The 52,922-nt window shown below is 39.3% G+C and overlaps 2 protein-coding genes and 1 long non-coding RNA gene across 5 annotated transcripts; 1 reads left to right on the plus strand and 2 right to left on the minus strand.

The window, feature by feature from the left end:
* Nucleotides 1–951: 951 nt before the first annotated feature.
* On the minus strand, nucleotides 952–37,530 carry LOC135412373 (cytochrome b5 reductase 4). 3 transcript variants are annotated; one of them, XM_064651107.1, is made up of 17 exons: nucleotides 37,390–37,482; nucleotides 36,700–36,752; nucleotides 36,122–36,275; nucleotides 33,226–33,326; nucleotides 31,114–31,198; nucleotides 27,039–27,080; nucleotides 24,641–24,695; nucleotides 23,226–23,283; nucleotides 23,028–23,121; nucleotides 22,407–22,439; nucleotides 21,524–21,646; nucleotides 10,604–10,744; nucleotides 9,285–9,437; nucleotides 8,525–8,675; nucleotides 4,044–4,130; nucleotides 2,503–2,667; nucleotides 952–1,573 (listed from the first exon to the last, which is right to left on the minus strand). In XM_064651107.1, exons 2-17 carry the CDS (start codon nucleotides 36,742–36,744, stop codon nucleotides 1,519–1,521), a joined length of 1,542 nt encoding a protein of 513 aa, XP_064507177.1. In that variant the 5' UTR covers nucleotides 36,745–36,752; nucleotides 37,390–37,482; the 3' UTR covers nucleotides 952–1,518. The 3 variants fall into 3 exon arrangements, with proteins under 3 accessions (XP_064507177.1, XP_064507176.1, XP_064507178.1); XM_064651106.1 differs by lacking the exon at nucleotides 36,700–36,752 and having other exon boundaries at nucleotides 37,390–37,530; XM_064651108.1 differs by lacking the exons at nucleotides 36,700–36,752; nucleotides 37,390–37,482 and adding an exon at nucleotides 37,189–37,285.
* A 1,066-nt stretch (nucleotides 37,531–38,596) lies between these two features.
* RIPPLY2 (ripply transcriptional repressor 2) lies at nucleotides 38,597–41,279 on the minus strand. The gene is made up of 3 exons (XM_064651139.1): nucleotides 40,823–41,279; nucleotides 40,633–40,697; nucleotides 38,597–38,893 (listed from the first exon to the last, which is right to left on the minus strand). The coding sequence occupies exons 1-3, from the start codon at nucleotides 41,153–41,155 to the stop codon at nucleotides 38,728–38,730; spliced, it is 564 nt and encodes a 187-aa protein (XP_064507209.1). The 5' UTR covers nucleotides 41,156–41,279; the 3' UTR covers nucleotides 38,597–38,727.
* Nucleotides 41,280–41,637: 358 nt separating this feature from the next.
* LOC135412388 (uncharacterized) lies at nucleotides 41,638–51,984 on the plus strand. The gene is made up of 2 exons (XR_010429624.1): nucleotides 41,638–48,744; nucleotides 50,582–51,984. It is a non-coding gene; the product is annotated as an uncharacterized LOC135412388 (long non-coding RNA).
* Nucleotides 51,985–52,922: the final 938 nt, after the last annotated feature.

Genomic DNA, 52,922 nt, shown 5'->3' on the forward strand with positions numbered 1-52,922 from the left:
CTGCTCCCAGGGAACAAGGGACAGGATGAGAGGAAAACTGCTTCAAGTTGTCAAGTTGGATATTGGGAAAATATCTTCACTGAAAGGGTTGTCAGGCATTAGAAGGGGCCACCCAGGGAGGTGGTGGAGTCTTTATCCCTGGAGGTGTCCAAGGAACAACTGGACGTGGCACTCAGTGCTCTGGGTTGGCTTACAAGGTGGGCATTGGTCACAGGTTTGACTCGAAGATCTTGGAGGTCTTTTCCAACCTTAATGATTCTGTGATTCTGTGAACTTGTTACCTATAGGCAACGACTGACAACAAGATCCTTTTCTAACTTCAAGTCCAATAAACATGGGGCACTGAAGCGATGACAGTTCAGTTTAGCATAGCCAGTCACTGTCAGATAGCTATTTAACCTTTTTAAAGGGTTTCATTAAAACATTTTTCTTGAATGCTGAAGTATTAATGCCACAGCTACAAGTCTGGCTGCTTAGGAGGAAGAAATACCCATTCAACACAACGGGAAGACAAAGAGTACTGGATGTCATACAAAACAATGCCCACAGATATTACTGACAACATCTAGAAGGGGAAGAGCTGCTTTACTGCTTTTTTCTCCAAACTGCAATTAGACAGCAGATTATTTTCTCACAATAATACACTTTTAATAATGGAGTAAAAACCACACTGATTTAAATAAAATAACCTCATGTAATACTAGTGCAACCTGTCAAATATTTTTATATATTTCTATGGTCCTGACCCTGGTACCTGGGGGCTATAAGCTGTTTTTACCCTCTGACGACGAGGGTTGCCCAATACCAGTGAGGTTACATGGGAAGTTTTGTGGGAGACCAAGACTCTGTGTCTCTGTTTTGAGTTCTCAGATGGTGTACCAAGCTTGTGGAAACCCTTCTGTATGACATTATAAACTGAAAATACAAAAAAAATTACAGAAATGCATAAAGTAATGTAAAATTATTATTTTTTTATTATTTGATGTAAATTTTATATTTTACCAAAGGTACTTTTATTCTTTGTTTACAAAGCCAAAAATGTATCTGGATCACTTGCAAGTCAAATAGAGACATCAGATGAAAAAGAACATTTTTCAATGACCAGTTACCTGAGTTACAGTGCAATATTTAATTTCAGACAGTATTGCTCTTAAGACATTTTACAGTAAGAAATAATAAGCTTTATCAAGTCAAAACCTAAATCAGCGCTTTTCATAAATTCAAGAATTCTCATAAACCAACAACATGAAATATCTTATGTAATGTATAGTATAATTTTTTGCTTGCCTCTACAATAAATTAATACCCTGGATGACTTAAGTATTGCAAAAATATTTACAAAAAGAAGATAAAACACAGTATAAATTTTTTTTCAAAGGTATAATTCTTCCGAGAAACAGTTTGGTACCAAGAATGAAATTTCAAGTCTTACAAAATTGCTTCTCACTTATTTAAATTCATGAAGGTAAATAAATAACACTGAATTATACAAACAAACATTGATATCCTCATATGGGTTTATGCAGTAAAAGCATGTATCTCTTCTTGGGAGTATCCAAGATTCTTCAGATATCTGAAAGTCACAAATCAAGTTGGCAATATTAATATTTGGAACCTAAAACCCACCGCAGACATAGATCAGTCAGCACCATCTTGTTTTTATTCAAACATGCACCATGACATTTACCTCCGCAAATATATTTAGGAAACAATGCCCAGGAGCTGAGATATACAACATTAACTTTTTGGATCCTGAAAACAATTTCTAAAAATAAATACAGACATAATTTGAATTATCTCAGATTTCTCAAGAGGCAGCATTATTATTGGTCAATTCCACCCTCCATTAAATCCACCTTAACTTCATCAGGACTTCAGAAATGCAAGTGATGCAACCATATTGGTTCAATATTTTGAAGGTGGGCAAGAGAAAGTTAGCAGACATATTTATCTCTAAATATGCATATAGAATAAGAAAAGTATTAGGTACAGCCATAAACAAATGCATTAATTAAAAAAAATAAGCAAGAGAAATGTTTGTATAGAACAATTGTTTTGAACTTTACTTCCCTAGCTTAATTTGTCAAGCTAACACCAACACAGAAAGCTTATTTCCTGTTACTGCAACTTTTCTATGAACATCAAATTAAAAGCAGCATTTAAAACCTTGGGGAAAACCAGTCACTGTGAAAGAGATGCTCTTACAAAGTTTTGGACAACTTACTAGAACTCATGAAAATTACATATTTCTGATACTTACTTAGCTACACACTAAATATAAACACATTCCTCAAGTATGATACCAGGTGATTTTTTTAAATTCCTTTTTTTTATAAATTCTTTTTTTTTGTTTACATCTTAAAATATTTTTAAAGTTTTCTTGCAAAGCAGAAAATGTAAGGCCATTTTTGAAAGTCTACCAAATCAGAAACATTATATCTAACTAGGTGATCAAATTTTTTAAAATTCTTTGCTTTCTAGTTCATCATTCAAAATACTCACTGTACTCCTTGTTCTGTAAAAGGTGTTGGACCACAGATGCAGATAAGCACTTTGGAGTCTTTTCTGCTTCTTTTCACAAACTCAGAGAGAAGAGATGAAGAAATCTTCCCCTGTTTACCCACCCAGTCCTTTGTTGGTTGTGAAAGAATGAACTGAACCTCAAACCTGGTAAGCAGAAGAATATTTCATAAATATTGCCTCTGATTAGAAATCTGCTACACAAAATGGTATTGATCAAGACACTGATGACTTTACATAGTGTCATTACGTGACACTATGATTACTTTCCCGTTCTGCTCAGCTTCCCACTGCAGTATCAGATCTGAGAGATATTTAAGTTGTTCCTATCGATCAAGTCAGTCAAATCACCTCTAATATTGCATATTTAATTATTTAACCAAATCTTTCAATGTTAAAAATTCCAGCTGCATATTTCACCTTTCAAAAAAAAGGTGAAAACCAACCAACCAACCAAAACACCCCCAAAACAACAACAATGAAACCAGTTGGGACCAATTAAGATACTAAAGTACAGATTTTACTGTGAAAATGCCAGCACAATTTAATTAATGAGAAACTATTATAAGTGGTTTCAAAAACTCACTAACAGAATAGTAATTCAGTAAAAAAACAAGCACTTGTATATCTGAGGCTCTTACTGAAAGGGAGAAAGGGTTTTTACTGTAAATTTGCACAATGTCTAGACTATGGAGCTTTGAAAGTGCCAGACATCACAAGGGTATGAAGTATTGATTTTTCACTTCAGTGTTGTGAAGGAACAAGTGGTTTCAACCAAGAAACAATTCAACTAACAATTAGGGAAGCATAAACAAAACATACTTTTATCATGTAAAATCTAAGCAATGACAATTTATCTAGTGATAACAGCAAGGAAACTGAAATTAAAAGGTAGTCTGATAATCCTGTGTTTCCTGACAAAACTATGGCCTGCTAAATTAAATTGACATTACATGGGTACTAGTGCATTTTAATCCACAATTAAAATGTAATTGAGAGAAAAATGCAACAATTAGTAAGGAAAAATGAAAGCAACAAGCCTATTTAAACTTTGAATTTCTACATAAATATTTTCCCAACAAGTGACACCAAAAAGACTTTTCAAGATTTCTCTAAATTCATAGTGGGGCACACTATCCTCTATCACTTCTATGCCTCTTTTGCATATCTGTGTTTTCTATTGTTAAGGCTAAGGCAAATTTTCTTCACCATCAAAAACTTCTCAGTCTTAAAAAATCACTTCATCTAACATGTAACTAACCAATAACCATCTACTAAACCCTGTCCAATGAAATCCCTGGCTTCCTCTGGGAACCTACAGAACATAATGACATAACCTCTGCTATGCATCTGTGACCAATACAACTCCTTCCACTCCCTAAGTCTCATTATATCCTTAGCTAAGAACTTACGGAATCAGAATCTGTCCTTGTGCCAAAGCTGTACAGTTAGTCTAAGTCCCAAGACTTGTTCTCCTATAGAATAAGATGGTACAAGTTGTTCTCCATAAGACTTTTAAATACCTTTCATCTTTAAGAGCTAATTGCTCTAGTTCATTTCTCCAAAGTATGTCATCTTCTGTTTTGTTGAAGAAGATCAGCTTCGCTGTCCTTAAAAAAAAAAAAAGAAAGAAAATTTAACTGTTTCTGTATTTGAAACATGTTAAACAATTAGAACTTATTGTATCATACAGAAACCTTTTACTTACATTTTTTATTTCTTTGTTTTTTTGCAGCTCTTCAATCCTCAAATCTTTTTGCCACTAACCCAATATAATTTCTTTCTTGCCGTAACTGAAAGTCTGTTGGACTAGTGGCCTTTCTTCTAAATGCCACAACCCTGCCTGCATTTGCACCCTCTAGTTCAGGAATTCCTGTCCTAAGAAAAATAAAGTCTCTTAAAGTTACTAAGACCTGTCTGAAATTACAATAAAACTTGTCAAGTTTTATCTAGTGGTTTCTCATTGTTTGAGCACTACAATTAATAGCTGGTATATGAACTCTGTACACCTTCTTAATATTACACACACCAGCTTGTAGAGGTGAAACTGGAATTAGGAAGGTTATGTCAATATTAATTTTATAAAGATGAAATGTTAACACAGAGAAGAAAATTAACGCATAACTTCAAGAGCTAACTACAGCTCTGTACCAGGTCCAACCCTTAGCCCTGCATGGGACCATCCCCAAGAGTCACACCATGTGCCTCACAGTATCATCTAAATGCTTCTTGAACTCTGTCAGGCTTGGTGCTGTGACCACTTCCCCAGTACCCAACCACCTTGTGGGTGAAGAACCTTTTCCTAATATCCAACGTAAATCTTTCCTGACACAACTTCAGGCCATTCCCTTGGGTCCTGTCACTGGTCACCACAGAGAAGAGATCAGTGCCTGCCCTTCCTCTTCCGCTCACAAGGAAGTTCTAGACTGCAATGAGGTCTCCCCTCAGTCTCCTCCGGACTGAACAGACCAAGTGACCTCAGCCACTCCTCATACGGCTTCCCCTCAAGGCCCTTCCCCATCTTCACTGCCCTCCACTGGATACTCTATAAGAGCTTAATATCTTTCTTATATTGGGGTGCCCAAAACTGCACACAATATTCAAGGTGAGGCTGCACCAACACGTAAGACAGATGATGTACTGTTAAATGCAAGCGGTTCCTGAATTAATCCCAGAGGGCTTGCTTTTTCTACTCAGGCACAGCTCTGCACAGAGAGAGCACGTTGCTGTGCTGTCAGAAGCAGTAAGTTTGGTGCCCTACTTGCAGGAAGCCAGAGCACTGGGATGCATGCAGAACCACAAGCGTACCTGTCAGCTAAGCTTGCTGGTCTTGCACATCACACAGTCCTGCCATTCCAGTTCCACAACATGGCACTCCACTACCCAGTGTACCATTTACAAGCCAAGCTTGATTCTAAGAGACTAGTGCTAGACACAGTATGTTTACATGATCCTGCACAGGAACTATTAATTCCTATCACCTCCTCCTCTATACTTTGCAGAGAGCAATCTTTCACACATACTTTCACACATCTTTCACATATGCTAGGGCTTCTGCAGAGAGTTCATGACCTCCAGCTGTTCTTCAACTGCAGGTTAGAAGCCTATTTTCTCCCAGTTTGAAGAAACCACATTTTTCTGATTTCTAACCTTCTTCCCCCTTTGCAAGCACTTCAAGATACCAGTAAAACTCTTATAAGCTACATCAGATGCCATCTTGTATTTGAGAAACATTTCATTTTCTGCCGTCAAAATACAAAAACTCATAAACATATAAAATACATACATTGTATATAATACACATCACCTGTAGTGTTACTGAGAGAAACAAGTTCCAGATGCATTACAACTCAAAGTGAGATACAGTGAACAAGCTTTGGGAACACTTGCCTGGTATAAAACAAAACAGCCCCAAATCAGCTACACTGTATCCTCACTGGGGCCCTCTGAAAACCCAGAAAACAAAGCTCACTACAAGAATGAATGCAGTGCTCTAAATGCTGGCATGGTGCACCACAGCATCGAGTGTTACACAGGTGGGGAAAAAGTCAATAGACAGTGCATAGGAAAATCATGCATTTTGTTCATTGGGTACAAAGGTACAAATTGGTTGAGACACCCTTACTGATACTTCCCAGTGTAGACAAATATATCTGCTGCAGTGCTGCTCAGTACTCGGCACTATCAAGAGAACAGAAAACCCAGCTAAAATGAAGAGACATGATCCTCACCAGTAAAGAAAAGCTGGTTGAGACAATGCTGACAAAAGTTTAGATAACAAATTAGAAAGTTCATCAGCTCTTTGGAAGGAAATAGGGTGAATCTGGCATACTGGAAGCTACTTCAAGGGATGTAGATTTTAATAAAGTAAAAAAAATTGGTACGTGAGGTCCTATGGAAAGCTGTACAGAGAGGAGTTAGAGACCCTTATAGGATTTTAGGAAAAAGAGGAGGTAGAAAGTTACAAAATCACCTTCCAAACAAGAATGATGATGAAAGTGGGATACTATATTAAAAGTGAATATGAGGACAGAGTGGTAATTTAGGAATGAAAAGCTGGAGACAAGGGAAGATGCAACTATCAAGGAGAATCAATAAATGACTACAAGCATCCTATACTCAAGAAGAGCATTAGCTCTCCATCTAGTGTTTAGTGCCTTTTTAAAGAAAGGTACCTATTAACTGATAACTGATTGCAGTTATACACCATCAGTAAAAAAGGAGCAAAAAACCTCATCTTAAAAAGAAAGCGTAGAGGACCGCTATTCTTTTTTAATTAATACTTTGGTCAAATACAATTTGGCCTGTAAGAGAGGAAACAAGTCATTATGACTTCAGGATCATTATCCTTCACAAAAGGATAATGCAGGCAAGAAGAGAACAAATTGTTTTCCCCGTTTACCATAGGCAAGAAATAGCAGACTTAAAAGATAATAGGGAAACTTTGACTAGACAGTAAGAATGAAAATCCATTGATCCTAGCCCATTGCATAACAGCAAATGCTGCTTAGGCAGGCTTCAGATTCTCCAGCACTCACACTGCAGCCCCAGAAGTTCAGCAGCACTCGCACAGCACTCCAGACAGAGGCTGCTTTGGCACCCACAGGTGACAAGTCAATCACTGCATAGATTATTCCTCAGCTTTCTGCAATTCGTGTTCCTGCAAGTGCAATCCAAGCTTAGGACAACAGTTACTTTGCTAAATAAGATAATTCTATGCAAATCATATTTATGTTGTTTACAATTACATGTATCTCATACATATAAATGTACATATATTAAAGACACTCTTGTACTATTTTCCCAAAAAAGAAAATGATGGTTAAAGAGCACATATAAGGCCAAGAAACTAAATTGCCTAGAACAGTCAGAAAAACAAATGTTTAAGTGTCTGCATATAACCAGAATCTGCACCAGATCAAGTCATTCACCTAACAAGCCTCCACAGCAAGAAGGAAAAATTTGTTTACTTTGAATTGACTAGTAAAGGAAACAGATGCTGCTGCATCCTAAACTAACATTGAATTCCCATAAGAAGTCATGCTGAAAAGTGTAAAAAATGTGCTTCCCAAGCATTTTGTCAGATGATAGGTTTACCCTTTGGATTGGCAAGGCCAGCCAGCCAGCCACTTGCTATTTGCTACTGACAATACAGGACGCTTTGGAAGAGCTAGACAGTACACAATCTCTCTGCTCACAAAACAGGATTATATGTCATTGCTGAAATATAAACAATATAAGAATAGTGTCTCGATTTAGGGTTTGTTTGTTTTTTTAGAAACAAACTTCTGCAGTGCATCTCATCCTTTTTAGCTTTAGTATGAAGATTAGTGTCCAATTAATATCTCCATGCTGTTTCAAAAGCAGAAGTACCAGTTCTGGGGTTCCAAAGGACAAAACAACCTGTTCCCTTACCACATAAAAGTAATGATTTCTTCTGTAGATTTTACAAGCAGAGTATAGAATGCATATGCAATACACACCTTTCTATGCATTTGAATACACTTAATGCTCTGCTTATAGAAGTGGCACTTTTTTTAAAACTGGAACTCATCCGGTAACAATGTGTTACTGTCGCTTAGCAGGTGAAAACAATATGCTAGCTATTCAAATATATCAGAGGGAAGTTATAAGTAAACAGTTTTAGCCCTTATCAGTCCAAAAAACAATACCTACATTGAAATATTTCAATACTAAAAAGAGACTGAAATGGAAAGCTAGTTAAAAAAAAACTCCTCCAAGTTTTTACCCAGTGAGCTCATTTGTACCACAACTAAAATCCAAAATGCAGATCAGCCCATTATGTTGAGGGTAGCCAATAACCAAATATGTGCAAATTGCCTAAGCTTCTGACACTCTTCCCTTAAGCATGCCAGTTCTTGGCATAAGTTGAAGACAAATGCTTTCATACCATTTTATTTTGTTAGTTGTTTTATTAACACTGAGGCTTGCCCACTACGTTTCTTCCTTCTAACTTGGGTTAAATCACAAGAATCGTACATACCTGAGACAACTAACTTCAGTCAGAGCAAAATTCAGCAGTTTAACCATTGGTGTGAAGCCTGTGCCTCCTGCCAATAAAATGAGATCTTCTGTAGCTTGAACTCGTGACTTCTTGAAGTTGCCTTCAGGATTGCTGACAGAAACATAGTCTCCTTTATTCAAAAAAAAAAAAAATTAAAAAAGAAAAACATTAATTAGATGAAAACAAGCTAATCAGTATTCTGATTTTTTAAAGGCTATTTCATATTGCCTTCATCTTTGTAGTATTAAGGTTCATTTCAGAAAGGTACTATACACTTCACGTAAGAATCACTCTTGTTAAAAGAAGAGATATACAATTAAAAAGTTTTGTCTTGATGGATTTTACAAGATATGAGTACACAAACATTTCCAAAATCAGTATTAAAAATCTGCCTCTGTATCTGAAATGAAAAAGGAAGTGCATCTTAAGTCCCATAAAAAAGACCTAGCTTTCTTTATGTGAAAGTACAAAAACTTGTACTCTCAGAGCATCAGACATCAAAGTGATCAACTCTAATGTGTGATAGTTCACACAGATCAGTCAGGAGAGCTTTATGTAATGGACAACTCCTAGTTACAGTGAGGATAAGCCTGTACATTTAGGGAATGGAAAACAAGGTTTAAAAAAAGTTGTAAGTATGTCCCAATATATAAGTAGGTAAATGATAAGAACATCAAAATACTCAGACAGTGAATCTTTAAAGATAAGGCAAACACAAAACCCCCCACCATATACTTACCAATTTGTAGGTGGTCAAGTGCCTGTGTGAACAGCCCACAGGAATAAATTTTAATCATTAAATATATATGCACACCATCATGGTGAGATGTTTCTTGGAAATCCAATGGCAAAAAAGGCAATACAGGTGTGTATGGTTTTACTGCCTCTGTCCCTAAAGAGTAGACCAAAAGATAGCTGAAATAATATGAAAAGCACTCTACATCCAGCTACTACAAACAAATATCAAAATAAACAATGAGTAAATAAATAATCTGTATATCCCATAAAAATAACACCATCTCATGCTTTTATGCAAGTATATTACTTTCCACTGCACCAGAACTGGAAAATTAAAAATTTCAGGTCACTGCTCAACATGTTATTTCTGTGCTATCTAGCAACTCAGAACACCAGATTAAAAGATCTTCAGTCATCCCTGAAGAACCTGAAAATCTAAACAATTTCATTTATTTGCATTTATTTCAAGAACTTGATTTTTTCTAAATTTAAACAGCAGAGTTTTAGTACTGCACAGTTTGCAGTATATTATTCTTGCAGTATATTATTCTTGCAGTATAATTTCAAAAATCCATTGTATAATGATAGAAAGAAAGATCACAAGAGTTGAACACCAGCAAAGCATTAGGCAGGGAGGAGGAGGACAAAACAGTTCTCAATTAATGGATATTTAATAATTCTTCTGAGAAATCTCTCTACCATGCATATTGCAATCCAAGTATAGTGACCAGTATAACCATTAATATACATATTTTAAAAAGTACTTTTAAAAAAATAAACCAGATATTTCTTTGGCCTTCCATTTCCTTAAGTCCACCTTTTACAAAATTTTGATGAATAGCACATAAACATGCTTTTCAAGATACATTCGTCTCACAGCCTTGTGTTATCATTAATATTGTGCAACTGGAGTATAAGGTAGTACTACCATGACTACTATAAATCCCTCAGAAGAAGGGGAAAAAAAGGAAAAATTGCAACAATACCCTCCTCATTTCAAAAAATTAAAAGGAACTGACTAATGATATATAACATGTATGATAAGTTTTCCCCCTTCAAAGATGAACAGCACTACTTCAGTAGAGAGAGTGTTCTAAAGAGAGAGTTGAAAGTAGAGACAATAAAGTCAACAGTAAATGCCAGCCACCTCAATAGTTAGCTTTCCATCAATATTAATCCAGTCAGTTCATTATTAAGCACTGATTGTGATTCTGGAAGCAGAGACTTTCTAACTACGACAAGGGAATTTGTGGCCATGGACTTGGCATTCTCTCAAGACTATGAAAAGGATTCCATTACTACATTCTCAATTTTTCTTACCTGTAATAATTTGTTTGAGGTAAACATGTTGCCCAGTGGGAATACGGAGATGTGTGCCCTTTGGCAACAGAAAGCAGAAGAGCTTGGTGTCATGGGTAACTTCTGTCTTAGAAACCAACTTGCATTTTCTGTAGAACAGTTCTATAAACATGATTTTACTTGTTAGTTAAGTCTCAATCTGTGTTTTTTTTCTTATATATCTTTCACTAAGAGATAGAGAAATATATGTATTTCAGTATATACAATTATAAAAACACTATAAATGCTTCTTGTATAATTACTTAAAATTATTTTTACAGTTTTGGACTAAGGACTCATTTATAGCCTTACTTTGGGTCTCTGAGTTATCAGCAATGACTGGGAAGAAGTAGAAAAGCATCAGAAACTAGCAGAAAACAGAACCCCTTGTACTACACTGTACCTGCACTGAATTCACCTTGTAACTACAGCACAAGTACACGTATGCAGACCAAAACCAGCTTGCATAACACAAATGAAATATAAGCCAGCAGAGCACCACAGTCCTTAGCAAGAGACTATCCAAACCCATCCAGCATCTCAGATATTTATTGGTCTGACCATCCCATACTGTTGCACTTTGACTGTTATTAGCACAAGAAGAATTTCTGATACAGCTTTGCACAATTTTTCAGGTACACAATTCCAATGCTTAAATGCTTATACATGAAATAAAATGAAATGAACATCTGTGCCTACATAGGCAAGAAACACTTCAGCATTATCAGTAAATATTTTACACATGAATTGGTGCCTTTTGGCTAACTAGGAATTATGAACTCCAGTTATATGTTCACATGCTCACTTAAAATCAACTACAAGGTCTTATGTACAGCATAAATTTTTGTTAACACAGCTGTTTTGGGGGCGAGGACATTGGTTTCACATACAGTACTTTTCAACCTGTGCATCAACTAAATGTCTGGCAAAAGGCAACTGAAAAAAGAAAGCATTTAAAATAAATAAATAAAAGCACTATGTAAGGTTTGCATTTCAGACTGCCTCTCTTACAACAGAGGTAATAACCCATCATTTATGCTGGAAACAACCTCTGTGGCAAAGTACTCAGTGTAAGGCTGGTCAGCCCTGCACCCATTTTAACTAAGCAGCCATCCTGAGCTCTGTAATCTGCATCATTACAGCACTTCGGGGTCTAAGGGAGGATTTGAAAGCACAACAAAGAGGGCTATGTCCTGTTGATTACAGCCAGAGACTGCAGAACATTAAGCTGGGATGAAGCAGCAAGGAAGAAGTACTTCAAAGAACAAAGGGCATGGATGCTTTCCTTCTGGAAATAAAAAATGCTTACAAAGGTTAATTTCACAACAAATGCTAAATAGAGGAAGGTATTTCTCAACTCTCAACTATAATATAGAGGAGGCCTACAGGGAAGCCGGAGAGGGATTCTTTGTCAGGAACTGATGAAACGATAGGACAAGGAATAATAGATACAAACTGAAGGAGGGGAAATTTAGGTTAGATATTAGGAAGGCAGAGGCAAGAGTAGAAGGTACCAGCTACTATAGGAGATCAGGTTCGAGGCGATCTAAGAAACCTGAAGGTGCACAAGTCCATGGAACCTGATGAGATGCATCCGTGGATTCTGAGGGAACTTGCAGAGGAAGTGGCTACCCACTGCCCATCCATGTGGCACTCTGGTAAAGTTCCCACTGACTGGAAAATGCGAAGCGTAACCACTGTGTCTGGCAAGATCACAGAGCAGATACTCCTGGAAGCTATGCATGGAAAATAAGGAGGTAACTTGTGACAGTAAACATGGCTTCACTACAGGCACAGATGTTCATTTTATTTTATGTACATGGCCTAAATCCTGATGTCCTTCAAAATTCTTTCTTGAGTCAACACAATGACTCTTCTTAAGTGAGTCTTGCCTGACAGAAGGCTTATGCAATTTTCCAGTGAAGTCTCCCTTAAATGTAAGACAAAATGTAAAGGAAACTCTAGGCATTGCTGCAGCTCCAACAACCACTGCCATTGCTTCCTTGCTCTTACTTCCAAGAGCACCAGAGAGAAGCCCAAGTCAGTAAGCCTGGCTGATCTTTATGCTTAACTAGGGCTACAATTCACAAACAGACACTGATCACTGGACTTAAAAAAAACAACACCAAAACCAACCATCAACCAAAAAAGGTTAGAGGGGTTCACAGTAAGCTAGCCTGTCCATTCTCCTTCCCCAGTATTCCCCAAGAGTCATTTAAGGACCACTTTGAGTACTTCAGTAATTTCATGTAATGAATTATCATTTTCCAAGTAATTTATCTGTACTGCAGTTTCCTTAGTCCAGGATTATTACCCCAAACATTTTGCTCTTTCCAGATATTCTGGATTAAAAACAGAGCTAAAGAGTTTGCTGGAGACTAGTTACAGAGTGCTCTGTGACAGTGCAGTCAATTGCTGCCTGAAGGAACAGTTATCACTTCCAACATTCCCTTCTTCAATAAGTGCAGGATGACAACTTGTCAATTCAACCACAACAGAAAGCAAATAATTTTAAACAGGGGACAGCTTTCAAACCAACAATAGTTATCCACCAATTGTTTAAAAGTTAAGGATTTAAACAGTATGTTCTAGCTCAGCCATGCTTCTTTCTAATTGACTTTATTTCCAAGGGTATAAATAAACTCTGCTAGAACAGTCAAGCATCTAATTACATGCAGTTATGCCTGAAATATACAGTCAGATTACTAAATTTCAGCTGCACATGCACTTTGGCAATGGACTAAATTAGCAGCAAATTCCTTACGTACCAGTATTGCCAGAGTGGATGACCATGGCATTTTTATGCATACACTTGTTTTCTTAAATTACTCAAATATCTACTAATGAGTTTATCCACTAAAAATGCCTGCACAGCCACAATGTAAAGCCTCTGATATGGAATAAATCTTCTTGATTAAGATTTTTCTCACACCTTTCATTTAACATCCTACAAATTCCTTATTTTGAATGAGCAAACATTTCAGACGAATCAAAAGAATGCCTAAAGCTCTGAAAAAATTGAAGTCAATAATTCCATTTCATACCAATCTTGAAGTAAAGCATCTCTCCAGCTATACAAATATTATTAAAAGGTTTTTTGAAATTAGAAAAATAATACACTGTAAGATTGCAAACTACAGTATACAAATAAATACGCCAAGATTGCTGTCAGTTCTGCAAACTTAAGAATTGCTTAAAAGAATGTGTGAAGTTGGTAATATAGCTGTAGTGGGTTGACCCTGGCTGGATACCAGGTACCCACTAAAGTCGCTCTCTCACTCCCCTCTGCTACTGGACAGAGGAGAGAAAAAAACCAGCCAAGGATTCATGAGTTGAGATAAGAGCTGGGAAAGGTCAGTTACTGATCACCTTCACGGGCAAAACAGACTCAAAGCTGGGATACTAATTAAATTTATTACTACACAGGATCAGAGCAAAAGAGCGAGAAGTAAAATACTCTTAAAAACACCTTGCCCCCACCCCTCCTTCCTTCCATGTTCTCCCTCCTCCCCCTTGCACCAGGGGGACGGGGAATGGGGGTTACGGTCAGTTGTTGTTTCTGCTGCTGCTCAGCGAGAGGAGTCCTTCCCCTGCTCCTGTGGGGTCCCTCCCATGGGAGACAGTCCTTGATGGACCTCTCCAGCGTGAGTCCATCCCTCGGGCAGCAGTTCTTCCCAAACTGCTGTCCTGTGGGTCACTTCTCCATGGGGTGCAGTCCTTCACGAATGAGCTGTACCAGCGTGGGTCCCCCACAGGGGCCACAAGTCCTACCTGGGAAAAACTCGTGTCAGCGTGGGCTCCTTTCTCCACGGGCTGCAGGTCCCTGGTAGGACCCTGATCCATCTTGGGCCTCCCACAGGGTCACAGTCTCCTTCATGCATCCACCTGCTCCAGCATGGGCTTCTCCATGGGCTGCAGGTGGGTCTCTGCACCCTGATGGTCCTCCATGGGCTGCAGGGGCGCAGCTGCTCCACCATGGTCTGCACCACGGGCTGCAGGGGCCTCATCTCCAGCACCTGGAGCACTTCCTCCCCCTCCTTCTGCACTGGTGTCTGCATTGTTGTTCCCATGTTCTCACTCAGTTCTTCCCTGGCTGGAATTTTTTACTGTGCGATAACTTTCTTTTCTTAAATATGTTATCACGGAGGCGTTACTGTCACTCTTGATTGGATTGGCCTTGGCCAGCGGCAGGAAGCCCGTCCTGGAGCCTGCTGGCATTGGCTTCACCAGACAGGGGAAGCTTCTAGCAGCTTCTAACAGAAGGCACCCCTGTAGCCCCCCTGCTACCAAAACTCAGTCACAGAAGGCAACTACAATAGCCCATAATACTGATCATCTAATACGCTTACAGATATTTGGGAGTGGAGAGAGAGAAGCTAAAAAAATGATTCATCAACTGTTTCCTGAAAATTTTTTGACCTTTACAACCTGACTAATTCCAGCCTTTTCCATATAAATAACCTTTGCCTCCCTGTTTTTCTTTTTATTTTGCCATACAGAACTTTTGTCCTGGTTCACTCAATCTCACCTTTAAAAACAGAGACCTGCCTAGGTCTAAGTAAACTTCTAGTTTAGTTTGTAGCCTTTGCTGTATTAACTAAAATTAGTTCATTATCAGTGTGTTGTGGTTTAACCCTAACTCTATCCCTGCCAAAACTAGAACACAGTGGTTTCAATAAAATCTGGAGTCACAAGCAAAAACAAGTGGCAATGCAGAAAAGCCTTTCAACAAGAGAATACCAACCCCTAGTAGCAAGATGAAGCTGAACACTTGCTGTCATCAGCCCATGAAGCCAAGTTAACTGCCAGATGCAAAGACACATGATTTGGTACTATACATAAACAAAAGGTATTCTTCTCTCAATTTTGTAGCACAATGAAGCGTCCAGAAGCAAATCGTAATTTTCAAAGTGGAGAAAGTAACTACTGACGAGGTTAGCTTTGATCAAGCTTTCTGCAGACATCAAGTGCCAGCATCACAGCGCCTGATCTCAGAGAAGCACTCCCGCAGCTCCCTCCTAGCAAAGCTTTGCCACAAAAATCCAATATTATCACAGGGCAGAGACATCACCCTTCAAACTGAACCTCTTCCTCTGCTGGAATCAAGAAATGCAGCACATTGATTCATAGGCATACAAATTTAATTTTACTAACAAAACTGCTGCACAGATAATGATACCTTTTGGAGAGTATTAGCCTTTTGCCTACTGTGTTCTTCCTTGTCATGAAAGGGAGTTTAATTTAAGCATTTCTCCTTGAATTATGCTTTTTGCTTTTCTTCAATGATAAAACTTCAAAGACAATTCTTATTTCTTACTTGTTAGTCATAATGCTAGGAATGCTAAAGCAGCAATATCAGCCTGTTCGCTTGGAATAGAGTTTCAAAGTATAAAAGCCGAATCCCTCTGCTGCCCCTCCCTCTCAAGTAGAGGATTTCCACCCCACTCCCAGCAAGTATGTATCACTCAACAGTGTCCATCAGCCAGCTGAAGGTTAATCCTTACTTTGTTCAGGTTATTTCATTACAGAGCCTCAAGTACTATAAGTGCCAACATAATGGAGATTAGACCACTGTAGTGGTTTGAATTTTGTTTTCTCCCAGAGGCTAAGAAAAGTGGTAGACCCCAAGGGGTGGAAACCCCTGGAAGTTTTGAAATTCTGCCCAATGGGCGCTCCTGCAGAAATGTCAACATCCCACAAGCTCACCGGAAGAGATGAGTTGTAGTTTTGTTGTTGAGGAGTGGTGGCCATGTTGTAGAGCCATGAGGAAGGGGCTCGAAGCCCCTTGGGCCCTCTGGGGCCTCCCAGCCCCTGGCTGGGGGGGCTGCAGGGACCTGGAACAGCATAAAGCTGGGCTAGGTGCCTGTAGTTATGCCGGGAGATGTTTTCTCCGTGGGTGCAGAGCAGCAGCAGGCACTGACCAGAGAAACGGTGGCAGAGAGCCAGGAGACAAGAACCTGAACCAGAGGAGCAGCAGAAGCAACATGCAGCACCACAGAAAGGACTCCTGGAAGGAGAGCCGGGAAAAAGAGAGCCAGCAGAGAGACAGAGTTTGGGGTAAGACTGTACCAGCCCCCCAAAACTCCCTTGAGACCCCTCTTGGAGAAGAGGGACATGGACTCCTATTTTGGAGAGCAGTTTTGGACATGCAGCACTAGAAAGGGAGAGGAGCTGAGAAGCTCAAAAGACGTCCCGGAGCTGGACCGGGACGGCCAGATGGAATGCGGGGGGAGTTGACCTTGGCTCCCCCCCCCCCCCCTCACACGGCTGCCACGGTGGCAGCCTGAGAGACAGGGCACAGAGGCCCTGCAAGCTTGAGACTCCTGGAGATACCAGACCGTCATGAAGACCCCCTGTGTCTTCGTGATATGACGTGGTGATACGACCCTGTCTGGGGTTACGAAGGCCACGGAAGACCCCTTTGCCTGCGTCAAGGGGGCCGAGGGAGCTTGAATAACTCCCTCATGAGTGCTGGCAGAAAGCCAGCTATCAGCTGCTGCATGTGGAGAAGACAGACAGAACCTGCTGCCTTAGAAGATGCTGCTGAAGGACTGGAAGGGATCTGTCCTTCTTTCCCTCCTGGACTTTTATTTGGAGGGGAGAAGAGATCTGGTCCATTGTAAATACATATGTCATGGTAGAGATAGTTGTGATCGTGTGTATAATGTGATATGGTATTTATTTGTACAGTCATTGTAATATATGCCCTTTCCACCACTTTGAGTCTGGTGTGTTTTGTCTGGAAAAACCCATCTCACATTAGGTTGAGATGTGGGAGGGGTGATGGAGCTAGGGAATTGGATTTTGGGACTATCTCAAACCATGACAACCACAGAGCTGAAGGAAGGTGGCTGCCCACCACTCCTGGCAGCAGCCTAGTCTTGGAGTTAAGACAACAATGAACCCTTACTGCTAACCATCAATTTGTCAGTTTTCTCAAATGCTTCAGTTAATTACTAGATTTCACAAGCTAGTTCCTATTATCCAAAAAGGCCAGCCATTCTCTTCCCAGATGGTCTCTCTCCCCTCCCAAAATAAGTTTTCCACTGAATCAACATCTGCTAAACCTTCCCTAATTGTGCAGCAAATAGCACCCTGTCACAACACAAGTCTTGCTGATATACATTAAGTGCTGCATCAGCATTCTGTTTCCTTCTGGTACTTCCAACAAAAAAAGGTTTATGATCTTTCACTTAACGTGGACTAAAACCACTCCATGAAACAAAGAAATTACATCCTATTTCAGCCCTCAGAGGTAACAGCACCCTGCTTCTTTACTGAACACCCTGCGCATCTGCCAATAGTTCCACCCTCTTTAACAAGGCAGAAGTTAGTTATGTTCCAAAACAAGGATTTGATTAAAAGTTCAGAATCATTTTCAGAATTATTCTCCATGAGGAAACCCCCCCCCCACACACATCCAAAGTCACCCGTACTAACATCATTTTTCACTTTCATATGGCTACTGCTTTTGTATGCATGCCCCCTCACAAGTCGGCTTTCATATCTTATTTCCGAGAAAAGGCACCTAAAAGAAAATCATGTCAATACCTATGAGAAAACCTGCACTCTATTACTGTGCTGTGTGCTAATTTGGTCTTTTGGGGTTTGGTTTGGGGTTTTGTTTCTTGGTTGTTCTTTTTGGTTTTGTTTTTTTCTGTTTGTTTGGTTTTTAAATGAGAAAGTCTTATCTTACTTTTTTAAATACTGCTTTTAAATTTCACAGGATGCCAGCACGGTGACCACTAGTTTTTGCTTATGCTTTTAATGACCAGTTTCATGATAGCTAGCAAAGAGTAATGACACCAACTTTCCTACACTGACAAGCTAATTATATTGAATTGTGTTTTCTATGCAATACTGTGGGAGTATAAATAATTATTCCTCCAGAAAAGCAAGCACTTCCTTCTTAAGGAGTAGAAGTGGTATTGAATATTTTTCTGAATCTCCTGATACATCCTAAGATACAGTGTAGTTCACTGAAATTGCATTAATTTTTCTTAAAGAATTCCTCTCATCTTTGAGGAAATTCAACAATTTTGTTCTTTCCTTCCAATTAACTAAGACACACTGGCCAAAATGTTAGTATAAACTCAGTGGAAATTTGAGACTACACAGGCAATTTACCTGAGAGTAGGACTTTCCCAGCTTAAGGGGAAAAAAGGAGAGGTTTATGCTAATTGTTTCTTCATAACATAAAGTTATCATAAGCTTCCAGTACCATCTCTGCATTATGTCATTGTCCCTGAAGAAAAGCTTCATCGCTTTTTTGTAGAATTTAGACCTAACCTTTTCAAAAATAAAGATTAAATAATTTTGAAGTGTAGGGGTTTATGCACAGAGGTCACCCATCCCTCCTTTACAAACTCATTCATGAATGCTGTCATGTGAACAAGTTATAACAACATAAAATCAAGGAAAGTTTTCAAGTGTTAATCCTGTTTTTCAGCCCTTCTTTCTGTGCTTTGAATACAAAGGAAATGTTTGAAATGGTCAATACAATGGAAATACTAGAGAAAAACTCAAAGATAAGAAAACCCTGAGGAATTAAATATCAGTGCTCCCATAAGCACTTACTATTCACAGCCTCAGAACAACCTTACCACCAAACTGGAAGCGTGCAAACATTGCAGGTAAAATGATTACTTTTCTTAGAAAGTGTAAGCTACCAAAAAACCTACAAATACACAAAACTCAAATAAAATAAACAAAAAACATGTATAACAAGATAATATAACCACTTTCAATTCTATTCCCAGATTTTCAGAAGTGGAAGTTATCAGTTACACTGCCTTCAAACAAGACCCACATCCATCAAAAATAAAAGGTAATGCTGAGAATAAGCAGAGGAAGATACATAAATCCAAGTGAAAAAGAATCTGAGTATTTAAGGCAACATACCTGTGCTACCCTATATATAGTGCCATATAGAAATACCAGATAAAAAGTTTTTTGTAAAATTATTTTTTTTAGTTATTAATTACTTATTCTGTGCTCACACTGAACAAGGTATGAGTTTCTTCAGTCATAACCTTATTTTGCTTCCACAGAAGCAGAAACAAATACGAAAATTCTGCAATTTAGTGTAAGGGAGCACAATTCTAAGCAGAAAAGGAGACTGTCTACTTAACATTGAACTGAAAAATAGAAGCTACAACATGTAGATTTTATGGCTGAGCTGAAAGCACAGGACTGGAATGAAGGAAAGACATGTAGGCCACAACATTCTTCACCTATACACCTTCTGGCATGCTCAGTATTAAATTTGGAGGTTTTAAAATTAAAAAACTGCAGAATAAAAGTTTCTGGAGTAGGTATTAAAAAGCCATAGATATCACTTTATTTGGTAGATTCATCACCTTTTTAATCAGGGAAGTGAGGAAACTTAGGTTCAGCAAGCCCTTTAACTTAAGTTTTCTGAAGATTCAATTTAAGCTGATGTGAACTCAGTCACTGATACATAATAAAGTATATTATAAATTATATAAAAAAATCTTATACCTTATAACTGTATCTTATACCTTATAACAGTCCTCTGCATTACGGGACAAATACTATGTTGGAGATTGACTTCTTAGGAAAAAAGTGCAAAATAAATAATCTAGAAAGCATTGGTTATAAATGCTCAATATGCACTTTTGTCAATTGCATCCAATCATCCACACCTTCCTCATTTGCAAAGCCACCCTATTCTGTGGCTCTTGTTCTTTCTGATTATTTTCTCTTTTTTTTTTCGAAAAGCGATAAGGCAGGAGAAAATGAGCAATGGACAGTGGACAATACATTAGATCAGTCTATAAGCCCTTAAATACAGAGGATTATATTGAAGAATCTAATGCTAAAGGGGATGACTTAACAGCTTCTGAAACTCTCATAAGGAAAATTATATTCTACATAAGCTAAAGGTTGCTAGAGAGATATGCTTTTATGCAGTCTTCCTTTTTGTAACACAGTAATCTCTTGATGTTGAAGACCTATGTAGCATAACTGAGAGGCAGTAGGAGGTGCACAACATGGTGATCAACACGTAATTAGCTCTTAAAAAGGTACAGCTTTGCTTTCACACATAAATCGAGCAGACTAATATCAAACAGTCCATGTCTGAGCATTATTAGACAGAGGGCCAAGAAGGCTTTTGAGAAGCTGGGCAATTTGCAATAATATCAGGAGTATGCTTATACTACACAATGTAATTGTGCAGAATTTTTTAATTTAGGTGAGAAGAACCAAAACCACACTGATCATTGTAATATATTTTGATGCTGCGTCAAGTTCATACTATTCTGTTACCCCAAACTAAACTCATATATAACATCTACTGCTTCTTGCAGACACATCAGCTTATTCAGAGCTGGCTTTAATACCTACAGGTGGCTTGAAGTCAACAGATCAACTTACAAAGATGTAGTGTGATGGAACAACATTACGTTGAAAGATGTTACTATATCTATAGAAAAAACTGGAAGTGAAGGAAAACCTTCACTACAGTTACTTCCATAATGATTGATACAAATCTGTGCACTGTTTCTCAGGGTCTTTTCACACGGACAGAAAAGACATTAAGCGTAGCCATGAGGTGGTAAGGTAGCCATGAGGTGGAACAACACTCAAGCAGTCTTCACCTTACATTATTAGGTTCTTCCAGTCTTTCCACGAGCCTGAAAGACCTTCAACTCCTATGTGGGACAAAATGAACCACCAAAACAAAGCAAGGCAAAAAACCACCTCTAAGTTGAATCCTTTCAAGGAGAACTCCTGAGTAGCTTTCAACAAGATTAGACATCAATCATGAATGAATTGAAGGTACAACTACAGCAATAGAAAATCCTGAAAGAAACCAAATGACTAACAAGCTCCAAGAAATCAGAAAACAACTGGTAACTTGGCCATGAAATTGCTTACCTCTGTCTGTGCGTTTGATAAATGTATTATGACACCCCCAGGGCTGTCCCAGCATTTTCCAATGAATGTTATCCTTTTTCTTTAAGATAATTTCTACTTTTCCTATTTTTTCAGCAATATTTACTAGAAGAGAAAAGGTTTCACATTGTTACTTTTAGTTACACTTCATAAAAAAAAAAATCATTCCTCGGTTACAACTAAATTTTAGAAGAATTTAGAAGAAATTTCTCAAGACACATGTAGTTAATCCACTAAATTAGAATATCAAATTAAATATACTTCTACCTATCACTCTATAATGTTTTAGAGTGCAATTAAAACAACAAGCACTAATTTAATATGCATAATTAATATACTTTATTTGCTAAATAGATTGTGGAACTAGGACAGCTTCACAGCCCATCTGGTCAAGAAAAATGCTCATGAACACAGAGTCCTCATGTACTGGAAACTGGTAACTACCACTACTTCATACTTTCTTTTCAAGGCCATTTGAATGAATAATTAAATACAAGAAAATCCCAGTCTCAGCAAAGAACATTTTACAAATACACAACAGAACTAACTTCTAACTATTTTAACATTTAATCATATTCAGAGGGATCAGAGCACTATCAGCTTACTACTTTCACAGGGCCAAATGCCATCATTTAAAAAAAAAAATTATTCAGTGTTATGGCATGGTTTGATTGACTGTGTCAGGACCTGGTGGTAAGTAAAACTGTAAAGTATCCAAAGAGTCAGAAAAATAAAGTTCTACATTCTGATATTAGAATCATAGAATATCGTGACTTGGAAGGGACCCACAAGGATCACTGAAGTTCAACTCCTGACTGGACTATCCTAGAAGAGATACAGAAGCGCTGCAAGAGACAGAAATTACCAGCCACTTCTTCTGAAACTGCATGATCCAAGTCTGAAATAAAGACAAACAAATTCTGTGTCAAGCGATAATAAAATTATATTCCAGTCATCATATATACATATATAGACACAAACTTTTGTATACACCTACACTGTAAGTCTAGGAATATTGAGTGAACTAATAAGCCTAGAAACCTATGCATCTTTATTTGGCCTTGAAATTTTACTCATGACTTCTACAGGCCTCATACATAAAGGCACCATTTTTCCCATTACTTTTAACAACGGCTCATATAAAGCTACTAATCTTCATTTATGTAAATTATTGCACTTGTCCTTTTGAATAAGACCATTTTAATAACCATAAAAAACACACTTGAAGAAAAATTTTACACAACTTTAAAATTGATTTCTTACTTCACTTTAGTCCACATGTAAAACATTTAGTACATACTTAACAAATGAAGATGTGAGTTGATACACAATGTAATTAATTCACATCAAGGTACTTTAATCATCTTAAATGAAAAAGGAATAAAATATTAAGTAGTACACGTAAAATGCGTATGGTCTAATGAAAGGGTTTGAATAAAGTAGAATGAAACTTCAGTATTTTCAACTGCAAAATTACAATACCTACCAACTTCTACAAGATATGAGTAGTCATCCATGATGATCTCTCCCCTTAATCGTTTATCTTGACAGTCAACTATCACCAACTCTTCATTCATATCCTTTCACAGTCAAGGGGGAAAAAAAACCACAACAATTTTTATGAAGTTCTTCCAGAATTCAAGCTAGATCACAACTGGATTTTGTAATCCTCCTTTTCACTTACCTTCTGCTTAGTATATATGACAACGGTGATCAAACTATCTGTTTGGAACCAATCATAACTGTAAAACAAAAAATACAATAACAAAAAAAATATACAATTTCTTTGGGCATATCAAAACATATTTAAATTCAAGTCTTCAAGAAGAACGTCTTTCATGAATTTACAAGCCAAATACATGACTTACTATTTTTGAAGAGGTAAGTCCAAAGCCAGTAAATTTTGAAAACATTACTAAAGTAACAGTCTAATTATGCATCCTGATAGTTAGCAAATTGAAGTTAAAATTATATGTCATTAGTTTTACTTAAAAAGCATATGCACCCTCTTTGCAGTATATGAACCTTTCTTAGGAGATGATTAAAATCTTGACTCCAGACAAAAGCATTAAATAAGCAGAGTGGCTTCCAAGAGTTAAAGATCTGATGCACATACCACAAAACCATCTCCCTGAATCTAGGTTTTACATTCATTCCTATGTTCCCATGCTGTCCAAATCTTGTAATAAATCCAGGTAAAGTAAAAAAAAGGAAAGCCTTCAGATGCTAATTATTTGTATGGCTTTACACTTGCCAGGGAATAACTTCTATCTACTGTTTAGACTACTGGACCAGAAAAGCAGGTAGAGAGGGAGGATCATCCCTCTGGCAAACATTCCTGACAGCCAACTCATTCTAGGTTGCATATCTTCCAGTCACATCCAGAATATGCCAGACACACGTGGGAAGAAAGGCAGCAAGGTTTAGGGAGCACTTCAGAAGATAAACCACATTCCAGTTGTTTACAAGCCACAACATTTTCTGACTGCATGTAACTAGCCCAGAGATCACACACTCACAGGAGATTTTTGTGTCAAGTGAGAAACTGAACCTTGTTGACTCAAGGCATCACGGAGTAAAATGATACCTCAGTGACAACAGTAGGCATATCACAATGAGATTTTAGGGCCTGCTTTGCTTTGCATATTGTAGAAACTTGAATACAGCTACCACATTTTACTATATTCCAGCTTGAAATGAGGCACATTTTCAAGGCATGGCTATATGTACATCTATGGACAAATTAACTAAAGTCAAAAAAAGTAATCGGCCCAGCTGGAATCATTTTCTAGAAGTTTCCTCAAGAAGCAAACCTAAGGAGTCTGCAAATATAAGTCATACACTTTTATACAATGCAAGGAGGCGCAAGTGTTAGAAATCAACTGAGCAGGCCAAGAATAATCATTTGCCTATATGATCTTTGGCAAGTTGTTTAAACATAAACCTCAACTTTCCTACTTCTGAGAGGATGGTAATGACATATACTCATTTAGCTGAAACACTGAGAGCTAACCATCGAAGAAGTTGCCTGCATGTACTAAGAACTGCACAGAATTTTTAAATAGAATGCTCAACAGCCAATGAAAGACAAAGGCTTACCTTGGAGTTAAGTCTTTAGCGGAAGAAGCTAGTACTTTGTTCTCAGGAAGCATACCTACGAAGAGCAGACAGTCAATAAAATGGCTGCTGGGATGCTTGCTTAATAGAAATACTTATCAGGTATGTCTGGGGTTTGGTTTTATTTTTTTTTAATTGAATGTTCTAAATATCCCTGAACAATATTTAATGGCTTTATTTCCACAGGCAGCCAAAAATAACCATGTACTTTTTAAATTTAGTTTTTATTCAGCATTTTCTCTTGGAGAGCAGGGTCCTAGAAAATGAAATTCTACTTCAGAAATTAAGAGTTCCATACACCACAGTACCTGTGTCTGCAGCCCTTCTGGTACATGTGGCTTGATCTCAGTTTCACCTGTAACTACCCTGTGCTTTTACACTTTGTGATAGTGAAGCACAAGGTTATCTGAACGAATTCCCTTTAACAGAACTATTTGTTTATACAATTCAGATGAGTAAATTCAATTTGGGATGTCTGATCTAACCTAATTCACAAGTAAAACTTCATGTCAGTCAGTTAAGCAAAGATATCAACCTTAATCTTTCAACTTAGCATTTTCCTAGGAATTTTCACAGAATTCAGCTACTCTAAGTATTAAACTTCACAAAACAGTCTGAAAAGGCCTTTGCTAGGAGGCAACAGTTGGTCAGTCTTTCAAAACGTCAACTGTACTAATCTCTGGCATGATAGAAACTGAAAATATTTGGCAAACACTTGAGCACAGAGACAGAAAAAAGCAACTGCGACCCTTCATCAGTTTTAACACAATGAAGTTAAATAGAATAATGATGGAGGAAGCTGCAGACTGAACAGCTGGTAAGTGCTGGTTCCAAGCCCATTCAAAGGCAAACCTTGCAAACTCGAAATGGCTATGCATAAAATAATTAGCACCTGAATTCTCAGTTACCCAGATTACTATCTTCTAACTTCCAGTAAGTTTTGTAGTATGACTACAACCTTAAACACGGTGATTGAGTGGCTTCACCATGTGGGAAGTAGATAAAAACAGAGAGCCACTCCGGTCCAATCTGTTGAAAATATTTGATCATCCAGATGGGAGAATTAACCCAAAGCAATTAAAACTCAGTCAAATTACTTATTCTTTGATCCTTAATTAGTCCTGAGTACACACCATCTGCAGCTGCCAAGGAAGCTAAATGGCAGAGCAGTCAGATCATTGCAAAAGAAAACCAATCACCTAATGATAAAAGCCTTCTCAAAGGCTAAGCCTTTCTTGAGGACATACATCATATGCTTAGGTTGGCCCCCACAGATAACAGGAATTCATGGTCATACACACTCCAGTTTGCTTTTGCAGGTCAACAGAAATATATGAGCAGCCACAATAAAATAGAACATTCTGGCAAACAAAGTTATTTATGAATTATTCTGAAATACTGTAACATGCTACATGAAAACAAGAATTAACAATTCAATAAAAAGACAATGATTCAGGTGATCAATTAAGCAAAGTGCTGTACTGGTCATGGTGATCATAAAGGAAAGCTGGTGGTGAAGCCAAAGGCTGATGGCAGGTATGAAATGAAAGAGTTTAAGTAACCAGATGAACAGCAGAAATACAACTCCGCATCTCAAGGGAGCAAACTTCAGCTTGTTCTAGGAATTGCTTTGCACAGTCCCATGGGACAGCAAGTGTAGTGATAAAGGTTCCCATATTATCCTCGTAGCCACACTGGACACAGCTGGGTTTGACAGGAGGATTACAACCTCGATAGAAAATGAGTAGAACTGACAGTCACAAAAGGTGTGATCAGCATGCAAAGTCCCACTAGGGGCTGGTTACTGTTGGCATTCCCTAGGGAACAGGGAATGCTGATACTGTTTCATACTGTCATTAGCCACCTACAGGGAACACTGTCCTACATTCAGGAAGTACATGAGCAATAACAAACTCGTGGAAAGCAGCCAAACCATGCAAGGTTATGGCTACCATTCAAAGGGACACAAACAGACTGAAGCAATGGACTGACAAAAGCTCCATGAAGCTCAAAAGAAAATACACAATTTTGCACCTTGAAAGAATAAAAAGAAATTGATGCAACAAAAAAAATGGGAGACCTGACAGGAAACAGGATAGAAAAGACCTTTGCAGAAAATCTTCCAAGCACTTTGCAGACAAGCTGAACTTACTTGTTCATCTCTTACCTCCCTTATCTACTCTACCGCAGTCCTACAATACTTCCAGACATGGAATTCACAATACCTGATTAGGATTTTGCCTTTTGAAATTTCCACGGTTCACTGGAGCCTCAGCATTTGATTCAAATACAGAGAGAAGTCTGGATAAACACTGCTCATTCAATAATATTCAAATAAGTTTAAGATTCATTCCCTATTTTGCTCCAGGTGAATACTTACCATTGAGCTGCTTCTTCCCTTCAGACAGAGTAGAAGAAATCTCTAAAAGCATTAAGAAAAAGCAACAAGCATGACAGTTAAGAAGTTACAGCACAGTACTTGCACACATCATGCCGAAGAAATTAGCCAAACTAAGAATCTCCAAATAAACCTTCCAAAACATTAACGGATTGAGCAGGACACTTCAGATATCAGGAAGTGACAAATAAATGCAGCACTGATTACCATTCCAAAAGATTATGTCTAACTGAAAAACCAGTATGCTACAAATGCCAGAAGCTGCACAGCACTGAAAGACAAACATCAAAGATTTTTGTTTGTTCAAAACAAACATCACAGATTATGTTGTACAACTATAAACTTTACAGCTACAAGTTTACTGAATCTGTTAAGAATTCCAATGACACTTGCCTCGTGACATCACATAGTAGAATGTGAATCTGACCATCCCAACCCTTGGAAATGTAAACCCAATCCTCGGCAGAAACACAGGAAAAAGAATATCTTTCTATAAGCTTTTTTTGCCAAATGATTTTATTTGTCAAGGTAGTATCTGAATTCTTCATTAAATCTACAGTATGCAGCAACTATTAAAAAAAACTCAAAAAAACACTAGCAGAAAAAAAAGTACCAAATGGATGAATCACAGTGTCAATTTATATACAAGGTGCTCAACTCTATCAGAAAGGCACCGCAGCCCCATATCCTTTGGTTCACAGCAAATCTGTGGGGAAACTAGCCCTCTAGATACATCTAGGCCCCTTTCTGACCTTCTCTACATTGCACATCTCATAATGTCCCAATATGAAGGTCCATTTCATATTCTTTCCTATGACAGCCAGGTTTGTGAAGGGAGAGAAACAAATCTGTTCTTCCTGCTCCCTTTTACAAAAACCAAAGTGGGAATGTTTCTCATATGTTCTTCCAAACCCTTCCCAGTGCTCTGCGTCACACCAGCCAGTGTTAGAGGAAAAATGCTAGACAGAAGTTAAGGAAGGTTCCTAGAACAAAGCATCAAGCATACAGCATTGCAAAATTAATTGAGAGATGATCAAGAATTGCCTTCATTAGCGGCTTTCATGTTGTGCCATTATAAGGTAAAAAGAAAACTCTCCACAAATTCTTGGCTGAGGCAATATTTGTCTGCAAATTCTGCTATACACTACTTTAAGCTTTCTGCCAGGATAGCAAGTCATTCACAAAAACTTGTTTCTAATGAAAGGTAATTTTTTGCATTCAGAAGTCTACTCTCATTTCACTACATTATAACAGTGCACTGAAACTGGCATTACAATTTTAAGGACCGCATGAGGCATATTGAAGGCAGAGCCCTACCTCTCTTCCTTGGATGACACCACAGCTCTCTCTCTCTAATTTCACTGAATTAACAATAATACAACATGTATTCTGATTTCCAAGCTAAGTAATCACTGAAGCAATACAGGGACATATACTGACGTGCCTATGCAAAACATTAGCAATATTAAAAAATACCAGACAACAAACTGTGCTAATGTTTACAGCTGAGTACCCTGAAGAGAAGGCAAGCAGTTTAATTCTGCACAGGTTTGCTGAGAGAGATTCTGAAATCATCTCTTACATACCTGGGTACTGTGCTGGCCTTCTCAGCATGTACAAACACTACATGTTTCAGTGCACAGATCCACTGTAACGCTACAGAAGCAACACTTCAGAATTTCCTGTCAGTCACTACCATAGCATAAAGCAGCATTCCCAAAATACAAGTTGGCAAAATCACTATCACCGGTATTTTCAAAAAACTCTTCTTAAAAAACCTCAATTATGCAAAGACAAGCTTCAGTATTCTCAAGCAGTTCAGTGAGCAAATCATCACAACATCTTCCAAAAAAACCCACCACAACATAGGAAACAAAACCTAAGCTGAACGACAAATCTTCCAGCAACACTCCAACAAAACTACATCTACCTTCCTAGCCCTGTATTGGGACTGCACCAAGCATCAAATACCAGTGTTTGCCCTATTAGCAAACACTCACCCTCTGTCACAAAAAGAAAGCAATGCAATCCTTAATTTGAAGTTTTGTGTTCCCTCTGTACTTAATTTAATCCTATATTCAAAAACATGCACCTTAACTTAGTAACTTATTCAAATGCAAACTTTGCAGAATATGGTCTTCTGGAAGGATGTGAGACTAGAATTACTGCTGGCTAATAGTGAAGTTAGCCAATCACATTTTTTGATAATTCAACAGAGGAAGAGGAATAAAATAAACTTTGAGAATTTTACTGTGAAGAATTTCAGAAAGTCCGGGAGTGTCCAGGAAAGGTAATGAAACTGGTGATGGATTTAGACAGTAAGTCATATGAGCAGCAGCTGAAGAAGCTGGGGTTGTTTAGCCTGGAGAAAAGGAGGCTAAAGGGTGACATTATCACTCTCTACAACTACCTGAAAGGAGGCTGTAGCCAGGTGGGACTTGGCCTCTTCTCCCAGGCAACTCGTGACAGGGCAACAGGAAATGGCCTCAAGCTGCATCAGGGGAGGTTCTGGTTGGACATTAGGAAGAACTCCGTCATGGAAAGGGCTGTTAAGCATTCGAATGAATTGCCAAGGGAAGTGGTGCAGTTACCATCCCTGGAAGTGTTCAAGAAATGACTGGATGTGGCACTCAGTGCCATGGTCTAGTTGACAAGGTGGTGATCAGTCAAAGATTGGACTAGACCTTGGAGGTCTTTTCCAACCTAAGTGATTCTGTGCTTCTGTAATCAGTTTCTTAATTAATGAAATTACACTTTTTCAAATGGCTAAAAGACACACAGGCAATAGAACTGGTTTTATACAGTTGGCAACCTTTATCCTGTAAATTTTACTACAGCAAAATGGATAGAAAAGTCCTATTAAAGAGCAAAGCAGAAAAAAGGAACAGCAGAAAATGGACTGTCATAGCTGGCAGGGGAAAAGACGTGTTTATGTTTTACTGACTGGCTATCACAAGAATTCCTTCCAGTTGCAGAAAAATTAGATTAATGAAATCAGAAAAAATCAGGTTTATTTTTAAATTTCTAACTCAGCTGACAAAGTAGCAGTAATGTATGTGTAATGCCTCAACTCCATGAGGCATTTATGCTGTCCAGGCTTCTCCATACTTTGTAGCATTTAGCTCAAAAGTTTAACACTGGAATTAGCTACTTAGCATCACGGAGATGGAAAATACTATTGCCCTTCATATACAGATCAAACTCAACCTAACTGCTAAGGGGATGTGACCTAAGCACTAAGAAAGTATGCAGTGCACTTTGTCAGAAGTTGAAGAGCTACAAGATGGCTGAATTTGTGAACTAAAGGATGCCACAGAACTGGAGAAAAATAGTTGCAACCATTAAATCTTCTGTGTTTTCACAGCAGCTTTGCTAAGGGTCAGTATTGAGTAATAGTGTCTGCTTCTCAGATAGTAGGAAGTTTTTGGCTGTGGCCTACAAACCAAAAGAAAAACTGCAAATTAAAGTCTCTGGAAACTATCACCAGCATTTGAAGACAATATACTACATTTCTTGCTGTCCTGGCTCAGAAGAGTTTGTTGTATCAGCAAAAGTTTCTCTAATTAAATTCAAACTAAAGGACCCAATGAAGTGTTCTGGAAAGGATAACTGCCCATAAAGTGTATTCAAATATGCCAATATATATGCAACTTGCCAGACATACGTCTACTGCTTAAATCATGAGATTGAAAATACTGTTATTTCAAGATGAGAGCTGCCTATGACAGTTTGTCCCTAAGGATCAGAAGAAGAAAGAGAGATCTTGAGGGAGAGGAAAAAGTTTCTTTCTATACACACACACACATAAGACACACATCTGTTTTCTAATGACTAAAAGAAGAAACTTAGAAGTACATTACTTTAAAAAGTCTTCATTCATAAAAACATTTCATCCTCAGTTGTCTGCTGCAAAAAACCCGAATATATGCAACAGCCTTCACTCTATGCAAGAATAGAGACTCTCCTTATAAATATGATGATTTAGAATTTCTCATAATTTCCAGATAAATTTGGAATAAAGCATCACAGAAAATATTTCATTCTTAAAAAGTCTCACCTTTTGGAGCAGCAATAGGCTTGACAGCCATTCTCCCAACAAGGCATTCCTTCAGCATCGATTCGTAATTGACCCAACGATGCACCTATGTTAACAAAATATTTTTTCACAAAATTGGTAAATCTGACTATGTTGTTCTATGCACTGAAATAGAAAAGTTCATTTTTGTACAGTGACTAATGTAATTAATTTAACAGATTGTTTTTAAACACATTAAAATTCATTATTACATCATTCAGTACTTATTTTTACTTCTATGACAGATAGCAAGTGTAAAAAAGTAGGACCATGAAAATGTCACAATTTATTTATTTATGCTTTGCAGTACCAGAACATCATTACCTTGAGCTACAGAATATACTTCAGAAGAGCATTTTTATGATGTATGCTATGCAATTACAGAATAAAAACCTTGTCTTTACCACAAGGGTTATTAGTCTTGTTTAGACAAGTGAAGGGAAAAGGGATGACGGAAACAAACATAAAGAATAGTAGTTTAGACACAAAAACTCTTCTTACTAAGTTGGTGTATTTCTGTTTGTTTCTGTCTTACTATCACTGAATCATTTAGATACTACCTATTTTAGAAAGTCAAATAAAGTGAAGAAAAAGCAGTAGCTTTACAGACCAGAACTGGAGAACTTGCAGAGGAAATGGATGGCAGAAAAGCCAATTCTGATAGGGCATCCAGGATAACATCACAAGAAGAAAAAAGGAAACAAAGTGTTGCATGACAAATTTGAATGGTATCTAGACTTAAATTAACTTCAAACTGAACAACCTAAGGAGGTGAGATAAAGAATCCCATCCACAAGTTACAGTTTCCTCATACACAAATAACAGAAAGAAATAAAGGATTATGAATGACAATTAATTTTCACAAAAATTTGAGAAACACTAACAACCTACCAAATTCTAAAAGATCGATATCCAACAGACACAGAATGCTAAAGCAGAGAGGAAACCAGAAATGCCTCTGGGAACAGGAAAGACATCAGCCAGAAACAATAAAAGCGAAAAGCATATTTTAAGGGTCTGAACACTGCTTTCCATTCCCAAGACAAAACAAACTAAAAAAAAAAAATGCAGCAAGCATGTATATGCAGTTAGTAGCAACTAGAAGAGCTTTCCCAAATATTCCTGATGTCAAGACTCCTGTTTCCAAGTACATCATACAATGACCCAGCCACATAATTCCAGGTCACAACTTGATACTGGATGAACTTTTAGGAGAAAAACTCCATATATATGGAAATCAAAGAATTATGCCCAAATCTAACACTTCATTTGTGAAAGGACTAACCAAGGATAAACTCAAAGCTAAAACATTATCACATCTTTACATTGTTAAAAACATTTTGCAAATAAAGGCATGACATACTCTGATGCACAACATGTAAGGAGGTAACAGATTTCCTTTCAGGAACAGATGAGGCTTTCTTTCTGCTCTTTCTCAGTTTATTAGATAAACCCAGTGAGTCAAGAAGACTCAGAGAATGTCTGTTTCTAAAAAATACCAACTCAGTGAATCAGCTTTTAGAACAACACCAAGTTTACAAGTAATTCCTTGCAGAAAGCACACCCATGCTGCAGATCCTTTATTTTCTGAGTGTTTTCAAAATATTTAAAGAAACAGTAAACAAAGAAGAGACCAACTGTCATCTTGTGATTTGTTCACAACCACTTAATAGCAGCTCCATCATTTTTTCTGATAATGCAGTTGCCAAGTGAATAGACAATTCTACAAGCCTTTTTCGAAAAGTGAAAGCTCTGAAGAAAAAAGGTCTCTCAAATTACAGCAATTAGTCATTGTAGCAATTTATTAAGAAGGTGGTATCTCAAGTTCTTGCTAGCTTTATTGCTACTTCTGCTAAAAAAAATGGTCTAATTGAAGCATCACTCCAACAACATAAAATGGTATTTTCATTAGTGTCTTTTGGTACAAAGCTTAAACTCTTTCAGCACATGTGTCATTCTGAGCAGTAACCCACTGCCTTTCCTTAGGACTGAAAAAGTTAAAATCACCATTTCCACTGGAATGCCCTAAAAATAATCAGAAAACATGCATTCTTCACAATACAGTAAGTGTCATTTGCTGCCAGTTGTTCTCACCTGATCAAAGAGATCTGTACCATCAGTTCCTGCTGCTTTCATTAGTTCATCCTCACCACCGGGATGATATTCCATGTATGGTGTGACATTATATACAAATCCTGAAAAAAGTGGAATATAAAAACATGAGCAACATTTCTGTGATGCCTCTTATCTCCAAAACCAGTGAAAAGGTTAGCACACATTAAAGAGTAAAGGCAAACACTAGGCATTTTTGGAACAAATAGTGTGACTTTGCAAAAACAGAAACATAAGCTACACAACTGGGTAGGGCACAAGAGGTATCTTATTATACAGAGATGCCAATCCTACAATGCTATACCACTTTTCCCAGTGAATGTCTGAAGATATCTGCTGGGTCAAGACTTCAACCTAGAAGTTGAACATGATGTATCGTAGCTAGGGGGTAAAAGAACCTGAGGCTGGTTTTAACAAAGACATAAAATTGAGCCAGCTAGTGTATGGAATTATTTTCACTCTCCCTTCCAATTAAGTTATGCCTGAATTCTTGTCATAGTTGTTTCCCTACCACCCATCATCTATGGAATAAAATGCCTAAAGGAATAAACTGTCTTCCATAAGGAAAAACTGTCACCATCAGCAAGAAAACTTCCATTCTTCAGATTCAGCAATATAAGAAATTAACATAGCTTATGCTCATTAAAGGCTTGCACCTCTGGTACAAAATCTGTCCCAGTAAAAGGAGTCAGCATTCTTTCTACACTTCCAGAGAGATAAAACAATGTTTCTTCACAGGTCTGAAATGATGAACTCTAATTACTGTTGCTATGCAACCAGGATAATTAGAGCCTGAAAAATTCAGCTATAAACAGATTTCACTACATGTTAACATGATTATTTCAGGCCTACCTAGCAGAATAGTTTAACATATTTAACATTATCAAAACAGGAAGCTACCAAAAGTAGAACTATGCCAGTACTTTCAGAAGGAGCTTTTAAGATATTAAGAAGTGCACGTTAATTACATCAGAAAGAGAGATAGGCACTCAGCACTGAGCTGGGGGAGACATACTTGGGACAATCCTAGTTGAAAAGAAAAACCATCCCAATCAAAAAAGGAAGGATCTTTGCATATTTTGTTGACCTGCTCTTCTGATGGCTGTATTCACTGTGCCATCTTGTGTGCAGCACCGATTACTGCACACAATAAAACATAAGTATCAACAGAGGTAAGACCTCCCGAATATTAGTCAAATTGATCATCAAACTTGCAGAAGCAAAAGAAATCTCATTTCTATACTCTTCATGCTTTTTTTAACTCCTCTGCCATCTCTCTTCATATATAAATTTGGGGCACATATAACAGGTTTCTTTGATGATTATCACATTAGATTTTTGATCAAAGTTAACTCTGTTCTTGTTTTACTTCACATTCTTCTCATGAATTTCTGCTCTTTAGAGACACAGTCTAACAATGACTGCAGAGACCTCATTTAGCTTTTACACAATTATGTTATTTTACTACTTGTCCACATATGAGGTCTACAGATAATCTACCAGGATTCTCAGTTATGATGTTTTTATATTAGTCGTCTGAGAACAAAGGAAAGGCAGAGATGGAAAAATTTAAAGAAAGATACAGAAGCAGCTTGACAGAGTTCTTGTGAAAACCAACCTTAGAGATGCATTCAAGGAAGAATATGAGACAAAAAACAAAACAAAAGCATTTTAAGCAGTAATTCTGTCTGCAGTAGTACATGTCCCTCTTTCAGAGAGAAAAATTAACAGATCTCCTTACTAAACAAGCTTTCTTTAGCTCTCCTCCCACTATAGTTTTGCTAGCACGTGCAAGAGCAGACCATTAACAATCCTATTATTTTGTCCAAAGGACAGTACTGAATGACATTTTACCCTTACTTTCACGCTCATCCCCTTTAACACCCAACAAAAACAGTCACCCTCCAAGAGAAATTCTTAACTGCCTTTTGCTGAAGTTAAGACATGACATTATATCAAATATCAATGCTGTTCCTTACCAGATCAAAGACCCACTCTTCCTACAGAAATGTCACATTAGCTATGCTGATCCCCTTACCTGTGCTGTTATTTCCTAACAAATTTAAGGCAGTAATAATGTATTTTAGCCTCTAGATGATTAAACTGGAGAGCAAAGATTTTACTCCTTTCTGTAGGACAATTAGGAACTCCACTTGCAGCCCTGAAAATACTCTTCTAGCCACAGCTATTGCTCCAGGCCATCTTTTATCCACTTTTAACTTATAACACTTTCCACTTTTGAGCTAACATTTAACTAAAATAATACCATAAATAGAATAGCATAGTTACATAGATATTTGTTACTCTAGGTAGATTACAACTGCCTTACATGGCCAACTGTCATTTGCATTGCTAAGTTTTATGAAGCAGTGTGTGGGCCTTGCACAATTATTTTCCAAAGACCACTCTACTGGTTTAGGCAACATTTTTAATATTTATATATATTTGGATGCTTTAAAGCAATCACTAAAACCAATCAACTGCAAAAGATAATAAACTGTCCAAGACTGAGGAGTGTAACTCCATGCCAGCATTTTCAATGCCTTATTCTTGCTAAGCCCTTGTTATTTGATGCATTGCCTACAATCTTGTGTTTTATCACTTTCATTTGCAGATATAAAATAGGTATAAAATATGCCCACTTGAAACACTTCTTATGAAAGGTTTGAAAGCAAAGAATATCTTTGTGATACAAAATCCCCAAGTCAACGAGAGTTGTGTCCAATTATGTCAAGATTACACCTCGTCTAAACACTGAAGGTACATAGTTTGGTTTTGAGTATGGCTTTTGTCATTGTTGTTTTGGTTTTGTGGCTTCTTTAAGTACAGAAAAGGGAAGCTAGGTAACAAATGCAGAAGCAATATCACAACAACCAACCTCTTATACATATCCAGCAGTCCTCCCTTTTGTTGTGCTTAGCGAGCTCATCTTCGGTCACTTCAATCAGCCTCCCTTTCAGACCAGTCAAGTCCTTCCCACTTTTAGTTAATCGAATCCAATCCATAAGACTCCTTCCTGGTTTTAAAGGTACCTGAAAAATAACAAATGTACAAACATCACTAAACTCTAAAGGAAGAAAAAGCCATTAAATACACTCTTCTAAGCTCCTTAGGAGTACTCAGACAAAAAGGAAATAACCTAACTCATATTATTCATTAATATTTGGGAGCCCTACTCAGTAGTAAGGGTGCTTAAGGAAGTGTTCTGGGTAGTAACCCATATACAGAAATTATTGAACATCACCAAACATTCAGACTCTTCCCAAAGCAAACTGAAGTCTGCCTGTGGCAGTAAAAATTTTTTATCAGCATCATTTTGAGATATGGCCTGTAAACCTACAAGCAACAAAGAAGGGAAATTTGAAAATCATCATAAGGTATGACAAGGTTGGAAAGTTCACTTTCACAGCATTCATAAAGACTTTCCCCAAGCCCTAAAGCCACTGGAAAACTCACCCAGAGAAAGCTGGGACTGAAGTCTAGTAGCTTACCAGAGGCCATGGCCTGCCCTGAAAAGCAGAGCAAGATCTTCAGGATGTTTAACACGTGCTTTTTCAACACCACCACAGATTGTGAACCCCTTTGATCCAAACTTTAACAGCAGAAAAACGTTTAAAGAACCCTGGACTTACAAAACTACAGGAAAAACAGAAGCAAAAAAACCCTATAGCATACACAGACCCACACCGCTTAAAGCTACTTCAGTCTAAGTACAAGTCTGTTGTCCAAGTGAGGTCTGCAGACAACAAGTGTTCTCAAAACCCCCCCAAGGATGAAGACACAACATATACAGCATAAGCTGCACGCAGGAATTCCAGGCTGAAAGTCTCCATCTCTGCACAGGGCGAACAGCCCGGGCCGGCAGCGCAGGAAGCGTTACCACCACCGCCTTCAAACGAGAAGTACCAAGTGTTTTCCAGCGACATGGCTGAGCTGGCCTCTCACCCGGGGCCCTGCCGCGGTCCCTCGGCGGCTGCTGGAGTACGAGACCGCTCCAGGGCAGTGTCCGGCGGCAGCCGGGAACCGACGGGCAGCCAACACAGCCCCGCCGGGCGGGGCCAGGCCATGCGGCGGCACCAACGCAGGGAAAGCGCCGGGGCCCTTCACCACCCCGAAAGAGACTGTCGGCGGCCAAGCTGCCCCTACCTTGCTGCGGCCGCCCGCTGCCGCCCGCTGCTGGGAGCTGGGCGCGGGGAAAGCCGGCGGCGGCACGTTCAGCATCCTGCCGGGCCAGGCCGCGGCCGGGCTCCCGCGGGCGGGCGGAGCTCCGGCACAGCGCGCAGGCTCCGCGGCGCCGGGCGGGGCCGGGGCCGGGCCGCGGTCAGGGATGGCCGGGCCGCGATCGGGGCCGGCAGCGCCGGCTCGGGGTCGGATCGGTGGGAACCTCCCGGGGCTGGACATTTCTGCGGGGAGGGAGCGGCGTGTACCGAGTACGCCGCAGGGGGTTGCCTCCCTTCGCTCGAAGGTTGGCTTTACGTCCAAGTCTCCCAGCGCCAAGTGCTCGAGCTGGAAGGTTGTCGTGACTGACACGGCTGCTGCTGCCCACGCCCTGGAGGTTAAATGCTGAGCCTGGCCGTGTATGAGGGCCCGATTCGTTCCTGCATCGGGTCCCTTGGGAGCAGATGTGATGGGGCAGCCACTCCAGCGATGTTGTTGGCACACTGAGCCAGCCCCGCCTGCAGCGACACACGCGGCACTCGGGCAAGAGTATATCCAGGTATGTACAAAAGCTCTACCTGACAGAGGCACTGGTGTTCAAGTTAAAATTTTGGATTTTTGTTGGTATTGTTCTTTTAGGGCCTTTGGCCTTCATGATGACTGGTACCAAACTTTGCTTCAATTATTAAAACCAAACTCACACTAAGAACTCACATTAGGCCTTTTTCTCATTTCTTGTTGTCAACTTTACAAACAAATGCAGTGGGAAACTATCATGTATAACAATACAGTACATGTACATGAGGGTATGAGTAACTTAAGCCAAACACCTTCTTCAAAAATCAAAACCTAGAGTAGAATTTGGACTCTTCTCTCCATTTAGAAAACAGCTGTATTATTTCTCTTCTCCATGTTTGGAACTCTGTTGTAACAGCAAGCACATTAGAATATTTAATCCAATGATTCCTTGATACACTTCCATATGGAGCCTACACCATGAAAAGCTTTCCTTGTGTCCTCAGACTTTGACTAAGTCAAATAACCATAGAGCCCTTTAAAGCAAGGCATCTGTTCTCTGCTCCTAAAATTCGTGTTCAGGTTATGGTCAACAAAACATAGAATGTCAGATAAAAACACTAATCAATACATTCCCTGCCTAGACCAGGACAGGAATAGAACAAAGGAAAAAGCTCAGTTAAATTATAAGACATCTCAGTTTTATTAAGAATAACTTACATAGAAATAAATTATATTTAAAAATACTATAATACATATTTATATTAGGTTTAAATTAAGTCTTAGAAATGGCATTGGCCTTCCCTGCAATCAGCAATCTGATTCTGTTCTTGATTCTTGTTCCAGTTCATCTTCATCATCTTCACTATCTGAGTCTTCATAAAAGGAAATTGTAGCTTGAACTGGAAAGTTTTTCAGAAGTGCTTCAGCTTCCTGATACAAGTAATCATAGCATCTTGATTTGGGCCAAAATAGTCTGAAACAAGTATACAACAGATTTGCTTATTGTTATTACATACTTTATGTGGTGGCTGGCAGAAACCAAAGTGAAATTCTGTTAAGACAAGCATCCTACAGAGCTTTTCCTCATGTGGTCAATTACTAAATCACTTTCTACATATGATTAGGAAAACAAAACAAAACAAAACAAAAAACATTCCCTGGATTCTGTATTTTCATCTGAAGACATAAAGATGCACTTGAAGTGCTAGATTTGCAGCAAAACTACCCTAAAGCCCAAGATCCAACGTATGTGAAATTTCACACTCCAGTACCTCATTAACAGTATTACCAGGGATCTGATTCAAGTAGTACTGCCCCAACTGGAACTATTCCTAGAGAATATAATAGGTGTCAAACAGAATCCAAAATATATTTGGATTAAATTAAGAGTTTCCTTAATGAAGGTCTCCAGCCTAGATAGTTATTTACAATGGTGTGAAACAAATCCCAAACTGAAAGGAAAGATATTTCCAAGAAACTCCCTATTGAAGAATGCCCCGTGGATCTTGATTTTAAAGTAGTCTGTGTTGTATCTAGAAACTACCAAAAATTGGTGATATCATAGTTGACAAGGGCTATCAGCTAGTGATAATATATTGCAATTAATATACTCCACAGTTCCTGTTCCTTTTCAATTAACATCCTCTTTTACTTGCAGTTTGGAAATAGCTAGAAGAAACAGACCATGGAAGTCCCATGAGCCAAGAGACTAGCACACTGCAACATAATGAAATGCCGACTACAGGTTGTTTATAATAGAAATGCTTAAAGATACAGAACTAGACAGCTTTCTAACAATCACAAGAAATACTTTCTAGGCTACTGTTTAACAGAACACTGCTTTTCTTTTCAGCACAAAGTAACTGACACCAGCTTTGTAATGTGTTCATTCCCTGCAGCAGAATTCACTCATACCTAAGTATTGGAGCAGTCACAGTGAAGTAAGCCTGTGCTATTGCTTAATCTGTGCATCAGTATGTGAAGGATCAGCACCTAGATTTGGGAGAAAGCTGCATCTTGTCTGGAAGAACTACCTGTGCAATTACTTTAAGCCTCTCTTGACACCTATTAGTATTTCTGAATGTAGACTCTCCTGCAGATTCAACTGTAGTTATTTTCATCATTTCCTTTTCAAAACTTACAGTGCAGATACTATCATTACCTTCATCATTAAAGCAGTAGTTACGCAAGTATTTTCCTTCACAATGATTGCTTAGCCAGTCTATACCCTCTCTGCCTGCCACTCTCTCCCGTGCCTGTACCTGCTTCCTTGGTTTGTGAGGGCGCTGAATGTCTGCACAGCAAGACAGCCTAGGAACTACACCCCCGTTCCTTTTTTAATCCTGGGCTCAGGAATGAGTGGCTGGCTTCAGCCAACTCCGCCACCACAAAAAACGCCCACATAACTGCGTAGCACGTCAAGTCCCACACCACAGAAGCACATCAACACCTCAAAGATGTCAAATTCACAAATGCTGGCAATCACTGGCCCAACGACCAGTCAGTGCAAAAGCACATAGATGGCCAATTCACTCCCCAGGGACTTTAATATCTACAAAAATATATGGGTGGAAACAAAAGGGGCGGGAGATCGAGCGGTGCGGCACTGCGCTGCCGAGCAAAGGACTCTCCTCCTGGCCGCGCAGCGCCAGCGGGCCCCGTGTGCCCAGAGCTCCCCCGCGGGGACCGGCGGCGGCCCGGACAGCCACTTACCTGACGGGGTGCGTGTACTGCGCCACTTTTCGGGAGGCGTCCGCCAGCCCGCCGGGGCCGTGAGGCTGAGGAGGAGAGAGCAGAGGTCAGCCCTTCGGCACGGCACAAGGCCCACCCCGAGCATCCCCACCCCGTCGTTCCTGCGGCGATGCCGGCGGCAGAGGCTCCGCCGCGCCCCCGCCACACTCACCGCTGCGGGGCCGGGGTCGCTCCGCGGGGCCGCCTCGCCCGGCGCGGGCAACCATGGTCTCCAGAAGGGCGCCGGGCTGCAGGGCAAGGGCAGGGCCGTCAGGGCAGGGCCGGGCCGCCCCCCGCACCGGGGGGAGGAGGAGAGGCGCGAGTACCCCTGCGGGGGCAGCGCCGCCGAGAGCGGGCGGGGGCAGGCGCACCCCACGCTGCCGCCTTCCATCCTCCGCCTGTCCGCGGCGGCTCGCCTGGCCCTGCCGGCTGCGGGCCCGGAGGCTTTTATAGCCGGTGGCGGCGGGCGCTGCGCGGCGCGGAGCCCCCACCTCCCCCGGCTCATCTGCCAGCGCCATCCACAAAAAGGCTCCGCGCGAAGGCGCCGCCGTGTAAACACGGGGCGCGGGCGCGTGCATGCCCCAAATGGCCCGGGAAGGGGAAGCGGGGGGTGGGGGATTTGGCGGGTCGGTGTTAATCGCACTTGAACAGACACATGGCAGCTGCCAGGGGCGGGAGGGGGCAGCCCCTGTGGGAACGGAGCGGGGGGCGGCACCGGGGGCGTGCTCGGCCGCTCTGCGCCCCGGCGGAGCGGCCCGGCCGCCGCCAGCGCGGCCCTTTGTTGTTCAGCCCGTGTTTGTTTTTGCCCTGAAGCAGCGAAGCACGGCGTGTGGGCAGGGAGGGCACTGCGGCTCGCCCGGGTGAGGGCAGCGCCAGCCGCTCACCGCGGGAGCGGGCACGGACAAAGGGATCTCATCCCGGGGTGGCGGGGAACATGGTATCTGTTGGAGGGGTCCTTCCTTAATAACGCGTCACCCGCAGGTACGGTCCCTGACGCGTTCCCCCTAAGACTACATTGTTTTCTTAGTTAGCATGGTGGCTCTTTACATACATACATATATACACATATACATATATATATAGGGTATTTTTACGGAGGGAATGTTCTTTCCTTTATTCTTTTTCACGTGGTCCCAATATTTCATTCCGCTGTCAGCATCAGACGCTGTCACTACATGTGCCAGGTTTTATGCCAAGCTCCTGAGATTTCCATGTTCCCTGGTACCAAGGGAGCTTATTTTTGTTTCTATTTTTATTTATTATTTTTGTTTCCCCTTTTCTTTCTGAAATTGCAATCAGTGATGCATGTGACGGGCAACAGAAACAACAGAGTTATGTAAGAGCTGGTAAACAGTAATAATATGAGCCCTGAGGAAGCTAGGAGGGTTGGTGGGATGGAGCTGCCCTAGATGATGAAGGAGAGCTTAAAATTCAGGTAATTTATTGTACCATTTAAGACTGAGGCACCACAAAGACTGAGGCACTCTTTGGAACAATATTTTGCCTTTTTGAGTGTAGCCATAAGGAGTGTGTGTACCTTAGCACTGCCCAAGCATAGCTGCCAGGTGACTTGTGCCTTCTCCACAACATCTTCTGCACAATCCATTTCACTTAATAGTAGCAGTACCAGTTGTAAAAAAGTTACATATTAGAAGCTGTATGGGAAATGTAATCAGGGTAATCTTTCATATCTTTAAGTCAAAACCAGATGTAAACTGAATTGCCTTTCTGAAGAAAAGCGGCCACTTACTTTGAAAGAGAAATAGTTGGAAGAGTGCATGCGTTCAACCTTGTGCATGCTGTGATATACTCCAGCTTCATCAGTGGACATATTCTGTCACTTTGGAGGTTTCTGCCACTTGACTGCTTGGAAAAATTGATAATTATGACTTTCAGAGTTATTAAAGGAAAATGTATTTTCTGTTAAAAAGTCCAGTTTAGTAGGACATGTGATGTTTGTAGCTGTTTGCATTTTTCCCTGCCTCGTTTTCTCTGTGGCATAGAGTCAGATTAATTCAGAGTGAACCAATGGCTCAAACACCAGTAAATATTCCTCTTACAGTTAAGAAATGGAGAATAGTGCAGAGTAAAGTAGCTTGTGCATTACACTGAATGTGATCATAAGCAAAATTGTTTCTATTTTTCCTCTTTTTCCGTATAGCTACTGCAAAGCCTTGTCAGATGAGGTAAACCATAAAACAAATGTTTAAATGCTGTCTGATGGTAGATTCTTCTTTGGCCTAAACAAAGTGATGCAATAATTTTTATATTTTATATTTCTCTTTTGAGAAATGTAAGAGAGGCTGTATAAGGAAAAAAAAGAAGCAAGGTTCAATGTCTAGAGAAGGAAAGCAGAAACATCTCCTCTATCACAAAGGACTAAGAGAACACATCAGTTTTATCTGTTTGATAAAGCATAAAAATTAGCTTCAATATCTACAGTAAAAACAACAAAAGACAGGGTGTCTTTGGCCAATGACTCTTAATTGTCTCAAGACTCTTTTTAGTACCTGCCTGACATGAGAAAATGTCCTAAGGAGAAAGTGTGATTTACCCATTAGAGGGCAAATTGAAACAGAGGTGTTGAAAGGATAAGGAGAAAATAATGACTAACAGCTGTTGTTCCCCTGCATATTTTCACACTGTCTTCTTGGCTTTACAGTTCAGTAGTGCAGTCCTGTTTATTGAGAGAAATAGAAAAGTCTGTCATTGAATTAATAACTTATTCTCATTGACACCATAAAAAAACCCAACCCCAAATCTTAACATTTTGCTATCTTCCCCCTGACCTTGACATACAAGCTAGAAACTGGTAAATCAGGGATAGAAGATGCTTTGTCTCTTACAGTTTGTGCACAAATCAACAGTAGCAGTGTATTGGTAAGTTACTATCAGAGCCACAGTTTCATCATGCTAAAATCTCTGTGAGGAGATTGGCTACGTACAGCTGCTGAGCAAATAGACAAATGGGAGTGCTGGGACACACTTAAAACTGGTTCTTTGCATATAGTAGTGGAATGCATAGTGCTGAATTCAACATGAAGTCTGATAGAGGTAGTCCCCTCATGCATGTTCTTGACTCTTCTAACTAAAGCAATATTTCCCATTCTGTGCCTTAGTTCCTGCTTTTTTGAATTTCAGCTTTTTAAGAAAACTCCAGGTCCTGAGTTGAAGGTTGATGTTGGTTGCACCTATGTAACTAGACAGCCTTTAGTAAAGCAAGGCTGGGAGTCAGCTGGGAGTCATTCCTTTATACCGGAATGAAAACTGAAATATTATGTTATATAGTTTTATTTACTCTCTTGTGGAATAGTAAAAATATCTGGGCATTCTGCCAGTTATCAGCTTCTTGAAAATTTCTCTCAAGATCATATATTTTTGAAAATTTCCTTATACCACTTTCCAAGCAGGTGATAGCTGGTCATTTACGGGGTTCAATCCTGTTTAGCCACAGTTGAATTTTTATAGGGATGCAATTGAAGAATTTCAAATACAGTACAAAAAATTCTTGTGCAGTCACTCTGGATTTACAGCAATAGAACTAAAACCCAATTTTGTTTTGTCAGAATTATACCAAGCAGTATTTATCCAGAATGAAAGTAATTCACTTGATTATGTTTAGGTTGATTAAAAGTGCTTTTGTAGCTTTCTGCAGTATGACATCTTGAAACGTAGTGCACTGTTAATAGGATACACAGAAGAGCAAACACAGAGGTCTTTAGAGATTTCAGTGTGCTACTATAAACAAAGAAGGTGTTCACAAATGGCTTAGAGCTAAATTTGACAAGACAGTGCTAATCACACTTGGACATGGGAATATCTGGACAGAGGACACTCAGATGGCTTTATATTCACCTCTCTGAAAGCAGAACAAGCTCTCACTAATAAAGCAGGGAAATTATTGCATGAAATTATTGTATGAAAATTATTGCATGAGTTGATATAGGGAGAGGATTGGCTTGATCTTTTTAGGACTTCATTTTAGTGGAGAAAAGCAAGGTCAAACATGGAACTGCTCCTCTGCTTACTGAGACTGAACTGAGAAAACTGATTAACTGAAAAAATTTGATCTTGACTATGTTACAGCCTAGCTTCATCTTGATGCTTTCACTTTTGGCAACACTTCAGGACCAATTTTTGGAAAATAAGTCTAAGCCTGATATTTGCATATTGATATTGGCTGCACATGCATATGTCATTTATTTACAGGTTTGGTCTGTTAGCTCATAAATAGATCATTTTTTTGCCACTAAAAGCAAATTTTGCATGGGAACTTTATGTGGATAGCTTTGGTAGATGTTCATCTGTGTGCAATTACGAACACTTTACTGAAAACTTTGCAATGGTGTGTTATGAAGCCTCAAGCATTTCTTAGTTGTGATATGACATGTATGGCATTTTTTCTGCTATAATTTGAAAGTAAAGCATCAGTCTGTAAAGAACAGAGATCAACACAGATATCTTTGCCAACTTTTATCCTTACCATTATTTGGTCTTGATACAGTATTTTCAATAGATCTAATGTACCTGAAACTCAGTTTCATTCAACATTTCCACAAAATTATTTTTTTTTGTTAGTAAATAATATGAGACCCAAACTAGATCTGAAGAAATAAAATAAATACAAATTAACTTTTCTTATTAAAAAAAATAAAAATAAAAATAAAGGAACAGAACTTAATCAGCAAATTGGTCTATTCACATTACCAATGATACCAATGGCTATAAAACTATTGCTTGCCTGATAAAGACTGTGCTCATCGTATTGCTGTAGTGTATTTTTTCCATCCTATTTATGCACAAAAATGTAGCACATATTCAAAGAGTGTTATTCCACTTAAGCCCAAGTGCCATGTGGTTCCTACAGAGGGGTATGTTTGGAGGCCTGAAGATGGAATGCTCTTTCATGGACACATCCATTTCACTTTGCCTCGTTTCTCCGGATTTTGACTAGGCTGTAATAGCATTAAACATCCTTCTTTCATTTTATAGGGAAAATTATTCTTCCCCTTCCTCTGTTAAACTGAAATACTGGAAGGAAAACTTTGTGAAAAGGAGGGATGCAGTTCCAGAAAAGCACATCTTTTCATGCACTCTTTGCTATTGGCAGCCTAGCTCCTGGTAACAGTGCTAGAGGATTCAGGGGTGAATGGCCACACTTGAAAGAGCACAGCTCTTACACTCTGCTCTGTCAACAAGACTGAAAACCTCCAGCTTTTCTAGATTTACCCCAGTCCTGATGCTGTTATAAACTTTGTGGTCGGGTGATCGTTGGTATCTGCTGGGAGTTGAGCAACGGGTTTGTGTTTGTGGCACACACACAGCTACTTGAGACCTCCACGTGTCCATGTGGCAAGGTGTGACTGCACACAGCAGCTTGGGCTTCCTCATTTCCCTCCCCCATTGCACTCCACTCCCAGGCCCAGGCTGGCAAATGGTAAGGGATCCACATTGGAAAGCAACACATCAAGGGACTGAGAATGTGTAATGGAATCAGCCACCAGTTACAGGGATCTTTCAAAAAAATTAGAGTATCACTTGCTATTGAGTTATGGGCACTTTAAATTCCATGCAGATAAACAGAGACATCAGTGCTGAACACCAACCTTGTTAAGCTCTTTTAATAGAATGGGAGTCAGTGAAACACTGATACATCACTGATGTCAGCACTCAGCAGAAGTGTCTGGCTGCCTCAGCATAATGCAGCATAATGTCACAGTGTTTGCTGCAGTTGGAGCACACAGTGCTGCAGTGTGGCACTGGCAGGATTTGTCCTCTTGCCTCTGGAAGTGAGAGGCAGCCAAATGAAATGAAGTCAAGAGCTATTGACAGAAGAGATGAAGAAATTAAGATAATCACTGGAATGTCCTGATCTCACTCCTCTGGTAATACAGTCCCTAGCAATGTCATTTGTCCTCTCACAGTGTTCCATTCAATTAACTGTTTCTTCAGATTTATTGCTTTCCTGGCTACGAAGATAGTAATGGAAGCAGAGTGGTTGTTTTTCAATTTCCCTTGTCTCTCCAAGCTATCAGCACAGCATCAACTTTCCAAAAGGATACATGCCACTAATCTGGTGATGTATATAATGCAGTATTTAACCTCTGTCAGGAAAGAACAAATGGCAAGAAACAGAGCTGTACCTCTGACAAACAAGCACCTGAGAAAGGTGATGTAAGTCCTAAAGATAAGCAGTGCCAGCCCTGAGGAATACACACAGTGTCTTGTACTGCACTGCAGGGATGTCAGAGCTCTCACACTGGCGCCCAGAGATAAGCGCTGACAGAGACCCCCTAAGCCTGCAGTTCTCCCCCGGCTTCTTGTGACTGATGTTACAAGGCTGCCAATTCCATTATGTCAGAATTTCAGCACTTCTTCATGGCATGCTCACATCTCAGGGTTCCTTAGTGGTGGCACTGAGCACAAGGCTGGTAGAGGCTGCTAGTCTGCCTGTTTAAATGAAGATGCAGATAAATGGCAGAGGTACCAAGAGTAAATATTGGTGTCACTTATTTTTAAGGCTGCTTATTGATGCCCTTAAAAATCACAATTTCCATTGCTTATAATTTTCCAAGTTTTACTTGGGCTAAATTTTCTTGTCGTAGGAGAATTAGTTTGGGGGGGAAAGTACAATCAAAATGAGACAGCTCAAATCACTGAGCCATTTTCAAGGATCATAGAATGGTTTGGGTTGAAAGGGACCTTAAATATCTAGTTTCAACCCCTCTGCCATAGGCAGTGATGCCACTTACTAGATCAGTTTGCTCAGGGCCCCATCCAACCTGGCCTTGAACACTTTCAGGGATGGGGGAGAAATGGTAGAAACATCATATTGCAACATAAAAAAGTTCTGGTCCTTTTTTGAGGGAGGAGTAGTCTCCAGTAGATAGGGGGAAGGGCAGCTTCAGGGTGTAGAAAGAGCAGACCATGTTTGAGCAAGCAGACTGGACCAAGTCCCCAGTAGGCAGTAGAGAATAGGAAGAGGGAAGGAGTAGGACAAGTCACCAAGGAGTAAGTTTGCAGAAGCAAAGCAAGAGTGACTGACAGAGGAGCTGGCAAAAGAAAGCATTGAGCATGGGAAGGACAATTTGGACTGGAAAAGAGTAAATTGGTGATGTCAGATAGCAATAGGTTCTGTGAAGAGGGAAAGATGGATGGAAGGAGAGACTGGGAGAGAGAAATAACATTAAACAGGGTAAGAAAACAGGCGAAGGACTGAGGACAGGAAGAGCTCCAAGTGCCTACAAATGGAGGAAAGACTGGGAAAACAGTCAGAAGGCTTGAGACAGGTTCTTCCTAGTGAAGGATATTGGGCCTGGATGTCTTGGTCCCAGAGGTAGTCTGAAGAGAGGAGGTTAGAATTTGGGGCTGATTAATAAGAAGTGAGATGAAAAGCCAAATTGGGAAGATACAAGACTAAAATATTAGTAGATTTGAGGGACAGGGAGAGAGGAATGGAGTTGGAAAAAACCAGGTATAGGAGCTGTAGCTCCAATGTATACCTTCCCAAAGCCTATATGGACCTCTGGAGACCCTACTCTGGCAAAGCCTGAGAAACCTGCTGGCAAAGTCCCATCACCTTCTAGATATGAGGCTCCTGACTGCACTTGAAATTTATGAGGATCATGCCTTAAATGCAGTACTATATAATTCAAAGCTATGGAAAAATGAGATCCTCATTATCTCAAACTGGCCAGCTGGGTTTAAAGAGCCTTTTTGATATTAGTTACCTGGGTATAAAATGGTAGCAATAGTCCCTAGAGGCTCCATGAAGTCTGTTAGTTAATGCCTTCAGCCGCCATGGTTACTGGCACTGCAGAATCTTAGAATCATAGAATGGTTTGGGATAGAAGGGACCTTAAAAGATCACTTAGGTCCAACCCCCCCTGCCATCAGAGCAGCATTTTGAAATACTGTCTGCAAGTTTTTGCTATGCAAGAAACCGTCAGAGGGTGCAGACTGTGCAGAGAACAACTGATATCTTGAAAAGCCATTCAATACATTCTCATCAACTATTCTGGGCACCGGGAGAGGGAAGGGACTTGGGAAAAACAGAAGATGGTGGAGCCATTGACTGCCATAATGTGTATACTGGTGCAAACTGAATTTAAGTTACGTAGACAACCAAAGTTCTGGCACTTTTCTAACTTTCTGGTGCTCTCTATCGCAGTCCTAATAATGTTGTTTTGACACACGGTTGGTCTGAGAGTGTGAGACAGATGCACCTCTGGTATATTTTATCTGGAGATTTTTAATTTCCCTTTTTAATTTCCCTCAAGAGCTTTTATGCATGTCTTTATAGGCCCAAACTTCATATTCAAGATATCACTATCAAAATATAGATATATCAAAATATTCAATATATTTTATATTGAGTGGAAAACTATGAGGTACAATGTTTGGATTTGATGTGGATGCTCAGGTATGGTACACAGCTAAAAATTTCAAAGTAGATGATAGCAAATTTTATCTGATAGGAACGAACTTGTCATTTTTAAAGAACTTGAACACTATCACAATGTTTTTAAAGCTGCATCCTCAATATTGGAATCACCTTCTTCTGCTTAAAATTTTATTGATTTCTTTCCTCTTTAACCTATAGCCACATTCTTATGATCACACATTGCATTCCTGCACTCACAATATGAAATTCACAATATGAAAGACAGGATGGCAAATAAGTGTGATATCACATTATTAAAAATTTTTCCTGTCTTATCTTTTAAATTTTCTCCTGACAGATTTTTTTCATTAGTACGCTTTAAGGATTCCACATATACCACTTTCCAAGTTACTGATGTGGCTTTACTCTGTGAAACAGAAGTCTCTGAATAATTAGCATTTTGTTAGTCAGCCAAGTATCTCTCTTGCCTCTAGGCATTACTGCAGCATGAGTGAAAAAAAAATAGTCTGAATTTTTCCATTACATTTACCTCCCATTTCTTCAGCTGGTTCTTTCTCCAAAATAACTGTCCATACTATATAGTTTTTTGTTGTTGTTATTGAAATACTTTGTGGCTATAATAGACATTGTAAATTCTTGCTGTTTGTATTTTCTTACCTTCACAGAATTTATGTTTATCTCTACCTCTAGCTATATTTATATTTATATTGTGAAAATATATTTTATATAAAACATGTATTATATAGAAGAATATAGATATTCTTACCATCCCAGAATATACATATACTCATATCTGTATACCATGACTATATATGGAATTTATATATATATATATATATATATATGAAATACATATTAAAGTAATTCTTACCCAAATATATATTACCTAGTTGGAAAGTGACAAATAGCAAATCTAAACCTTGTCAGATGTATTTTCCTAAATACAAATTTTGAAAAATATATATTTTTTAAAATGATGCTGCTATCAAGGGGAAATGTAAAACATAAAGAATTTTAAGAGTGTTTTCCAGCTAAAATGCAAAGCTAATAATGGAAATTATTACCTTGGGAGTTCATTATCTCAGCACTGCAAGAGATCTTTCATATTGTCTGTGACATTAGCATTTGGCAAATACTCCAAAATAAAAAATTGTTTGACGTGTGCACCAAGTGCCTTTCTGTCTGAAATGAATATTTTAAATACATCGAAGCATGTATATTTAATGCTGGGTTTGTTTGTGTATTTATTTACCGACTTACATAGAAAGGATTCAGAGGACATGAATATGGAGTGCTAGGCATAATTTTCACAAATAATAAGTGAATGTTCTGTTAAAGCAACTTTTATATATATACATTCTTAAGCACCTTGTTCAGATATTTTTCTTTGAATGTGTACATATATTAGAGTATATATTAATATATGTATTCATATATAATTTTCATTATATATGAAAACCAGGGCTATGTACTAACTGCAGGATAACTGAGGGCTTCATTTACTGATGCATTTTTTGCTTTTATCAGAAAAAAACCCTCATGTTGACTGGCAGCACGCTGGAAATGTACAAGGGATTCAGTGGCCTCTAAAGGAAATACAGTTTTAAATCCTGCCCTGGCTTCCTCTGAAACCTGCAGTGACTTTACTTTGAACTGCAAGGGAGTGATATCAACTCTCAGCTGATGTCGCAGTGCCAATAAACATGTTCCGTTTGGAGGAAGGGAAGGAAAGCCTGTCTTGACACTGCAAGACCTGTGTCTGCTCAACCAGACAAAGAGAAAATATTGTCTTCTGAGGATTCATCCTTTCACTGCAGTTCTTCAAAGAACTGTAGATCTGAGAGGCCCTTCATGAGTTTGCTTATATCATGAGCAAGAAAATAGTGGAAGAGCCATGCTTGTTTTTTCCCACACTGAAGCCAAGAAAAAAAACTGTTTGAAGAAAAACTGATGGTATTTTTCTAAAGAGGTTACTATTTTTCTTCCCTTTCCTGCTGCAGCTTCTGTTCTCTTTCATTGCTCTCTTTCCATGGTAGGAGAGCAGGTGCAAGGCAGACGCTTTGGCAGTAGAGATGTTCTAGTACTATAATTATAATCAACATTTCTGTGTAAAATACCCAAGGGTTTCTGCATGCACAACACATACAGGAAGTTCCACATGGAGTTTTCAGTTGCTTGCTCTTAGCCATAAATGCTAACATGTTTAATCTTCTGGAGAATTCCATTTTTTGAGGGGGTGGGGAGGGAGTGGTGGGTAAGGGTTGAAATGAGAGGTAATGTCTCTGGAAAGTACTGGCTTGACCAGGCTTAATCCTCCCTTGCGTTCAAGATGCCCTTGGTGTAGTGGAATGAGAGGAACCATTGTGAATACTCTGCAAAAGCTTGGATTTATGAATGGCATCAGCCTCAGCCTCCCCAGCACACACTTAGGTACGTATGTAAGGCTGACAGTGGAGAAGGACCAGAGGCATGAGCAGCACTAGGCTTTGTCATTTTTATGGGCTTTACATGGGCATGGGATTCCGTATCACAGGCCAAGTAGCAGGACAAATCTGTAATGGAACTCAGGGCCAGAAAGCAGTGGCAGCATAAGCTTTCTGGGAGCACTCCCTGGAGGAGGTGGACGTGGGATTTGTGTCCTGCTCTGTGCTATGCATGCAAACCACAGTGACAGTTGGGTAATGCCTTTCTGAGGCAGATACAAGAAATTAGCTTGGCTTAACAGCACACCTCAGTGAGCACTGGAACCAAGGATATAATTTTCAATAAATCATTTATTTCAAAAGGTTTACCTTTGTGTGTGCAAATGTGCACGTTTCTTTATTTCTGTAATATAACTGTGTACACGCTGAGAAATACTTGAATTTTGTTTGTTTATTTTAAAACATACATCTCCATTTTTAATAAATTATGCACAAACCTGTTTTGTAGTTCCTTCTAACCAAACTGTTCTGTATCAATGAAGTCCAGCAAGATGGACAGACTCACCACAGCTCTCTGCTCTCTTGTTGAACTGGACTGCTATGATTAAGTGTCCCATGAGGACATTACTCACATTCCTATTTATCAGTTAAGATTTCTATTTCCCAGACTTCTCGAGTATTGTGTTTAAGAGTCTGTGTTTCCATAAACCAGAATTCCAGTAAATATAATATAGACAAATGTAGAATGTGTGAAAACTCCAGCTTTCAGTGTAGAGGGGGAAGGGGTCTGCTAGCATTCAGGGTAAAAAAAAAAAAAGACTGTAGGAGTGCTTTAAAATGGAGGATTGAGGACAAGGTGACAGATGTAGGAGAGCATGCCAGTTGGAGTGACTCATTATTGAAAGGGCAAAGCTGAAAACGCTCTGTGTGCCTGAGACAAGATGACAAAATCCAAACATCTTGTAGATGCCTACTAAGTAGGCTAGAAGATAATCAGTGTGGTACTGTAATACAGTGGAGTTCAAATATATCTGAATAACAGAGAAGACTACACCATTAGAGGAGCAGTAGTGTTTGTTAGAAGAAAGCAGAGTTTCACAACGGTAACAGAATGAATATGTGCTGTAAAATCAATTTGGGTTGAAATTTCTTAGCCAAGAGTTAAAAAACAGTTGTCCTGCACTCAGAGGTCAGCCTGGCCTATCTAGAGGACAGCACACCCCATCCCAAGGCAGAATGCAAAGCAGGGGGAACCAGCAACACTCTGCACGTACCTGTCCTTCTCTGATGATGACAAGTGCGGAAGTCTGCCTGGCAACCTCTGATAAAATGCTTACCTGTTTAATGGGTAAAGTTAAGCCTGATAAATCCACCTGATGATCGAGGCTGTGCTTCTAGTGACTCACAAGGGTGGTGACAACGGCTGCAAAACACCCTCAGATTAA

This window comes from Pseudopipra pipra, chromosome 3 (genome assembly GCF_036250125.1).
Source record: "Pseudopipra pipra isolate bDixPip1 chromosome 3, bDixPip1.hap1, whole genome shotgun sequence".
NCBI lineage: Eukaryota > Metazoa > Chordata > Aves > Passeriformes > Pipridae > Pseudopipra > Pseudopipra pipra.

What these genes read in the sequence shown, in the direction of transcription:
- LOC135412373 (XM_064651106.1), bottom strand. Translation starts at nt 37,464, where the DNA reads ATGCTGAACGTGCCGCCGCCGGCTTTCCCCGCGCCCAGCTCCCAGCAG. An exon ending in CTGCTGGATATGTATAAGAG is followed by an intron (nt 33,327 to 36,121) that starts GTTGGTTGTTGT and finishes CACTTTTTTCAG; the next exon opens with GATTTGTATATAATGTCACA. An exon ending in GCCTATTGCTGCTCCAAAAG is followed by an intron (nt 27,081 to 31,113) that starts GTGAGACTTTTT and finishes TAATGCTTTTAG; the next exon opens with AGATTTCTTCTACTCTGTCT.
- RIPPLY2 (XM_064651139.1), bottom strand. Translation starts at nt 41,155, where the DNA reads ATGAGCCGGGGGAGGTGGGGGCTCCGCGCCGCGCAGCGCCCGCCGCCA. An exon ending in GCGACCCCGGCCCCGCAGCG is followed by an intron (nt 40,698 to 40,822) that starts GTGAGTGTGGCG and finishes TCTCCTCCTCAG; the next exon opens with CCTCACGGCCCCGGCGGGCT. An exon ending in CAGTACACGCACCCCGTCAG is followed by an intron (nt 38,894 to 40,632) that starts GTAAGTGGCTGT and finishes TACTTGTTTCAG; the next exon opens with ACTATTTTGGCCCAAATCAA.